Genomic DNA, 72,089 nt, shown 5'->3' with positions numbered 1-72,089 from the left:
GCAGCACAATCTGAAGGAGCCCGCACCCCTCCGCAGGAATCCTCAGAGCTGCCTGGAGGCCAGATCTGACCCCTTTGGGTGGATGGCCTTAGAAATGGAGCAGGACACCTGAGAACACTAGGGAAAGCTTGGGAGACACAGGGACGGGAGAAACAGACACAAGCCTGCAGAGGGAAGTGGGGGTAGGGGGTCTGTGCTCTCTTCCAGGGCAGGTTGCCCCAGGGTCCGCATTCACTCACCAGTTCAGATGGAATGTCAGTGCACAGGATCAGGGATTCCAGGCAGCCCAGGGTCGCAGCCCAGACAAAAGGGCCAAGGTGGGGGCAGGGCGGGATGGAATACCACACAGCCAACCTGGCAGCACAATCTGAAGGAGCCCGCACCCCTCCGCAGGAATCCTCAGACCTGCCTGGAGGCCAGAGTCTGACCCCTTTGGGTGGATGGCCTTAGAATTGGAGCAGGACACCTGAGAACAACTAAGAAAATATCACTGGTGCTACTGTGTTGAGAGGTCAGCGAGGTATGAAAGTGCATCTCCAGAAGTCGTCATCAGGATTGCAGTGTCCCAAAGAATGATGGATCCTCTGGCAGACTGTCAGGTCCCCTTGCAGGCCAAGCAGCTCTCAGACACAGGCCTACCTTGCCCCGGGCAGTCAAATGAAGGAGGGGACCTCCCACCGGCCTGGGTGCACTCAATTCCAGGTCCCCAGAGCCCAAACATGGTGAGCTGTGGGATTTTGTAGCCCCAAAGACGGGAGGATGAGGCAGGGGGAGGGGGGAAGGATTCTGGTTGCAAGCTGGGAAGGGACAGGAAGAGAGAGGCAGTATCTGGGGAGAATAACCCCTGCAGGAAGAGCAGGAAGTGTGCGGGTGGCAGGGGGAGTTGTAGAATGTCGGTGGTCCCTCTCCGGGCAGCTGCCGTGGTTCGGGCGCTCACTACTCACTCACCCCAAAGAATGATGGATCCTCTGGCAGACTGTCAGGTCCCCTTGCAGGCCAAGCAGCTCTCAGACAAAGGCCTACCTTGCCCCAGGCAGGCCAGTGTAGGAGGGGACCTCCCACGGGCCTGGGTGCACTCAATTCCAGGTCCAAACAGGCTGAGCTGTGGGATTTTGTGCTAAATCTTGTTTTTAAAGAGAAAATACTTGACATTTATAATTTTCTTTATACTTTATGATCACTATCATATTTGACATCTGATTTTATTTCTGAACCTGCTTTGTGAGATGTGTGCTTATGACTATGACATACATGACCCTCTATCCTAAATGAATAAATGGAAAAAAGAAATATTTTTAATCAATGGGGTAATAAGTTGTTCTTGATACACAAAATGAAAAGTCTATATGGATGGATATTAGTGCTGTGGCGGTTTGAATGAGAAACTCACCATAGCCTTGGACATTAGAACACTTGATACCCTGTTGGAGAAGGTACTTGCGGGAGGGGAGTGTAGCAGGTGCAGCTTTGCTAGAGAAAGTGTGTCATTGGGAGTTAGCTTTGAAATTAAAAGACCAGTTCAATTTATTCTCTTTGCATTGTGCTTATGGTTCAAGGTGTGAGCGCTCAACATTCTGCTCTGGAACAACAAGACCAAATAAACTATTCTTTAAATTGTCTTGGCCAAGATATTATATTACAGCAACAAAAAGTCACTAGTACAGAGGTTATAATTGACTATTCATGTGAGGAATGGGAATAGTAATTCACACTTGGAGATAAAACACTTAATTTAAATGTTATTTTTGAGTTTAAATGTTCTTGTCCTGAGATCACAAGTATTCATCAGTGTATTTGGCTATATACATTCTTTTAACAAGATTTAAATTAATTTTCTTTTACAAAAATATTTTATATGAATAAATAAGAAAGCATTATTTGGAATGATGTATATTAAATGTCAAAAGTGTTTTTGGAGGGATGAGAACTTTATTTATTTTTGCAGTTTTGTGTTAAAATTCTAGCTTTAATTTATTTGTGTACATATAAAACATCAATTAGATTATAATATATATTGCTTTTATTTAATTTTATTATATTTATGTGTATGTATGCATGTGTGTACGTACCTATGTGCACAAGAATGTAGGTGCCAGCAGAGGCCAGAAGTGTTGTGTCCCTCTGGAGCTGAAGTTACAGGTAATTGTGAACTTCCTGACATGGGCACTGAAAATTGAACTCATGTATTCTGGAAGTGCTTTACATTTCTCCAAACCATTTATCTATCTCCCAAGTGAGTTCTAGCAGGCAGTTTCACTGTCTTTTAACCTCAAAGTTTCTTACATTTCTTTCTTGAGATACATAGAGCTTTGTGCTTTTTAGATAAATGAGTTTTCCACATGATAATTACAGATGAGCAGGCATCTAGCTCTCTGGCAAGTTTTGTCTAATCTTATATCATTTGACATACATTCCATGTGTGTATTATTTAATTTGAACCATTCCATCAATATTGCTAAGTGCTTACTATCATGAGTCCTGGCAAGTGCTAGGATATAAAGAGCAGTCCCTGCTCTTCAGGAAGTCACACTACAGTGTTCAGTCTGTGATGCTCTTTCATTCACCTGACCATGTGTCCACTCACCCACTTCCTTGAGTCTGTAGATTCCTAAAATTCGCATTAGTACTCATAAATTCAAAGGGAGGTAATCATTAATTTTTCACATGCTTATGTGACACAATCACTCTTTAAAATATAATAGAGTTCCCTTCAGCCCACAGTCAGAGCTAATTTCTTAAATAAAACAAACATTGTTAAGCTCAGCTGTCCTTGTCAGTCCTAAAACAGACTAATAGCAAGGTCTCTGGTATTACCTGGAATGACAGCATGGGCTAAGATGACATGTAGCTGGTGTGAATCAGATTGCCTGTGTGCCATAGACTTTGAAGTAAGTAATGGGGAGCAAACACACATGTTTTGTGGGTGCCTGATCTCAGTGTCCACCCTCAATTTACTTTGATGCTGGGATAGAAATTCTACCTGAACTACAAGAAATAATTTTTGCCTAAATTACAGGCAGAACAAATAGATGGTTGTGAGCCACCTGGTGGTTGCTGAGAATTGAACTTTGGAAGAGCAGCCTGTGCTCTTAACCTCTGAGCTATCTCTCCAACCCCCAAAACACCATTCTTAAGGACAAAGTAATTATCCATAAAGCTTAAAGCAAAAATTATCTTCCAATATGCTCATGCTAGTCAAGAGTCAAGATTTTCCTTTACATCATTAAAAGGCTATAAATGGTACACTCTCCCACTAAGTATCTTGGCTAGTGAACTATATTGTCTCCAAAGAATGTACATTTTGAACTGCCATTTACTTTATATACGCAGCAGTGTGCTTGTATAAAACAAAACAAAATGAAACATCCACATTCTTACCAATTCATATTGTTTGGTGCCCCTCAGTATTGTTTGTGTATCAGAGTATCAGAACTTCCTGGGAGATTATTTTTATGTATGTATAATAAATATAACATACAATATACAGTATATAAATAAAATAGTATTTAATAATTTTAATAAATGAAATGTAATAATATTATACATATGCCTGAACTCTGTCTCAAACTCCTGGGCTGGTTTCTTGGATTCTGTATTTTTTTAAGCTCCAAATTTGATTTTGATGTAGAGGAATGGTTGAGAGCCAGTGTTTCATACAAGTCTATCCTGAGAGGCCAGACAACAAGCGATAACAGCATAGACCCTCAGCTCGGCTCTCTAGAAAGACCCTGAGATGGCACCAGGTGTTGCTTTATACAATACTCTGGACATTCTTCCAGTATCTCCAGCTGATCACAAGTTGCCTGCCTGTCAACTCCACAGAGAAGCAGAATGTCTCAGCAGAGAAGTAAATCAATTTACTTGAAGTGATTATGAAGAGATGGAAGCTCCCACTAACAAAGGATCAAAAGTGTTTTAGGTTGTTTATTAACTTAAGTTCTATATTGAATTTATGAAAAAAAAAGTTTTAAGGATGATTCTTCTGAATTCTGATGATTTCCTTTGCGTTTATTTTTTCAGTCTCTCAGAAATGGATTTAATGCAGTTATAATTTATATATTTGTATATTCAAATATACATATTATGTTTAGCAGTGGGTGTTGGGGACCCTTCCCCAACTTCCTCAGTTATGGATGACCCTTGGTAGTGCCACAGAAATCAGGAAACAGGGGATGCAGAGTAGGAGATACAACTGCATACTTTATTGCAAAGCCAGTGCTCTTTTTATAATACTCAAATCATGATTCAAACTAGGTCTCATAATACATGAAAATAGTTTTATAGACTAGTAACTTGGTTGCAAATAATTTCAAGAGTTTTGTGCCCTAGCTAATTTAAAAGCTTGGTGTTATGGGAAAAACTCTTGTAATATGATATGTAAAAACACTTCATCAGAAGACAAACCATAACCTAATCCCAAGTTTATATGTAAAGATCTGAAAGAAGAGAATTCTGACTCCAAAGCCTCTGTGCCTTGCGGAAATGGATTTCTCTATAAGAAAAGAACAACAAAAATATTCATCAGAGATAAACAGGAAGTACTTGTTTTTTACTGACAAAGATGCTTTGAAAAAATAAAAAATAAGAAAACAAACTCTGATGCAGGTTTAGCTCATTGGAATTTGAGGGCCTGAAACTTGTTACGTCAAATACCTCCCCAAAGGCTCATGTGTTAAATAAAGGTTTGGTTGCCAGTTGAGGGACTTTTAACATGATTGGATCATGAGATGAGAGTTCTGTGTTCCAAACTAAACTACTAAGAGATAGGAATAATTTGGAGAAATAAGCCATTGAGAAAGTGTCTTTGAAGACTGTGTTTTGTCCCAGAGACTTCTCTCTATCTTTATCTCTATCTTTTATCCGCTTCCTGGATGCTTCAGTGTGAGAAGCTCCCATCCACCATGCCCTTCCACCATGATGATTCTTCCTGCCACAGACCTAAGAGCAAGGGAACCAGATAATCAGGCATCAGTGGTCCTAAAATCATGAGCTAAAGTAAGTCTTTCTTCTTGTGTTTTTCTCAGATGTTTAGTCACTATGGTAATCTGAGAGCAGGGTCTGATGTTGCTGGACAAGAGATCACACACCCATGAGGAAGATGCTAGTGAACTTGATGAGCATCTTCTAAGACCACATCCAGGACAACTCTCCACCACCCAGGGTATAAAAATATACAAAGTTCTCTAAATTACCAGCTGTTATGATCATTGTCTAATTTTTTTGAGGTATTTCTATCTTTTCAAAGTCCTTGAAAATTTGGCTTCAGGATGAGGATTTTGGTGTTCTTCCTTTGCCCCATGGTTAAGCTGCAGGCACAGCACAGTCTAGCCTGTCAGATTCTGCTTCTGACATAGCTAATGTGATATATGGTGCAGAATTTTTATAATTTCCCTGACATTAAGGTCTGCTAGTAAATGGAGGCTAATATAATGTAAACAAGTGATCCATACCACACCTTACATAGTGAGACTAACAAGATAATGTATTAATGAGGTGACTGGAGCTACCAATGCTAGAGGCATCATAGAAATTACTTGGTGTAGGAGGTTTTCTGCTCATGTGTTCCTTTCATTGGTTAATGAATAAAAAGTACTGCTTTGGGCCTGATAGGACAGAACTGAATTCTGGGAGGAAGAAAGAGTCAGAGACCCGCCATGGAGCCACCAGGTCAGACATGATAAATCTTTCCCTGAAAGCCACGACCTGGGGGTGACATACAGATTAATAGAAATGGGTTAAATTAAGATGTAAGAATTAGCCAATAAAAAACTAGAGCTAATGGACCAATCAGTGTTTTAATGAATACAGTTTCTGTGTGATTATTTTGGGTGTAAGCTAGCCAGGCAGCTGGGAAAAACAAGCAGGGCCTCTCTCCTTGCAACAATGACTAACCATTATTAACCACTAAAGACAGGCCTTTTGCTACCCTCACTAAAGAATCATCTAAAGTGACTGCCAGAATTTCCTATAAGGCTGTCAAACCTATTAAACATTTGGTTATAATGATCAGAGATAACAAACACTGGAGCTACCCCATAGTTGGTATTAGGGTATGTGCATCTCCATCAGAAGGTTCCGTAGGGGTTACATCCAAGAAGGCCACATATTCACCAGCATATAGACTGTTAACATGCTGGTGTCTTCCATGACATTGATTCTTTTGTGAGCCAGTCAGGTCTTCTATACCAATTGCATTTGCATGGTAATGTAACATTATTTGGACAGGCTTGACATTTAGAAGTAAAATAAAAGTCCATTAGTACATCAGTTTCTTTCCTGATATTTTAGTGTTTGTCATCATCTATAAGAGTGATAGCTGACATAAAACTATTTATGTTTTAAAGCCACATGACATACCATGGGAAGAACTAAATACCATACAGACCTTTGGAGATCCCAGGGATCTGAGACATTCAAAGACTAATGAAGATATCTCGAATCCTTGGTTTCTACAGCACTGGTTGATTTTCAAGTATAAAGACCACTGTAAACATTTCAAAGGGCTGGGGATAGCTTAGTGTTAGAGTCCTTGCTTAGAATGTACAAGGCCTCTGGTTTCATCCCAGCATGGGGAAGACATCTTTTAAAGAAAGAAATCTTTTAAAGTGCATCATTTTTTGTATTGTTTTCAGGTTTTCTTTCTTTCTTTCTTTCTTTCTTTCTTTCTTTCTTTCTTTCTTTCTCTCTCTCTCTCTCTCTCTTTCTTTCTTTCCCTTCCTTCCTTCCTTCCTTCCTTCCTTCTTCCCTCCCTCCCTTCCCCCCTCTCTCCCTCTCTTTCTTTCTTTAAGTCAAATTCCACACCCCTTCCCACCTTTTTCTCCCCTCAAAAAAACTCTTGGAACATTGAAGTAGTATATTAGGTCAGTTTTTCAAGTTGCTTAAGGGCTGGTGTAGTATTAGCAAAATAACTCAATGGCAAAACTTTGCTCATCAGTTTTTTAAGAAAAAGGTGGAGAACGGGGTTTAAAATTTGAGAATAAGTAAAAGACACACTAGGAAGCTTATGTTCTAAATTAAATGAATAGTTTATGGATTTTCAGACATCTGCTCTTTCCAGAAAACAGGGGTTCACCCTTCTATGAACAATGTTTGAAAGCAAATGCTGTTTTTGATAATGGCTGTAAAAGTGCAAGAAAACACAGGACAGTGATTAAGAGTTGCTGTCCTCTTTGCCACCATGGGTAAAAAAGCCTTCTTCTCTACAATAGGCAAAGTCTTCCCTCTGCCACTCTAATCCAGATTGTTTCCCTATTAAACTTCTCCCCTTGTCTACCTGCTGATCCAGACTTAGTACCTAGTCTTGTGGTGAAGTTTATATAATGAAAGATTGGTACAGGAAGAATTACAGGCTTGTTGAGAGCAGCATGGAGGCCAGTTGGGAAAGCACAGGAGTTTCTGGAGTGTGGCTCTCAGCATGAGCCTCCCACAAACACAACATCATTGAGCAACTTTGTTTTGGGTTCTTGGCCATGACCCCAGACTTTCTACAGCAAAAACAATGAGGCGAGCCCAGCAGGCTGTATTTGATTTGGCCTGCAGGTGAATCCAGTATACAGGTTTAAAATAACCAGACTGAGGGACAGTGGATGACTGGGATGACTGGACTGAAGGATGAATCTACTAAGAACTACAAGCAATAGCATTGTCCCTGTGTTCCCTAGATGCTCTGATCTTTCAGCAAGGCACTTGCACTGGCCTTCCTGAAGTTTTATGGTCCTTGGGTAATGTTAATAAAACTACCCAAGACCCTGGAGGTGCTTGCCCTGTGAGTAAGAGCTTCTTGTTTTATTTCAATGGAATAGATTTTTTTTTTAACTTAGAAGGTTATTCGTTTCAAAGGAATCTTGGAATGTAAATTGTTCTTTGTTATTCTGTTTCCTCCATGAGAAAAGAAAGAGCTCAGACAGATGGTTAAATTGGATTCCATTAAAATGTACTTATCATTCTGAAAACAGTTTTTCATGGAAAGACCTGAGGTTTTGTTTGTTTGTTAATTAGCTCTGTCAGCCTATAGTGTGCTAAGGACTTTTAACTTTGGACATCACACTTGGTAAAATCCAACCACAAAGTTTTTAAAGGACTGCCAGGAAACTTGAGAATTCAAAGAAATTTGCATATTACATAATTCAATTTTTTTTCTCATGGTTTATTTTTTTTATATTTAAAAATTTCCATCTCCTTCCCTCCTCCTCCCCCCTCCCTCCCCTCCTCCTCCCCCTTCCCTCCCTTCCTTCTCCCCCTTCCCTCCCCTCCCCTCCACCCATACCTCCCCTCCCTCCCTCTCAAGGCCAAGGAGCCATCAGGGTTCCCCACTCTATGCTAAGTCCAAGGTCCTCCCAACTCCCCCCAGGTCCAGGAAGGTGATTGACCAAGCTGAGAAGGCTCCCACAGAACCCTTCCATGCAGAAGAATCAGAGCCCAGCGCCATTGTCCTTTGCTTCTCAGTCAGCCCCCGCTGTTGGCCACATTCAGAGAGACGGGTTTGGTCGCATGATCCATCAGTCCCATTCCAACTGGAATTGGTGATCTCCCTTTAGTTCTGTCCCACCGTCTCCATGAGTGAACGCACCCCTCTCGTTCCTAACTTTCTCCCTCATGATCTCGCTCCTTCTGCTCCTCATCAGGACCTTGGGAGCTCAGTCTAGTGCTCCAATGTGGGGCTCAGTCATCTTCCCCATCTGTCGCCAGCTGGAGGTTCCCTCACTGTCCTGACTTTCTTTCTCATGTTCTCTCTCCTTCTGCTCCTCATCAGGACCTTGGGAGCTCAGTCCGGTGCTCCAATGTGGGGCTCTGTCATTTTCTTCATCTATCGTCAGGTGGAGGTTCTATGGTGATATGCAAGAAATTCATCAGTATGTCTATAGGAACTGGCCTTTTCAGGCTCCCTCTCCTCAGCTGCCCAAGGAACTAACTGGGGGCGTCTCCCTGGAAACCTGGGAACCCCTCTAGGGTCAAGTCTCTTGACAACCCTCAGGTAGCTCCTTAAATTAAGATATATGCTTCCCTGCTCCCATATCCACCCTTCCTATATCCCAAGCACCCCATTCCTCCGAGCTCCCCCGGTTCTCCCCTTCACACTTTTCTCTCCCCATCTTCCCTTGGCCCAGTCTTGCCCAACCCTCAAGTTCCCAATTTTGCCTGGCGATCGTGTCTACTTCCAATATTCAGGAGGATTACTATATCTTTTTTTGGGAGTTCACCTTCTTATTATCTTCTCAAGGATCCCAAATTTATAGGCTTGATGTCCTTTAATTATGGCTAGAAACCGATTATGAGTGAGTACATCCCATATTCATCTTTTTGGGTCTGGGTTACCTCACTCAGAATAGTGTTTTCTATTTCCATCCATTTGCCTGCAAAATTCAAGATGTCATTGTTTTTTACCGCTGAGTAGTATTCTAGCATGTATATATTCCACAGTTTCTTCATCCATTCTTCCACTGAAGGGCATCTACGTTGTTTCCAGGATCTGGCTATTACAAATAATGCTGCTATGAACATAGATGAGCATATGCTTTTGTAGTATGATTGGGCATCTCTTGGGTAGATTCCCAATAGTGGAATTGCTGGGTCCTGGGGTAGGTTGATCCCGAATTTCCTGAGAAACCGCCACACTGCTTTCCAAAGTGGTTGCACAAGTGTGCATTCCCACCAGCAATGGATGAGTGTACCCCTTACCCCACAACCTCTCCAGCAAAGGTTATTATTGGTGTTTTGGATTTTAGCCAATCTGACAGGTGTAAGATGATATCTCAAAGTTGTTTTTCTTTGCATTTCCCTGATAGCTAGGGAGGTTGAGCATGACCTTAAGTGTCTTTTGGCCATTCGAACTTCTTCTGTTGAGAATTCTCTGTTCAGTTCAGCGCCCCATTTTTTAATTGGGTTAATTGGCATTTTACCGTCTAGTCTCTTGAGTTCCTTACATATTTTAGAGATCAGACCTTTGTCAGTTGCAGGGTTGGTGAAGATCTTTTCCCAGTCAGTAGGCTGCCTTTGTGTCTCAGTGACAATGTTCTTTGCTATACAGAAGATGCTCAAATTCAGGAGGTCCCATTTATTCAATGTTGCCCTTAAGGTCTGTGCAGCTGGGGTTATGCGTAGAAACAGTTCCCTGTGCCCATTTGTTGTAGAGTACTTCCCACTTTCTCCTCTATCAAGCTCAATGTGTTCAAATTAATATTGAGGTCTTTAATCCATTTGGACTTGAGTTTTGTGCATGGTGATAGATATGGATCTACTTTCATTCTTCTACAGGTTGACATCCAGTTATGCCAGCACCATTTGTTGAAGATGCCCTCTTTCTTCCATTGTGTACTTTTGGCTCCTTTATCAAAAATCAGGTGTTCATAGGTTTGTGGTTTAAGATCCGGGTCTTCTATAGGATTCCATTGGTCAACTTCTCTGTTTTTGTGCCAATACCAAGCTGTTTTCAATACTGTAGCTTTGTAATAGAGTTTGAAGTCAGGGATGGTAATGCCTCCAGAAGAACCTTTATTGTATAAGATTTTTTTGGCTATCCTGGGTTTCTTGTTTTTCCATATAAAGTTGATTATTGTCCTCTCAATCTCTGTGAAGAATTTTAATGGGACCTTGATTGGGATTGCATTGAATCTATAGATTGCTTTTGGTAGAATTGCCATTTTTACTATGTTGATCCTCCCAATCCACGAGCAGGGGAGATCCTTCCATTTTCTGGTATCCTCTTCAATTTCTTTCTTCAAAGACTTAAAGTTCTTGTCAAATAAATCCTTCACTTCCTTGGTTAGAGATACTCCCAGATATCTTATGCTATTTGTGGCTATTGTGAAAGGTGATACTTTCTCTGATTTCCCTCTCTGCTTCCTTATCCTTTGTGTATAGGAGGGCAACTGATTTTTTGGAGTTGATCTTGTAACCTGCCACGTTACTGAAGGAGTTTATCAGCTGTAGGAGTTCTTTGGTGGAGTTTTTGGGGTCACTTATGTATACTATCATATCATCTGCAAATAATGAAAGTTTAACTTCTTCCTTTCCAAATTGAATCCCCTTGATTCCCTTATGTTGTCTTATTGCTATTGCTAGAATTTCAAGCACTATATTGAAGAGATAAGGAGAGAGTGGACAGCCTTGTCGCGTTCCTGAATTTAGTGGGATGGCCTTGAGTTTCTCTCCATTTAATTTGATGTTAGCTGTCTGCTTGCTGTAAATAGCTTTTATTATATTTAGGAATGACCTTTGTATCCCTAATCTCTCCAAAACCTTTATCATAAAAGGGTGCTGAATTTTGTCAAATGCTTTTTCAGCATCTAATGAGATGACCATATGGTTTTTTTTCCTTCAGTTTATTTATATGATGGATTACATTGATAGATTTTCGTATGTTGAACCAGCCCTGTATCTCTGGGATGAAGCCTACTTGATCGTAGTGGATAATTTTTCTAATGTGTTCTTGGATTCGGTTTGCCAGTATTTTATTGAGAATTTTTGCGTCAATGTTCATGAGTGAGATTGGCCTGTAATTCTCTTTCTTGGTTGAGTCTTTGTGTGGTTTAGGTATCAGGGTAACTGTAGCGTCATAGAAGGAATTTGGCAGTGACTCTTGTGTTTCTATATTATGAAATACCTTAAGGAGTATAGGTATTAGGTCTTCTTGGAAGTTCTGGTAGAACTCCGCATTGAAACCATCTGGTCCTGGGCTCTTTTTGGTAGGGAGGTTTCTGATAACAGTTTCTAATTCTTGCGACTAACAGGACGATTTAGAGCATTTACCTGGTCCTGGTTTAACTTTGGTATATGGTATTTATCTAAAAAACTGTCCCATTTCTTTTACATTTTCCAATTTTGTGGCATACAGGCTTTTGTAGTAAGATCTAATGATTTTCTGAATTTCCTCTGTGTCTGTGGTTATGTCCCCCTTTTCATTTCTGATCTTATTAATTTGTGTGTTCTCCCTCTGCCGTTTGATTAGTTTGGCTAAGGGTTTGTCAATCTTGTTGATTTTCTCCAAGAACCAGCTTCTTGTTTCATTGATTCTTTGGATTGTTTTCTGTGTTTCTATTTTGTTGATTTCTGCCCTCAATTAGATTATTTCCAGTCTTCTACTTCTCCTAGGTGAGTCTGCTTCTTTTTTTTTCCAGAGCTTTCAGGTGTGCTGTTAAGTCACCAATGAGCACTTTCTCCGTTTTCTTTAAGTGGGCACTTAGTGCTATGAACTTTCCTCTTAGCACTGCTTTCATTGTGTCCCATAGGTTTGAGTATGTTGTGTCTTTGTTTTCATTAAATTCAAGAAAGACTTTAATTTCTTTCTTTATTTCTTCCTTGACCCAGGTGTGGGTCAGTAGTTGACTGTTCAGTTTCCATGAGTTTGTGGGCTTTCTGGGGGTAGCATTGTTGTTGAATACTAATTTTAATCCATGGTGATCCGATAAGACACAGGTGGTTACTAATATTTTTTTGTAACTGTGGAAGTTTGCTTTGTTACCAAGTATATGGTCAATTTTCGAAAAGGTTCCATGAGCCGCAGAGAAGAAGGTATATTCTTTCCTATTTGGGTGGAATGTTCTATAGATGTCTGTTAAGTCCATTTGGTTCATTACCTCCATTAAGTCTTTCAATTCTCTGTTAGGTTTCTGTCTGATTGACCTGTCCATTGGTGAGAGAGGAGTGTTGAAGTCTCCAACTATTAGTGTGTGTGGTTTGATGGCTGCCTTGAGTTCTAGAAGTGTTTCTTTTACATAAGTGGGAGCTTTTATATTAGGGGCATAGATATTCAGGATTGAGACTTCATTCTGATGGATTTTTCCTGTTATGAGTATGAAGTGTCCCTTTCCGTCTCTTCTGATTGATTTTAGTTTGAAGTCAACTTGTTGGAAATTAGTATGGCCACACCTGCTTGTTTCTTAGGGCCATTTGCTTGATAAACCTTTTCCCAACCCTTTACTCTGAGTAGGTGTCTGTCTTTGTGGTTGAGGTGTGTTTCTTTTAAACAGCAAGATGTTGGATTCTGTTTTCGTATCCAGTCTCTTAGCCTGTGCCTTTTTATAGGTGAATTGAGTCCATTGATATTAAGTGATATTAATGACCAGTGGTTGTTAACTTCAGTCATTTTTAGTAGTAGAGTTTGTGTGTTTCCCTTCTTCTAGTTGTGCTGGTGGAGAGTCGCTAGATGCCTGAGTTATTGTGGGCATTGTTGGACTCCTTGGTTTGTGATTTTCCTTCTATTACTTTCTGCAAGGCTGGATTTGTGGCTGCGTATTGTTTAAATCTGTTTTTGTCCTGGAATAACTTGTTTTCTCCATCAATGGTGAATGCAAGCTTTGCTGGGTATAATAGTCTAGGCTTGCATCCATGTTCCCTTAGTGTCTGTAGCACATCTATCCAAGCTCTTCTGGCTTTCATGGTTTCCATTGAGAAATCAGGTGTAATTCTTATAGGTTTCCCTTTATATGTTGTTTGACCTTTTTCCTTTGCAGCTCTTAATATCTGTTCTTTATTCTGTATGTTTTGTGTTTTGATTATTATATGGCGTGGGGATGCTTTCTTTTGATCCAGTCTATTTGGTGTTCTGTAGGCTTCTTGTACCTTCATAGGAACATCCTTCTTTAGGTTGGGGAAGTCTTCTTCTATAATTTTGTTGAATATGTTTTCTGGGCCTTTGAGTTGTAATTCTTCTCCTTCTTCTACCCCAATTATTCTTAGGTTTGGTCTTTTCATGGTGTCCCAGATTTCCTGAATGTTTTGTGTTAAGAATTTGTTAGATTTGTTTAGTTCTTTAATCTGTGAGTTTATTTCCTCTATAGTATCTTCAGAGTCCGAGATTCTTTCTTCCATCTCTTGTATTCAGTTGGAAATACTTGTCTCTGAAGTTTCTGTTCGTTTACTCAGAGTTTCCATTTCCAGTTGTCCCTCAGATTGTGTTTTCTTCAATACCTCCATTTCATTTATCAGGTCTTGTACTGTTTCCCTTACCTGTTTGATTGCTTTTTCTTGTTTTTCTTGTTTTTCTTGGGTATCTTTGAGAGATTTATTTATTTCGTCTACCTTTTTGTTTGTCATCTCCATTTCTTTATGGCAGTTTTTTACCTCCTGTTTGAGGTCCTCTATTATTTTCATAAAGTACTGTTTAAGGTCGGTTCCTTCTATATCTTCTGGGGTAGGGTGTTCAATTCTTGTTGTTTCGGGATGTCTGGCTTGTGGTGATGTCTTGTTGCCTTTCATGTTGTTGGAGGAGCTCCTGCATTGGCGCCTGCCCATCTCTTCCTTCAAAAGGAGCCCGGAGGCGTTTGGCGTCCTAGACCAATCTTTGCTGTGACTGAAACTGGTTGGATCTCCCCAGTGCCAGAGGAGGACCTATTCCTTGTGTCACAATCTGAAGAAGCCTGCACTCCCTTGCAGGAATCCTCAGACCTGCCTGGAGGCCAGAGTCTGACTCGTCTGGGTGGATGGCCTTAGAACTGGAGCAGGACACCTGAGAACACTAGGGAAAGCTTGGGAGACACAGGGACGCCAAGAAACCGACACAAGCCTGAAGAGGGAAGTGGGGGTAGGGGGTCTGTGCTCTCTTCCAGGGCAGGTTGCCCCAGGGTCCGCATTCACTCACCAGTTCAGATGGAATGTCAGGGCACAGGATCAGGGATTCCAGGCAGCCCAGGGTCGCAGCCCAGACAAAAGGGCCAAGGTGGGGGCAGGGCGGGATGGAATACCACACAGCGAACCTGGCAGTACAATCTGAAGGAGCCTGCACCCCTCCGCAGGAATCCTCAGACCTGCCTGGAGGCCAGAGTCTGACCCCTTTGGGTGGATGGCCTTAGAACAGGAGCAGGACTCCTGAGAACACTAGGGAAAGCTTGGGAGACACAGGGACGCCGAGAAACCGACACAAGCCTGCAGAGGGAAGTGGGGGTAGGGGGTCTGTGCTCTCTTCCAGGGCAGGTTTCCCCAGGGTCCGCATTCACTCACCAGTTCAGATGGAATCATAATTCAATTTTTTTACTCAGTTTTCCATGTAATTTATCTTATAAGAGGAAAGTTTATTATTGGACCATTTAGGTTTTTAAGTATGCTACCTTTTAGCCGGGCGGCGGTGGCGCACGCCTTTAATCCCAGCACTCGGGAGGCAGAGGCAGGCGGATCTCTGTGAGTTCGAGACCAGCCTGGTCTACAAGAGCTAGTTCCAGGACAGGCTCCAAAGCTACAGAGAAACCCTGTCTCGAAAAACCAAAAAAAAAAAAAAAAAAAAAAAAAGTATGCTACCTTTTAAGATATTTTGTCCATGTCTTGGAAAATGCCACTCCTTAATTTCCTTTATTTTTCTTTTCTTTTTCTTTTTCTTTTATTCCTTTTGTTACTCCTTATAAAGTTAGAAAAGGCTTTTAATTTTTTAAATGTCTTTTTTATGTGAATCATGTCTTTCTTGGTACCTTACTCTGGCTTGGAACTTACTGTATAGTACAGTCCAGCCTTTACCACACAGAAATTTCACTGCCTCAGCTTCCAAAGACTCATATTAAGAGCACAAATTACCTCTTTCAGGAAAACAACAACAAAACCCAAAAATATTGTTTCAAAATGAAGTCAATAACTTAAAAGAATTATGTCAAATAGGAAGTTTAGCTTGAAGGAGTTATATCCAATATGCCAATAAGAACAAGAGACAACTGCTGATATGTGCGCTGGAAGACTGGCCAGTTCAAGACACAACATTGGGGACATTAAGACAGAGAAAATGAAATCTTGTGTGACCAGGTGTGTGTGCTGGTCTAACATTAGGAAGAATGTTTTTCTGTCAGTCACTTGCTTTTCAAATAGTCATGTCCTTTTACTTAGGCTTGAAAAATATATTTCTTTTGCATATATTTTTCTTTTACACTAGTCTTACCTGCATATGTCTTTGCACCATGTGCATGCAGTGCCTTCAGAGGCCAGAGTATGTGTTAGATGGTCTGGAACTAAAGTTCCATTGGCAGGGAACCACTATAAAAATGCTGGGAATTGAACCCCATGTCTTCTGGAAGAGCAGCAAGTACTTCAAACACAACCATATCTTCAGCCCCTTGAGTAGCATAGGAGGTCCTTCTGTGTTTGTGTTGTTTTCATTGGTTAATCAATAAAGAAACTGCTTGGACTGAGAGGGCAGAATGTAGGTAGGCAGAGAAGAAAGAACTGAATTCTGGGAGGAAGGAAGCAAAGTCAGAGAGACACCATGGAGCTGCCAGAGACAGATGTGCCGACTCTTTCCCAGTAGGCCACTGCCATGTGGTGATACAGATTAACAGAAATGGGTTAAATCAAGATGTGATAGTTAGCCAATAAGAGGCTAGAGATAATGGGCCAAGTAGTAATCTAATTAATACAGTTTCTGTGTGGTTATTTCGGGTGTAAGATAGCCGGACGGCTGGGACAAACAGCTGCTGCTCCTCCTATAACATTTGAGGCTTATTGTTTTTCCACTGAAAACCATATTTTAAAAATAAATAAAATATGTTTTTAACTCTCAAGGACCAAAGAGAAATCTGTATGTAACATTAACGGAATCTCACTCAGGAAATGAAAAACCTAAATATCATGCTTATACTTTTAACTGTAATTCATCTGTCTTCACTGTTGAATAGTATTCTGTTATATTAAAACACCACAATTTATTTATCCATTTATGTGATAAAAGACATTTGTTTATATTCAGTTTGTATTTAGAAAATTAATAAACATTCACATGTAATTTCCTTTTTAAATTATTTCTTTTACTTTTGAGATTATAGTATAATTACATTTCTCCCTTTCCTTTCCTCCCTTCAAGCACTCACACATATCCCTCCTTGCTCTCTTTCAAATTCATAGCTGTTACATAATGAATTACATTTGTAACAATGTAATTATTTTCTCATTAATTATTGCTACATACATACATATGCATATACATATATATTCCTAAATTGCTTAGTCTGTATAATGTTACTTGTATGTAGTTTTCATGGCTGACCATTCGATACTGGCTAACCAACTGGTGTTCGCTGGCGAAGATTATTTTGTCAGAATTTAACATTCTTTAGTTCCCTGTATAGTTTTAGAAATCAATGAAATGAAATTGGAATCCCTGGGTACCAGACTGTGAAGCTCATTAAAAATCTTGCCAGATGGACTTCCAAGTGGTTATATCTATGAATACTTCCACTAGAGTATATACAATTTCCCTTTTTTGCTAGGTTTCCTGTTTTAGGCTACATTATTGGTGAGATTTCACAGGTCAAGTTTTCCTGCCATATACAAAAGATCCTATCATAAAGCATATTTCCTGGTCCTCTGGGTCTTCCAATTTTCCCACCTATTCTCCTGAAAGGTTTCCTGTGCCTCAGGTATAGGGGTTATGTTTTAGATATCTGTTGTTGAAGGGCACTCCATGGTCAGTTGTTCTCTGCATTTGGACCAGTTGTGGCTTTCTGCAATGGTCCATCTGGTACAGCTTTAGTGAAGAGTAAGTGCCACATCTGTATGTGGGTATAAGGATTCATATTTAGAATGCAGTTAGAATGTTTTTATATTGCATTTTGCCTTTTTACATACTAATCCAAGCCTTCCACTCCTGCTCCTTCCACCTTCCCCTCACCCTTCCTCTCCATTTATTCCTCAAAGGGGATAAGGCCTTGCATGGGGAGTCAATGAATTTGATCACATCACCAAGTTGAGGCAGAACTAAGTCAAGCAAGGTTTCTCTTTAAAGGATATGGGCTCTAAAATGTCTGATCATTCATTAGAGATTACTCCTGGTCCCATAGTCAGTGGCTCCACAAACTGACAGCTATCCACTGTCACTTGCTTTCAGGGAGCCTAGATAGATCTTATGCAGGTTTCCTGGTTGTCAGTCCAGAGTCAGTGAGCTTTCACTAGTTCCAGGGAGCTTTTTCATCATGGTCTTGACCCCTTTGCTCATGTTATTACTCCTTCTTCTCTTTGACAGGAGTCCAGGAGCTATGTCCAGTGGTTAGTTTACACCACTAACCACTCTGCATCTGTCTCTCGGCATCTGCTTCCATCAGTTATCAGATGAAGGTTTTAGGAGATACTGTCTATAGTATTCCTCTTCCTAGGCAGATCCATGTATTATTTCTCTTAGGCTCCTCTTTGCTACCTAGGTTCTCTGGGGTTGTAGACTGTAAGCTGGCCATCCTTTCTTTTTGGCCAATATTCACTTATATGAGTGAGTACATGCCATATTTGTCTTTCTGGGTCTGTGTTACTATACCACATTGATTTTCCCCACTTCTTTACATTTGCCTGCAAATTTTCAAGATGCTGTTGTTTTGTATTGCTGACTAGTACTCCATTGTGTAAATGTACCACATTTCTTTATCCATAGGGGCATCTGGGTTGTTTCCAGGTTCTGGCTATTACAAATAATGCTGTTATGAATAAAGTTGAGCAAATGTCTTTGTGGTATGAGTGTACCTCCTTTGGCTATGTATCCAAAAGTGATATTGCTGGGCCTTGAGGTATACCGATTCCTAAATTTCTGAGAAACCGCCAGTTTCCAAAGTGGCTGTACAAGTTTGCATTCCCACTAGTAGAGGAGTATTCTCCTTTCCTCATATCCTCTGCATAAGCTGCCATCAATGTTTTTTATCTTAGCCATTTTGACGTGTATGATGGTATCTCAAAGCTGTTTTGATTTGCATTTCCCTGATAGCTAAGATGCTGAACAATTTATTAAATGTTATTTAGGCATTCAAGTTCATTTCTGTTGAGAATTCTCTGTTTAGATTAGTACCCCATATTTTAATTGGATTATTTGGTATTTTGGTATTTAGTTCCTTAAGTTCTTTATATATTTTGGAGATCAGCCCTCTGTCAGATGTGGGCTGGTGAAGACCTTTTCAGATTCCGAGGGCTTCCATTTTGTCTTGTTGACCCACAGGCCTTACAGAAGCTTTTCAGTTTTAGGACTCCCCCTTAATTAATTATTTCTCTCAGTGCCTGAGGTACTGGGGTTATATTTAAGAAGTGGTCCCTTGTGCCAATGTGTTCAAGTATACTTTCTCTTCTATGACATTTAGTTACGGTTGGATTTATGTTGAGGTCTTTGATCCATTTGGACTTGCGTTTTGTGCATGGTATAAAAATAGAGATGGATCTATTTGCATTCTTCTACATGTCCACTTTTAGTTAAATCAGCACCATTTGTTTAAAATGCTTTCTTTTCTTTTAGTGTATAGTTTCAGAATTTTTTTAAAAAATCGGGTGTTCATAGGTATGTGGATTGATATCCAGGTCTTTGATTAGATTCCATTGGTCAACCTGTATGTTTTTATGCCAATACCAAGCTGTTATCATTACTGTAGCTCTGTAATCGAGCTTAAAGTCAGGGATGGCGATATCTCCTTTATTTTACAGGAATATTGTTTTGGCTCTCCTTGGTTTTCTCTTTTTCTATATGAAGTTAAGTATCATTCTTTTGAGGTCTGTGAATTATTGTGTTGGGATTTTGATGGGAATTGTATTGAATCTGTAGATTGCTTTTGGTAAGATTAGCATTTTTACTGTGTTAATCCTACCTATACAAGAGCATGGGAGATCCTTCCATTTTCTGGTATCCTTTTCAATTTCTTTCTTTAAAGACTTAAAGTTCCTGTCATGAAGGTCTTTTACTTGTTTGGTTAGTATTACCTCAAGATAATTTATGTTGTTTGTGGCTATTGTGAACGGTGATGTTTCTCTAATTTCTTTCTCAGCCCATTTATCATCTATGTATAAAATGGCTACTGATCTCTTTGAGTTAATCTTGTGTCCTGACATATTATTAAAGGTGTTTATCAGCTGTAGAAGTTTCCTTATAGAATTTTGCGGGTCACTTATGTGTACTATGATGTCATCCATAAATAACAAAAATTTGACTTCTTCCCTTCCAATTTGTTCCCCTTTGATCTCCTATTGTTGTCTTATAGATCAAGATAGCACCTCAAGTACTATAATGAATAAATATGGAGAGAATGGACAGCCTTATTTTGTTCCTGATTTTCGTGGGATTGCTTTGAGTTTCTCTCTACTAAGTTTGATGTTAGCTATTAGCTTTCTGTATATTGTCTTTATTATATTTAGGAATGTTTTGGTATTCCTGATCTCTCCAAGACCTTTTTCATGAAGAGGTTTTGGATTTTGTCAAAGGCTTTTCATTATCTAATGAGATTATTATGTGTTTTTTTCTGTTTATGTTGTTGATTACTAACAGCTTAAACTGAACATTACTAAAGTTTAAATTGCTCATCAAGTTCCATATACTAATAGTGGCACATCTCAACACTCTACTCTCACCATGGGACAGGTCTACCAAACAGAGACTTGACAGAAATAAAGGAACTAACAGGTGTCATGTCTCAAATGGGCTTAATAGACATCTATAGAACATTCCACCAAACCATAAGATTCCACCTTTTTCTCAGTACCCCATGGAGCCTACTCTAAAATTGACCACATATTCAATAACAAACAAATCTTAACAGATACAAAAAATTGTAATAACCCCCTGTATCTTATCAGATCATCATGACTTAAAGTTAGAATTCAACAACACTCATTACAGAAAACCCACAAACTCATGGAAATTGAACAATGTTCAACTGAACTGCCACTGGGTCAAAGAAGAAATAAAGACCTTAAAGACTTCCTAAAATTCAATGAAAATGAAAAGACAACATATCCAAACTCATGGGACAAAATGAAAGCAGTGTAGAGAGGAAAGTTCATAGCACTGAATGACTACATAGAGAAGTTGGAGAAAATCCCATACTAGTGAAATAACAGAACATCTGAAAGCCCTAGAACAAAAAGAAGCAAATTCACCCAGGAGGAGCAGATGACAGCAAATAATCAAACTGATGGCCGAAATCAATAAAATAGAAACAAAGAAAACAATAGAAAGATTCAATAACATAAAGAGCTGGTTCTTCAAAAAAAAAATCAATAAGATACACAAACCTTTATCCAAACTAACCAAAGGCATAGAAAGAATACACAAATTAACAAAATCAGAAATGAAAAGGAGAATATAACAACAGACACAGAGGTAATGCAGAGAATCATCAGGTCATACTTCAAATACTACCTCCACTAAATTAGAAAATTGAAAGGAAATGGACAATTTCATGGGTATGTACCACACACCAAAAATAAATCAAGACCTGATAAACAAATTAAATAGGTCTATAACACCTAAGGAAATAGAAGCTGTCATCAAAAGCCTCCCCCACCCAAAAAAGCCCAGGACCAGATGATTTCAGTGCAAAATTCTATCAGAATTTCAAAACAGAGTTAATACAAATACTCCACAAATTGTTGTACACAATAGAAACTGAAGGAATATTATGGAACTGTTTTTACAGTTACCCTGATAACCAAATCACACAAAGACACAACTAAGAAAGAGAATTACAGACCAATTTCCCTCATGAACGTTGATGCAAAAATACTCAACAAAACACTGGCAAACTGAATCCAAGAACACATAAAAAAATTATCCACCATGATCAAGTAGGCTTCATCCCAGAGATACAGGGATAATTCAACATACAAAAATATGTCAGTGTAATCCTCCACCTAAGCAGTTAGAAATTATACAGGTTTAGGAAAGTTGTCCTCTGGGGTCACAGGCCTCAGCAGGTTAGGTTTATAGTGTCTGGCATGAACTCTCTTCTGTTAAGCAGGCCTTAAATCCAGTTAGATGACTGTTGTTTATCCTCAGTACCAATATTACACCTTGATTGCTTTTTTCCTTCGGCAGCTTACATAGCTCCTTATAGTATTATGAGAATTAATACTTTTTAAAGTAAACATAAAATAATATGATTTCTTATGGCCTTTTCAAAGCTTTGGTGTTATTTATCCCTCCTCTCTCTCTGAATTGCCTTCACTGCCCCCTCTCCTGGTCAGCCCCCCGCTCCATTTTTTTCTGTTTCTCCTTCAATGCACCAGTACTTGGAGGCAAAGGAAGGCAGACCTTTGAGATCAAGTTCAGTCTGGTTTACACAGAGAGTTACAGGTCATCAAGTGTTACATAGGAAGATGTTGCAGAGGGGGAATGGATATTATTGCTTTTACCATGGACAACCAATGATTCATGACACCCACATGGCTGCCTCAGTCAGGTAGATATCAAGATTACATATGAGTGTGAGATTCCTTCTGGGATGTCCATTCTGATTCCTTGGAATATTTCTATTCTGATTTCACATTATATTTCTTAGTGCACATTATATTTCTTAGTGCACATAATAAATGCTGATAGCTGATAGGCAGTGAGCACTATCTGAATTATTTTCTTTAGCATTTGTCTTTAGCATTTTCAATGACAAAAACATGTTTTAAAACAACATGCTTCTAAACAGCATATTTTGTATGATAACTATTAACAATTTTGACTTTTCAATTAAAAATAAAAGAAAAATTACAAACATACTCATAGACATATAATATATATCTAATGTAATTTTTCTTGGGATTGCATTGGATATGTAGAAGAATTTTGGATTTTTCAGATTAGTTTTATTTAATTTTCTAGTCATCAGAGATTATCCATTTATTAACGTGTCAACTTACTATTGTTTCTCTTATCTCAGGCTTTTATTGGTTGTTTTATATTGACTTACTAATGAAGGTATTTCCACGGTAAATTCATTTTTGGGGGTTAATCTAGAATTGACATTTTTCAAAATAGCAATAACATTCATTTCAGGACATTTAGTAGAAACAGAGATTTCTGCTCTGTGTAACTGCTCTTGCTGTCCTGGAATTTGCTTTATTAGACGAGGTTGGCCTTGATCTCACAGAGATCCTTTTGCCTCTGCCTACAGAGTGATGGGATTAAAGGCATGAGTGACCACTGCCTAGCTCTGTATAGATACTTATTTGCCGTTTTCTGTTTAAATAAGAATAACCATTTTTAGATTGTTTCCTTTGCCAACCTGCTTATATATACATACAATAAATATGTCCTCTAATTGCTTTCTAGGTGGCAAAATGTTAATCAGTGAAAGAGCCTATTGCTAGCCAAGAGGAATTGCTCGAAGTAGATCTGAATGAAGTTTGGTTGAGATGGAAATCTCAAAACTCTCAAAAAATCATATTACAGGTACAAGAATTTATAATATGGTAATGTTGCTGTATAATTAAGTCAAATGATTGTCTATACATATGGAATGTTTGCCTCTAAAAGTTGCTATAGAAGATTTATAAAATTCTCAAGTACAAGAGCTATCAGAAATAGAATAACATTAAAGAAAAATGCTTTCTTTTTTAATTGATTTTATTGAGCTCTGCTCCCCTCCCTGACTCTCCTCTCTCTTTTAATCCTCTCCCATGGCCCCCATGCTCCCAATTTACTCAGTAGATCTTGTCTTTTTCTACTTCCCATGGTAATTAGATACATTTATGTCTCTCTTTGGGTCCTCATTGTTGGCTAGGTTCTCTGGGATTATGATTTGTAGGCTAGTTTTCTTTGCTTTATGTTTAAAAACCACTTATGAGTGAGTACATATGATAACTGTCTTTCTGGTTCTAGGTTACCTCACTCAATATGATATTTTCTAGCTCCATCCATTTGCTGGCAAATTTCGTGATGTTGCTATTTTTTTCTGCTGTGTAGTACTCCATTGTGTAAATGTACCACATTTTCCTGATCCAGTCTTCAGTTAAGGGGCATTTAGGTTGTTTCCAGGTTCAGACTATGATAAAAAGTGTTGCTATGAACATAGTTGAACACATGTCCTTGTGGCAAAATGGAGCATCCTTTGGATATATACCCAAAAATGGTATTGCTGGGTCTTGAGGAAGGTTGTTTCCTAATTTTCTGAGAAATCACCACACTGATGTCCAAACGGGCTGTACCATCTTGCACTCCCACCAGCAATTCAAGAGTGTTTCCTTTACCCCACAACCTCTATAGTATAAGTTGTCCATAGCATAAATTGTCGTAACTTGGCCATTCTTACAGGTGTAAGATGGAATCTCAGAGTTGTTTTGATTTGCATTTCTCTGATGACTAAGGATGTTGAGCATTTCCTTTAGTGTCTTTCAGCCATTTTAGATTCCTCTGTTGAGAGTTCTCTGTTTAGGTCTGTACTCCATTTTTTATTGGATTATTTGTTTTTTTGATGACCAATTTCTTGATTTCTTTGTATATTTTGGAGATCAGATCTGTCTGATGTGGGGTTGGTAAAGACCTTTTTACATTTTGTCTCATTGACCATGTCCTTTGTTTTACAGAATCTTTCAGTTTCAGGAGGTCCAATTTATTAATTGTTTCTCTCAGTGTCTGTGCTGCTAGGATTATATTTAGAAAGTGGTCTTCAGTGCCAATGCATTCAAGTGAACTTTCCATTTTCTCTTCTATAAGGTTCAGTGTGGCTGGCTTTATGTTGAAGTCTTTGATCCATTTGGACTTGAGTTTTGTTCATGGAGAGAGATATGGATCTATTTTCATTCTTCTACATGTTGATATCCAGTTATGCCAGCACCATTTGTTAAATATGTTTTCTTTTTTCCATTTGATATTTTTTGCTTCTTTGTCAAAAATCAGGTGTTCGAATGTGTGTAGATAAATATCCAGGTCTTTGATTCAGTCCCATTGGTCTTTCTGTCTGTTTTTATGCCAATACCAGGCTGTTTTCAGTACTGTAGCTCTGTAGTAGAGTTTGAAGTCAGGGATTGTGATACCCCCAGAGGCTCTTTTATTACAGGATTGTTTTGGCTATCCTGGGTTTCTTGCTTTTCCATATAAAGTTGAATACTGTTCTTTTGAGGTCTGTGAAAAAATTTACTGGGATTTTGATGGGCATTGCATTGAATCTGTAGATTCCTTTTGGTAAGATTGCCACTTTTATTATGGTAATTCTACCTACCAGAGAGCATGGGAGATTTTTCCAATTTCTGACATCTTCATTTCTTTCTTCAAAGATTTAAAGTTCTTGTGATACAAGTCTTCCACTTGTTTGGTTAGAATTAGTTCGAGATATTTTATGCTATTTGTGGTTATTTTCATGGGTGATGTTTCTCTGATTTCTATCTTGGACTATTGATAAGTGCTTTCTTTAAAAAGTACACTTATTAGTCTTCTAGGGCTAGAGAGATGCCTTTGTGTATAAAATGCTTGCCATTTAAGTGTGAAGACAAGACTTAATTTTGGCTTAATACAGCAAAAACCAGGCATGGGTGTTCATCTGTAGTCCCAGTGCTAGGGGATCAGAGACAGGGAGATATCTGGAGCTTACTGCCCAGCAAATGTAGCTAATCAGTGAGCTCTAGGTTTAATGAGAGACCCTGTCTCAAAATATAAGGTGAACTCTGATAGAAACACCTGATGTTGACATCTGTTCTCCACATATAGTTGTAATTGTATGCATGCCTCCTCCACAGGCACAACGCACGTGCGCACACATACACATGCACCACACACATGCACACACACATATGCCCCTCACACACATGCACACACATAAACCACATGCACATGCATCCACATACATGCACCACACACATGCACCAAATACACACACGTACAACATGTACATGCACCACAGACACATGCACACACACAAATATAGCATATTCACAGATTACAATAAATATTAATTCATAAATTCATTAATAAACAATAGTATGTCCTGCAGATGTTGTAAACTTGAGGGGAATGGCTACAAGCAGGGACTGAAGCAGCCTAGTAATTCTCATGGACCTGGTGCTCATAGTAGAAAATGAGTTTTGAGAGAGTTGGGATAGATGAAAAGAGGATGTGTGATAAGAAGAGAAATATTATTTCTGTTTTTCAAAATCCATCTTATACCTTTTAATAAGTAACATAACTTACTTAAAGCAAAATAAAAGCTTCATTAGGAAAAAGTCTTGTGTCTAGAGAACTTTGGATGACTCAGTTGTCCATGTGGCTTTCATTGTCCCTACAGCAGTACCAACTGCACATGTCCTCATGTTTGTGACTAGTTATTAGATTAGTAGAAAGAGCCTAACAAAAGTCACTCTAAACATAAAATGACTTTGATTACATTGGGGGTATTGAGCATGTTTTTATGTGTTCTTCTAGCCCTTTCCAGAGAAACAATGACGTGTTTCTGTTTCTAGTGGCATCCCATATTTTATCATTACAATTTTTCAGAAGTTCAGTGAATTCCTGCAGGCAGTAATTTCACTGTCAATCTGGTTTTTCAATGTGTCTTTCACACACATTCAAAACGTAATGTTGTTTAGTAATGCAGTGCTCCCAGAAATGAATAATTAATGACAATTTTAACTTACAAGGTTGTTTTGAAAACTACTCAAGTTCATACGGGTATGTTTGACATTCCTTAGATTTTATTTGAAAAGAAAGACTTCAAGTTAATTTTTTGGATATAATGAGACCAACAGCTCAATGTTTAGAAAAATTATAGATGTTGGCTACTTTTTTTCAGTGTTTACTTGGGTAAATGAAACATAAAATACTAAGAAATAACTTTATGTAAGTGTAAGTAAATGTGTTAAATGTATTATTAATGTGTTGTTATAAATAATTATATACTGTACTCAATATTCATTTACTTTATGATCCTTTAAGATAAAATTAATGTATCTGTTCTTAAAATAACTTGGTATAAACTTCCCCTTTCCTCATTATAAATAAGTGAATATGGTTTTACTACTAAGGTTGTAGTGGACGGCAGCATCAAAAATCAAAGCCGAAAGTAAGTTTTGAATTTGTAACCTATGAATAAATTAATCATGGTTTTATCTCAGATTCACACTTATTTTTTCTTTTGCATTGTTTTTGCTTAAATAACAAGCATGCCAGGTGTTAGACTTGCCTCACAACTGGACAGATGCTTCTACTCACTATGGTGATAGTGTTGCCAAAGCTGCAAATCCATTCTGGAATGAACTAGCCGCCTCGAACCCATTTCTGGAGGACATCACTAAGCTAAGAAATAAGCAAAAGAAAGATAATATGTCCATTTTGAAGGAAGATCCTTTTCTTTTTTTTAAAACAAATTGAAACAGGGAATTCTTCTGATTCCTCTGAAGATGAACTTGACATGGATCAGGTGCTTAGGCCATCTTCCTCGAAGAAGTCGGAAAGGTCTAAGAGTGTTTCAGAACTCCTGGACATCTTACATGATACGTCACATGCTCATCAGAGTATACACCACTTTGACCAGATCCTAATACAAGACCCAGAGTGGCTTCAAAATGACCGAGAAGCATACAAAATGGCTTGGTTAAGTCAATGTCAGCTAGCACGCTCTTGCATGGATCTGAATATAATTAATCAAAGTCCTGGATGGTCTCAAACACAAATTGCAGAGACCATTGCAGTTTGTAAATTAAACCACTAAGGAGGGTCAGTTCAGTTACCTGACTCAGACATCATTGTTCATGTACCCCAGGGACACATAGCCATAGGAGAATTTCAGGAGGTATCTCTGACAGCGTTTCTGGATCCTCCACCAAAGCTGAACCATAACCTCTCCTGTACTGTAAGCCCTCTTTTGGAAATAAGGTTAAGCAACCCTAAAACCATGAGAGCTATTTTGCTGGAGATGAAAATTGGAGCAGAAGTAAAAATAGATCCTCTGAGCCAAATCATGACAAAAATGGTGTGTTTACACAGCCTGGACAGAGAAGGCCCTTTCCAAGCACTGAACAACTGCTTTGTCTACAAAGACACCATCCAAGCAAAGTTTCTTGATCTGAGCCAGGTAATGTACATAGTCATAGCTGTACAAGCTGAGGCCATTCAGCCACCAGCTGCTACTATTTGGAATTATATTCACAAAACCACTTCCATTGGAATTTATGGGCCCAAATATATCCATCCAAGTTTTACTGCTGTTTTTGTAGCTTGTGGGCACAACTATGTGCCAGGAAAGTTTGCAGTCTCTGACATTAGGACGGGTGGAAAAAAATACATCTCCAGTAGTATTTTATCTCTGGGGAAAGCATTCCTGGTTACTTGACAGGCCACAAGATTTAATTATTTTGGCTTTTTCATGTGATCCTGATTTTGAAGTAAAGATAGAGAAAGGCAAAGAATCGCACAAAGGCAATTGGAAGCAGGTGCAGCCGTCCATCAACAAGTTTTCTTTTCTTCAGTTGACCACAGAGGGATGCACTCATTTGTCTTCCGGGCTCACGTGGGGTCTTCCGATGGAAAACTAATCACACAATTTCTTGTCACTTCACCTGATCCAGCCCCAAACCTCAAAAGGCTCTTACATCTGCAGAGCTACTTCCAGGAGAAAGAAAGCAAGAGAGTGCCCTTGTTATCAACAGGGTTTATCAACTACCCCACTTTCCAAGTTAAAAAAGTGAAATTTACCGATTATGGGATCACAGTGAAGACGGTACTGAGGCAAAGTAAAACTGACTACTTACTTGAGTATTTTAAGGGGGATATAATTGCCCTTCTTGGAGAAGGCACAGTAAGAGCCATCGGACAGTCCAAAGTGAAAGAGTGGTATGTAGGTGTCCTTCGAGGTAAGATTGGACTTGTACATTGCAAAAATGTCAAGGTGATTTGCAAAGAACAAGTAATGTCTATATCTGATAGTATTTTGACAACCAAGAATCTTTTGGAGCAAATTGCCTTGCCATTTAAAAGTCTGACTTATATATACTCTGTTATATTAACTCTGGTGTCAGAAAACATTCATGATTGGAAAGTTTTAGCTAATGTCCTAGACTACTCACATCTGGCACAAGAAGATTTTGATCAAATTCAAGCAGACAATGAACTAGAAAGGGTTTCTTATATTGTCAAGAAATTAAAGGAAGATTGCCATAAAGACAGAAGTACCAGGAAGTTTCTTTATGAACTGATTGTGGTGACTATGGGTTGAAAATAATAATTCATTTTAGAGAACTTCATTAACTTGATGATATTTACAGCAAGAATTAGAGATGAAATGAAAAACTAGTAGTCTCAAATCCATTGGAGTCCTGAACAGCAAATAGGGAACTTTTCCTGCAAGGTCATAGCATTGGAGTCAATCGTGATTTTCTCAGAAAATAAGTCTATAAGGATCATCTTTTAAGAGACTTCAAAGGTTGTGTTTTTGTTGGAACTTTTGTTTTAAATTTAAGAGATTAATTCTTTTTTTCTCAAATATTTGGACAACCCTTCAAGTTTTATATAAACTCCATAACATAAACGTAAAGAAAACCATAGCATAAAAGTAAAGAAAACATATCTAGACCAGCCTGGTCTACAAGAGCTAGTTCCAGGACAGGCTCCAAAGTTACAGAGAAACCCTGTCTCGAAAAACCAAAAAAAAAAAAAAAAAAAAAAAAAAAAGTAAAGAAAACAAACAAAAATACTTGATCTTATAGAGGCTTATTTTTCAATGTTTTTTTTCCTTCAAATGCATAAGTATTATCCATTATTTCATCAGTTTAATGTTTTTCTTTAAGGAATGCTGCACAATCCAACAATGATTCTACCAACATTGTATTTAATATGCTAATAGAATTCTCAAGGGTCAACTCTTTTGAGCATGCACTTTTCTCAGTTAAAAACCTTGTGGAGATTATAAATAATTGGATTTAAAACAGAAATCAATGTTATAGTAACAAAGTATCGGGATGACATTTCTAAAGAAGATAAAAATATGAATGTAGCTAATTCTTCCTAAATGCTAAATTCTAATACTGTCTTCAAATAGTGAGTATGTAGGGGGGGCATCAAATGTTTTTGTAAGTAAATGTTAGTAAGTGTACTGAGTAGTATAAATATAAAAACAGTACTTATATGTATGAAAATGATGAATAAGGCAGTGGGCAGAGACACATTAAAAAGTAAGTTTTAGTAAAGCTGGAAGCAACAAAGAAAAAATGGTGGATAAATTCAATCTATAGCATTAATAATAATTTGCATGTTAAGAAAATGATTCGACAATGACACGAAGAACAGTAAAACTTGAGAGTTATAATGTCTAGTTGGTGAGTGGACAGTTTTATTATGATATGCTCTGTCCTTAGTGACTATGGGCTCAGGTGCCTGAATACTAGAAGTTTTCCTGCTCAATATAAGCTACACATTGATTTTGTAATTGCTTCTTTTTGTAACTCAGATATACAGTAGAGATGTTCAAGAAACTATACTTTCTTTTCTTAGTAGCTCAAAATAAGTTATCTTAGGCTCATGATCTGAAAGTTCAGGTCATACCATACCTGTAATTTGGGGAGGGCATAATAAATCTTAGAATGCCTTGATTAGACAATGTTGATAGAGACCTATTCAAAAGAGTGGCCCCTTTTGGACCCAAAAACTATTATTAATCCTGTGTGATGCCCTTAAGACTATCTTCTAAAAGAGGCTTAGGCCCAGCCCTCTGTTAGCAAAGCAATTGATCCTTCTGTGATGTAGAGTTGTGTATTCAAACACCCTTTGCAATTAGTGAAAAATTTTCTTGCTCTGTGTCTTGATATGTGAAGTTGAAAAGTAAAGATAGATTACTTTTGTTTCCTAATATGTGACATTTCTGAAAACCCTTCAGCATGTGATTTTATATTAGTTCTAAAGGATTAGGCAGAATAACATTATCTCTATATTCATTATACAAAACATTACAACAGTATAACAAATACTTCTTGTGAAATTGTACTTTGCCAGGGTAAAGCCATGCCAAAAAACTCAAGTGTACTTTGAAGACCTGCTGCCCTGGTATTGCTTCTCACTGTGGCCACCTTTAATCAGTATAAAAAGAGGGATCAATAGAACTTCTGTCTAGAGTCCCAACTGTTCTTTTAACTGTAGATTTCATGGGAATAAATATGGTAAATTTTTATTGGTGCCTTTTAAAATTAATTTAACTTTACTTATTCTTTCTCATGAGTAAATAAAACTCCTGGGTACCATTACATAATAAACAACTGCCAAGCATCTTTACAAACTTATTTGCATATATATGTATATATTCATATATTTTTAAAATATACTCAAAGCAACAAAATAGCTCTTAGACTTGCCTGAAATGAACAGTAAGAGAGAAAACTTAAGTGTGCAATAAATGAAGAAAGGGAGTCTGATAGCATCCCACTTTCACATTGTAGGAGAATATTTGCCTTTATTACTTTGCCATTTATATGCTGTTGGGGTTTCTGTCTTGCCCGCTTCCCACAATTGTTAAATTCCAAAGAAATCACACAGAGGTCTACATTAACTATAAACTGATTGACCCATAAGCTTAGGCTTCTTATTAACTCTTATAACTTATATTAGCCCATTATTCTTATCTGTGTTAGCCATGTGGCTCAGTACCTTATTCAGTGGGGCAGTCACATCTTGCATCTTCTGTGGCTGGAGTCACACTGCTAACCAGGAGTTCCTTCTTCCCAAAATTCTCCTCTTCTCATTGACCCGCCTCTACTTTCTGACTGGTTGTCCCACCTATACTTCCTGCCTGACTACTGGCCAATCAGTGTTTATTTAAAATATAATTGACAGAATATAAACCATTGTCCCACACCATTTATGTTAATAGAATCACATTAGAGGTCAGGGAGGCAGATTATTTAAATTCAGAAATGTCTGTAACTTAGTTCAAAATTGAAGGAGTATCATGTGTTTACTCAATAGGCATGATTCTAAGAAAAATTTAAACCACATTTTGCTGAAATAGATCTGTGTTAATCCTCTGGTAAGACAAGGAATAAGCTTGAGGGGAATGAGTAATTAACTCTAGGTTCACAGATTATCAATTGCTGGAGCCTTAGGTACTGATAAAAGGGTTGATAGTGTTCCATTAGCAGTTAAAGTCATATATTAATAATGTGATTTACCTATGATCTTATAGCTAGCTACTAAGGCTATACTAAAGCTCCCCTATTTCTAATATATATGTTCACTATGTTTGTTTGATGAATTTTCCTAAATATAAATCACTGTTCTGAGTTTAAAAACCTTAACTATATGTATGGTTTGAAAAGGTATTTTAATTTCTAGAATACATAATGCAAATTACAGTTTCAAGGAAAATGTCAATGAATTGTTTCTAAGCATGATGGATACTGACTGCCACAGGCTCTGCTAAAGATGGATCACCAAGCATTAGTGGCACGTCTTCTCCAAGAGGCTGTTATTCTAACCTTAGCTGTTAAGCTCGGAAGAAGCTGGAGGGAACTTGCTGAGAAATCTGCAGGACTCACTAAACATCAGATGCAGGTGTATGAAATTCCTTACCGAGGAAAATCTGGAGATGTTTCAGCAGAGGTGAGATTTTCATATGTTCTATTCAGTGGTGACAAACTATAGCCAAGTAAAGAAAATGTAATTTAGTCTTTTTCATGTTTATGAATTAATTGAAGGAACATTCAGGAACACTTAGTCCCTACTAACTGAAGTTATTATCTGGTAACCCTGTTGGAAATGTCTGAAATATATATCATACTTCTAAAAAACACATTTATATTTCTCTTGTTAGATTTTATATTTACATGGCTTTTGAGCAAATTAATCCATTAAATTGGAGCAGTAAGGACACAAGGCTACAAGAATTTAAGGCATAGAGCAGGTACATTTCTGAGTCAATAAATATTCAAATCAACTCAGAGAAGATATACTTAATCATTTATGACAAGTGATAGGGCTTGATGATGAATCCTAGGAGAAGAATGATATGGAGCCATTGAAATGACTGAAAGAGAGATCAAAGAGTCATTTCATCTTTTTTAATTTTATGTACAGTAAGAATTATTAATATCATATAGAAAAAGAAAGCATTTAGTGCAAAGATATTCATCACAAAACCTGCTTGTTTCAGCAGTATTATTACATGGATTCTGTTATGCACATTGCATTTATGTATTTCTTCAGATTACTATAATAGTAACATGATTCAATTTTTTCATATAAATTACAGTATTTTCCATTAATGAGTATATGGTAGATGTTCTGCATCTTTCAGCAAGTTAAAACTTTTTCAAGATATTTAAATTAAGGGCAATATTCTCTGAGATGGTGACATTATAAGCACAATCTGCATGTTCTGTGTCATTTGGGGTCCTAGAAATAGATGGATGAAAGGATGGATACACACACACACACACACACACACACACACACACACACACACACACACGTTTTTCACCCGGAACTCACAGACATTCAACTGCCTCCCTCTCTCGAGTGCTGGGATTGAAGGCCTTTTGACCTTTTCCACAATGCCTGGCCATAGAGATGGATATTTGCTTTTCAGATTGCTCTTCTTACTTTGCATTCTGTTAGGTGATCAGGTTGCAGCTTTTCTAAGAGGAGTTCAGTAGATCAAGTCAGTTGACTTCTTCCAGCTGCAACAGGTGTCAGCTGGACACTTGCTGAATCCCCAAAACCCAGCTCACAAGTAAGGACTTCTAAACAAAATATGTCCAGCTAGGGACTGGACACATATGTCCCATTTATCTGCTACCCTTATCTTCATAAACCTAGAGGGGAACTGAAGCCTCTCAATGAGGAGAATCCAGAGTGAGCACAGCATACAAGATGGACACAAGTGTTTTCTGAGTGAGCTGAAAAGTCAGGACCTTGAGGGAGAAGAGTGTACTGTGAGAACTGGTTCTGACATTTCAGTAAACTGGTTAAAAAGCTGACCAGTTGAAAACTGTTATTCTTTTGTCATGATAGGGCCTTGCTTTTGTGAGTTTTGTTTAGATTTACTGGAGAGATGTTTGTTCTGCCAGCTTTGCTAAGCATCTGGATTCTCTCTAACTGTGTTTATTGTTTGCCTTCCCTCCAATCTTGATGCAGGCTAACTAACACACAGCCTATTTGTCCATTATTTACTTTCACACAGCCCAAATCATAAGTGACTATGTCTGTGTCTGAGGCTGATAAAATCTCATAAACCTAAAGAAAACCCCCTAGATGTTTTCTAACAGCAACAATTCAATTCATTGCAGCTAACACTACAGCCAGAGTCTGATCCATGTCATCACTTAGGAAAACAAAGGCATTTGGGCCTGAAGCCATTCTAAATGTCCTATAGGAATTTTACCTGTTTGGCCACTTACAAGGACAATGCAAGCTAACTTCCACATCCACAAATCTTGTTGTAGAGTGTTGTTTCTTTTTGGGAAAAGAGCCATCTTAAACGAGATGGGTTTGACAAGTTAGGTAGTTGATGTGTAACTACTTATAATTGGGGTGTAGTGGTTAAGAACTGGCTTTGGGGTGAGTGAATGCAAATATAATGTTCCTTTACTGTGCTGTCTTTGTTTCTTTCATGTCATTTATTCTGACATATGATCTATGGGCCCTGTTTCCCTGGTACAATATTTTCTTCACCTATTCAGAAACCTAAGAATCTCAGCAGGTTCTCTCAGGATGCAGCTTGACAACTATGGCATTATCTTGGTTCCAAAATATGCTTGATCTTCGTCAAACCTCAGGATGACTGAAGAATAAGGATACTGAATGTACCTTTCCTATATAAGAATGGGGATACTGAATGTACCTTTCCTATATACTTTAGTACTTTTGACCACTTATTGTTCTTTTTGAAGTGAAGGGAAAGTCTTTTGAGAATTCTGAGAATGTCACTTTTTAAAATAAACACCTTCTCAATTTATATTTTAAGTTAATACAAATACTACATTAAAGCTACTACATATGTTTAGAACCAATCATATGCATATAAGCATTTTAAAAATATTTTTGTAGGTTTTTAAAATATCTGTTAAATTTTATTTTATATAATATATGGACACGTTGCCTGTATGTATGTCTAGGCAGCACATGCGTGGTTGGTGCCATGGAGGCTGGATTTGGTGTCAGATTCCCTGGGACTGCAATTACAAAGAGTTGTAAACTTCCATTTGGGTGCCAAGAATTGAAAGTGGGTCCTTTGTGAGCCAAGTCAGTGAACTGCTAAACTGTCTCTCCAGCCCATGCAAAACACGTTTTAATAAAAATGTTTTATCAAAAAATGTTTATAATGTATAAAGATGTAAATGATGTCCTTTTTTTTTTAAAAAAAAAAAAGACAAATCCACTTATTTATTTACTTCTCATTAGTTGAAATTCGGAAAGGGTACAGCATCACACTGATTCTGTGTCCAGTGGCCTCTGCAGGATGGTTGCATCAGAATTTGGCACGAACCCTGCTACTGTTTCCATGTGCCCCAGGAACTTTCCCCCAGATAACTCTGGTTTTATTTAGCTTGCCTCCAGGGGTCGCTGTATTTTTTTTTTTGGTTTTTTTTTTTTTTTTTGGTTTTTGTTTTGTTTTGTTTTGCTTTATACACATAAGCATATCTCTGACTCAAGCAGAATTCAGTTTCATCTCAGACATAAACACCTTCAATTTTAAGAAGAGCTGTGTGCTCTCTCCGGTCCAGAGACCTCGTTGTAGCCTGCAAAAATGTCCTTACACCATAGCCTTCCAGCCATGTTTGCCTTTCAGAAGTCCTCTTCCCAGCAGGTCCCAGGAATCTGCCCCCAAAGTTCCTAACAGGAACTTCCTTCACCTCCCCTCAACATTTTGTTTTGTTTTATTTTTCATTCTTTTGTTTGTTTTTTTTTTCTGTGAAAGTTAATTTAAATTCTGTGTAGTTTTTCTGAAGATATTTAAATATTTAATTTAAAAATACAAGAACCCATTAAATACTAGGAAGACAGCACAATTTTTAAAGTCTGATATTACAGAGAAAAGCTGCAGTTTTCAAATCTAACACTTTTCTAGGCTGGAGGCTAGGCCTCGGTCAATCCTCTTCAGATTACTAGCAAATATGACGTTAATTTCTCTGTGACTCTCTTCCATAGAATATTTCTAACAATAAAGATTAGGTTCCTCCTTTCCTATTTGCTAAAGACCCTAACGGTTCATCTCACACTTTAAATTTCCTCTGCCCACTCACCTCTCCCTTATAGTACAGGCACCAGAAGGCTTAGTTCCTTTGGCATGCCACACAGGGCCACACTGTCTCCATGGAGACACCACAAAGTGTTTTTCAACTCTGACGCTATTCAAACGCAGAACAGAGCAGGCAACCAGGTGTCCCGCAGTTCCTTTTGCAGTAGTGCAAGTCTAATTCTCTTTTGTGTCATCTCGAAGCAGTCCTTGTTCCCTTCTGATTTACAGCAAGAGTGCTCGAAGCATTTCATCCTATATGTAAATTAAAAATGAGAACGTAGAACGGTTGTGATTTCTTGTTAGATAACATTCAGGCATAAGGACTCTGATTAGTTCTTGTTAGATTTCTTGTACTTCTTGTGCAGGCAGAAATCTAATGTTTACATTAGTTTGAAATTAATTTTTAAATAAAATTTTTTTGAAGACGCTACACTTCAGAACTATATCTCCATCAAGAAGCACATAATGACATAAAAATAAAAATAGTTGTGTGTCAGTCGCCATGAGAATCTTCACACATCTCATTAATTTCAGCAAACAGTAAGCAGGGCGCTAGAATCATCCTCTTTCTAACACACAGGTACCTACCCTGAGTATCAATGCATTTATGTAGCATCCAGAGTGACATGGTGAGTGATAGATCTAGGATTTGTAATTCTATTAGTTTTATTCATGTTTCTAACTGCTAATCTTTACAGAATTGACTGCTTAAGCAAAGATCAAAATAATCAGATAGGAGATGCCGCCTAAAACCTATAGTATGTTAGTTACTGAGAGTCCCTGAAGTGGACTCTTGTTAGCAGTGAGGTCTAGAGAGCACTGACAAGAAGTCATGTGAGGAGGAGGAAGATATGACATTTCATTTCATTTGCTGGAATCCAGAGGCAAGACTCTTCAGGCAAAGCTCCCTTGCCTGGATTCCAATTCCATCAGTCCATTCATTAACTCCCATGACTTTGGACTCTTCTAAGATTTTTTTTTAACTGAGTTGTATAGCACAACCTTTTCAGGCATTTAGACAGTCAGATGAAATAACATGTATAAAATATTTTTGATAGTTGATGGCAGTTGTCATAATAAAACACAAAGAACCTATTATTTTGTTGGATTTGACAAATCTATGACCTTGGGTGATTTTCTGGAAAGTGGAATAAAATGCAACCACTTTTAGTGAAGTGACTGAATGAGAATGTAGGTGAGGACATGTTTACATCTGTCACTGCACGTACTTAGTGGTGCTTTGATGACATTTTCTACACTTCAGTTTATGTCACAGCAAGAAAAGAAAAATTCATAGCTTATCAAAGATTCTGCACTACCCACGCCCTTCCAGATGTTGACTTCCAACCCAGGTGTGTACCTTTAAAGCCTACAATTTGTGTTATTATATACACAATAAAGAATGGATTAGAGAAACTTAATTTTTCCAATCTTTGACATTTAAGTGTCTCTTATTTGTGCAAGGGGTGAGAGTACTTATTAGGGAGAAGGCAATAAGATGTCCCCCTAACTAAGAATTGATGAAAATAGCTTGCCCAGAAGGTCTCCATCTCATGCTGGACAAATTTGAGCAGATTACCTGCAAGAAATGAGTCCACCATAATTTTCTGATTTATAATTAATACAGAATTCCTAAATGATTATTCTTACTGCAAACCTGAGACCAAGATTTCTCTCTTTTGTCACATTTTAACCAAATACTGTGTCTCTGTTGAGGAAGGAGGATGGCCCCGAGGAGTTAGCATTTTTCTTTTCTGAAGATAACAACCACCTGTTTTAAACATTATTTATGTATTTACTAATTAGAGATGGTAAATGATGTGCTGAGTACAGAACACATGTAATAACCTTTAGGAAGCCTAACTAGCCTCAATACTTCTGCAGCTAATGGTACTTAAAATGAAATGCTGCTTCTATAATTTTATGACAGAAATAGGTGAATTATTAATCCTCTAATGTGGCAAAATGCAATTATCCAAAAGTAATTAAAGTCAATTAAATTCTTTATGTTATTTCTATTTTATGAGTTAAAAAAGACAGAATGGGATGCTCAGTTCTGATCTTGCTGCCTTTTGTCATCTACAGCAAAGTCTAATGAGTTGTATTGGCTTCCAGGAAGAAGTATGCTAAAACTGTAAAACTTTATTATTCTTGTCTCATCAGATAGTCCCTGTCCATTATCTCACATTCCCATATGGTTAAAAATAAAGCTTCCTTATCTTGCTCCTATTAAAACTTTACAATTTTCTACTGTATGCTACTAACAAGCATTGCATGCAAACTGTTGTATAAGTTCTTCTTAGGGTGCCTTATTGAAGAAAGAAGACTGGAAATTATTATACATACATTATAGCGTAAAAATTCAAAGCTCAAACTGAACTATCAAATAAGCAATGGAACCTGGATGCGAGCATAGGACTACTGCCAGTAAAACCCAATTTCCTTTTTCACAGCATATGAGTCCTCATCAAATGACAAGATCATGTCATATGGCAGGAGAGGTGGCTCATCATCAGTTAAGAATATTGGTTGTTATTGAGGAGTACTGGGTTTGGCTCCCAGCACCCATAGAGTGGCTCACAACTTGTATCTCCAGTTTTAGGAAATCCAAAACTCTCTTCTGTCCTCTGAAGGTACCAGTCACACACATAGTCCACATATATTATGTATACATAAGACAAAATAAAACCTTAAAAAGTCCTGTCTTTCTCACATTGATTCATACAGGTTAATCTAGATGTACTTTTTGTAATTGTTATTACCAAGTCCTGTCTGTTTACTCATTGTTTGTCCAACTGATTGCCTTGTTCCTATATCTAAGCAGCATGCTTTTCCCTCATTTTATACCTTGCTGTAATGATGGAGGACTCTCATTGGTTAATAAAGAAACTGCCTTGGGTTTTTGATAGGGCAGGATTTAGATAGGTGGAGTAGACAGAACAGAACGCTGGGAAGAAGGGAAGTTACGCAATCGCCATGCCTCTCCTCTCTGGGAGAGATGAAATGGAGCCAGCTGCCAGGTCAGACATATTGAATCTTTCCCGGTAAGACACCACTCATGGTGTTACACAGATTATTAGATATGGGTTAGTCAAGATGTGAGTAAGAGGCTGAAACTAATGGGCCAGGCAGTGTTTAAAAGAATACAGTTTCCATGTAATTATTTCAGGTGTAAAGCTAGCTGTGCAGAGCCAGGTGGCAGGATGCAGCCTGCTACTCCTTCTACAGATTGGCATGCAACGTGGTGACTAAATTCACTTAAAAACCTGGGAGGGCTTTAAAAAAAGGGAGAGAAAGTTTAACACAGCTTTCTGCTGTTTGTTAGAGTGTGCTGCAGAGAAATTTTCCTGACTCAGCCTCAGCAGGAAAAAAGCTACATGGTTTGAAAATACAGCGTCTGGGGCTGTGCCGCCAGTGCAGACTCTGGCTTTTAAGCATTTCAATGGCTTTTATGGGACTGGATGTTTGTGTTCCCTCTTGGGATCAGAAGGAGAGTGCTCTGAGACTGGGCCAATGGCTCAGCACTCCCCGTCTGCACCTGGGCAGATGGCAGAATCAGTCTTAGGCAGGCAGAAGAGCATGGCGGATTCCTGCCACCATACAGAGAGATGTTTTCAGAGTGCGCAGTGCTCTATGTGTCAGATTTGGTTGTAACTTGGATGAAAAGAGTTTCTGTGCTGCACACTCAGTCTCAAAGTTAAAGTGCTGAGTGCGGCTCCTAACTGGCTGCCCCAGAGCTAGCATAAAATGGCATGTCCTCCATTTTGAAATTGGAGAGAGGTGGAGCCAACATCCAGAACAGCCCGAGGCTCTGCAGCTCAGAGGTGCAACCAATTCAGAGTCACAAGTGGCTCTGCCATGTTGGACTGGGCGGGGTAAGCTCACAGTATCTGTTTTTGACCCAGGAATGTCACAGCTTAGATTCTTAAGTGCTCAGCGATTTAAAGGTGCAAATCAAAAGTGCTCCTGGATAGTAAAAAAATTACAGATTCACAATAGGACAGATTCATATATAAAAGACCTTTAAATGGGTCACAATGTTGGATGAATGTACGTAGGCTTGAGAGAAAGAAGAAAAAATATGAAGAATAAAGTTAATGCCTTTAAAAAAGGATAAAGCCTTTAAAGAGACAGAATAAAGTAAACTGATAGAGTAAAAATAAGCCACATAAAAATGGAAAATTCACAGAGAGTCTGGATTCTTTGTATTATTGTATTTTCTTTAAAATTTTTGACTGTAAAAGAGCTAAATACAGAGAGACATGTCATTATATGGTCTGCCAGGCTAGACCAGAATGGACATCTTAACGGTATGACTTCAGAATTTGGATCCAAGAACATGATGCTTTGGAAAAAGGGTCTTCTTTTGTTTTCACAGAGGATGACTCCCTGTGGATTGCTTCTATCCCAATATGGTATGATAGACCATGCCCTCCTGAAAGGCTGCTATGAACATCTTCTGAAGGGGAAGCCTAGCCAATTACCTTGTTTGTAAGGTGTGTCCCCCTTAGGCTAATATTTACCTATAAAATCTTGCGGGCCTCAGGCCCACCTGCTCTTTGTTTTTCTGTGCTCCTTGCTGGAACCTTGGATTTGTAAGTTCCCTTTTCTTTGGATATGAATAATTTGCATTGGTATAGATTTTAAGGTCAATTTTGTTATATGTATATGTATTTCTGCTCTTGATTAAGGTATTGTGATTGCATAGTTCATTTAAAAATGTAATGTATAATTAGGAAATATAGGTTGTTAATGGATAAACATCGATAATAATCAAGCTTGTAGTCATGTTAGTTAGATTTTCTAGATGTGCATAGATATATTTCAGATAGGCATTCTTCATATGTTTCAAAGACTGTAGACTATGGCATTTAATGTTTTAATAACTTAGGGTTTTTCATGACAATGAGACACATCTGCTCCTGGCAGCCCCAATCTACTTCAAGAGGAAGATGGGCATCGAAGAGGCTCCTTATGGAGTTTGATAGCCATTTGGGCAAGAAACTGCTCTTGCCTGGACTGTACACAAAGAACCCACAGAAAGAGGACTGCTGAACTTGCCTAAAGGTGAGATGGTCTTTCGGGGTTCCTGATTCATAAAAGAGTCTGCAAGACATTATGCAGGACACAGCAGAAAGTGACTGAACTGTCTTTAGAATTTCCTGCTTCATGGAAATGTCTGCTGGAAACTATGGGCCTGAAGGCCAAAGATGGATGCCCCAATGGTACAGAGAAAATTTGGGTGACTATCCAGGCTGCGAGTTGTCTCTGTCATTTCTAGAGTTTGAAAGTTGCATATTTCTTGTTTACTTAGGTAGTATTATATCCTTCTGGAGTCTTTGATGGAGTTGAAGTATAAATAGGTAGCTTTCCTTAGTTATAATAAAAGATAAAATAGATCTAAATATTGTAACTGTAATTCTTGCTTGATAACTGTTTCGTTATATGTAATTTTACTATGTTAAAGTTAAAGCCTTCCTTTTTGTTTAAACAGAAAAAGGGGAAATGATGGAGGACTCTCATTGGTTAATAAAGAAACTGCCTTGGCTTTTTGATAGGGCAGGATTTAGATAGGTGGAGTAGACAGAACATAATGCTGGGAAGAAGGGAAGTTAGGCCATCACCATGCCTCTCCTCTCTGGGAGAGACATGATGGAGCCAGCTGCCAGGTCAGACATGCTGAATCTTTCCCAGTAAGATACCACTCATGGTGTTACACAGATTATTAGATATGGGTTAGTCAAGATGTGAGTAAGAGGCTGAAACTAATGGGCCAGGCAGCCTTTAAAAGAATACAGTTTCCATGTAATTATTTCGGGTGTAAAGCTAGCTGTGCAGAACCTGGTGGCGGGGCACAGCCCACTGCTCCTTCTACACTGTAATAGAAATTCTTGTAGGGATATGTATTGCGTTAATTTTAACTTAGCAAGTAAAATAAGTGGTGGAAAAGCATGTATTTACCATATTTAAACTATGTGTAATAATATTTTTCTGCCATCTGGTTTGAAAGTCACAGGTGATTTTATATATGGAAAATTAGAATTTACACTGATGAAATATGCCGGCTTTGTTGTATTGAAGAAAAAAACCTGGATGGAAAATCCCATTCATATTTTAGTTCAAGTCAGGAAGGTCATCTCTGTCCTGTGGTTCCACCCTAACACTCTCATACCCATGTCAGGGTTACCAAATAATATTAAGACAATATCCTCCCTTGCATTTCTCATTAATTTAGCTACTCCTTTCTTTGTACTTTTGGAAGACTTACATAGAGATCAGACCTCAACAGTCAATCCATGTTTCTCTGAATTCCAGTACTGACTGCACTATTCTGTGCTGTGTCCAAACTGTCTAGTACTCAGTATAAGTGCATGGAGGGATGTAGGCTCTAGCTTATACCATCACCTGAGTACATCTCCAGTCTCCTAAGTCTCTGAGCAGCACAGAGAAGTCAACTCAAATCTAAACACACCTGCAAGCTTTTCTGTAAATGCTAAATTTCCTTGCTGCAGCAAGTCATGCCATGCAGAGCTTTACTGCCTGGGTAAGACAGTGGGGTGGTTTTACTGTCCTTGAGTATAAAAGCACTTGTATGTCAGCATATAAAAGAATTCTGAAACCACCCATTTGAAATCCCTAACAGATACCTATGTTCTCTAGTATTTTATGCTAATCTTCCGTGCTATATCACCTTTTACTCACTGCTGTCAGTCACTGCCTATTGTAAATATTTCCAAATGCATTTCTGTTTCCTACTCAGTCACAAAGGGACTTAGAACAGTCTGGGAGGCTGTTAAATATTCATAACATTATGTTAAACAGTACACAACAATATGAAAATTATTATACCAGCTAGTTGAATATTGGTAACTGAGTGGATTCAGTATAGAATATAAGTTTGGAGCATGGACAAACAATTTTCCGTTTTTTAAATCCACAGAGATTAACCAACCATTTTAGTGTAGCACTGCATCTAAGGACTGAAGCTGAGATAGAGCCTGACATAAGCTTCTATTAATGTGAACTAATTTGTTTTTCTTGCTGAATTGCTACTGATAACACTGGTAGTGTGAGTAGTTTGCATCAACAGAAACCTTCAGAAAAGAGAACACCCCATTGTCCTTATTTCAGTAGCCCAAGATACAATTTCCCCATAAACCAGATCAGTGATGACAAAGCTTGTATACAAACTCTAAGGTAGTGATTGTCAACCTTCCTAATGCTGTAGCACTTTAACACAGTTCCTCATGCTGTGGTGACCCCAACCATTAAATATTTTCATTGCTGCCTCATAACTGTAATTTTATAACTGTTATGAATCTGTATTTTCTAATGGTCTTTGGGGAGATTGTAACCCATAGGTTGAGAACTGCTACTCTAAAGTGACTTCTGCTTCTATGTCACATACCTTAGCATGATATAACTTGATAATTATTTTATTCTCTATTTTGCAGAATTAGTCTTTGCAAGAGAGGTGAGGGGATAGGTGTTTATGTCCTCTCTGAAATGCCAACTAGAAAAAAATAACATTATCTCACCCTTTTAGCGTTTTTATGTGGACTGAAGCAAACCATAATGGCATCAGAGATTTATTTCTTCTCACTTCAGTTACTAGACTATAGGGTGGTAGTGGCGGCAAATGGAAAAATTATATCCAATTACATGGAATGCTGATGTTAATTGAGGTACCATTTTAAGAAAGCAATTATGTGCATTATTAAGCTCAAACTCAGTGCTTTTAACATTTTATAAGTGGCAGAATTACAAATAAATCAACTTGGTAAGCCCAAATAAGTAATTACTACTAAAGTTTATATTTCAAATGTTCTAATCATGAGTGTATGCCTTGTTAGTTTCTTAGAATAAATTCATGTTAACTTGTGTATATGTCTGTATTCTTCCATTTGCCTTATTTGGGTTGCCTTTGTCTTCATTCCCTCTGAGCCTGTTGCCTTGGTAACCACCTTGTACTTGCTTGTATGTGAAGTTCTCCTTTGACATGCATTTATTTCTATGGGAACACTGATTTCATTAGTGTGGACAGGTCCTCAGGGGAAGAAAAGTGCAGAAACATAGAATGTTGATCTTTCTTTGCATCATAAAATGTACCATAACAGTAAGTTTTTGATTTAAAGAACTACATTTTTGTTTTTATTTTGATTTGATCATCAAGTTACAGTTTTCTTTATGTATATAGATTTGCTGGATAGAATGAATTAAAAGTGCAAAATGTATTTGATATCATTGTATATATAGTATTATAAAACTCAACAAAAATATTTATATGTAACAAATCTTATTCTTAAAAGTCAGATAATTAAAAGTTTATATTAATAGTATTTGTTATTATTTAAAAAATATGGTGCTGACAAGATGATTCTGTAGATAAAGAGGTTTGCCATGAAGCTTGACAACTGAGTATCACTTTTGGGACCCACATGGTATGAGATAATTTACTCCATCAAGTTATCCCTTGACTTCCACATTCATGTATGACATACATTCACTCTCACACACAAAATAAATAAATACATGAATAGTAAATGTAAAATTTAAATTATGCAAGGAATTTTATATTGACATCAAGGCAATAAAAACTAAAGAGTGGTTCAAGAAAAAAGTCCATATTTATAACTATTTTATTTTTGAAAAAACACTGGTTTTAGAAACACAGGGATATAAGAAATGATAGTGATTATTTTCTACATCAAAAAGTTCACATAATGAGGATTCCATTTTATATTAAGTCCTTTACAGTTTAAAATTTTTTTCTCTGTTTCTGTCTCTGTCTGTTATTTGTCTGATATTCACATCAATCTTTTTTTTTCTTTTCTTTATAGATGCCTATGATTTTCTCTATGCATGGAGCAGTCACTATGGAAACAGTTGTAGAGATGTGTTACAAGATCTTCAATCAGCTTTGGACAGAATGAAAAAGCCTGTCACCAAACGGTGGAGAGACTTAACTGGAACTCTAATACTAGTAAATTCTTTAGAGGTTTTGAGAGTAACTGCTTTCACTACTTCTCAGGAAACATAGACTGAAGCAAGTTTGGGGAATGGTAAGCGGGAAAGGGTGTGTGTGTGTGTGTGTGTGTGTGTGTGTGTGTGTATGTGTTTGTGTGTGTATGAATGTGTGTGTGTGAGAGAGAGAAAAAAGAGAGAGAGAGAAAGACAGACAGAAAGAGACAGAGAGGAAGGGTGAACTCATAAAGATGTCTTACTTTCACTGTGTTTGGAAAGCCATGTTTTACCTTGAGAAACAAATCCTGGAACTCTTACCAAGATTGGATTTTGTAATCAAATTTCTTTTTGTATGTGATAAAACGGTATTCAGTAAAATGCTCTGGATCCGAGAAGGAAGGAAAAGCCCTTTTCTCTTATTCAACGTTCATTCAGTTTTCTAAAGTTAAAACAGATGAGTGTTTAAATAATATCAAGCAGATAGGTCAATAAACCAGAGGCTTTAATGTGGGCAGTTATCATGATGCAGAAAAATAGAAGGAGAGAATGCACTGTGGGCCTTCAAAGGCTGCATGCCTTCTGTACATATATGCATTCTTCAGTGGAGTAAGTCAGCATTGCTCCCTGCCCCATGTGCAGAAATTCAGGGTGGAAGAGGATTCACACGGCCAGTACAAAGTAGGTTTTCTGCCTTGAAAGACTGACTCGAATTTTTGAAAAGTCATGCCACATAGCAGAAGAGTGAAGAGGACAAAAAAATAAAAATGCGTCCTGAGAGATGAAGCATGCTCCTCTTCTTCAGCATCTTCTGAATAATTATCAGAAAACATGACACCGTCAGAAAAACTATCTTTAAACATGGACTAAGAATTTTCATCAGATTCCTTCAGTATCTTGGGAATATATATGCCAAATTTGAAGTTTTCCCCCATGGTCAGCATGAAAAATAATCCTTTAACCATCAGGGGTATTTAACACTGAGTTATTACAAACAATTACCATCACCAAAGCACTTTCAGTCCTAAAATACTGACATCTGTGGCTGTGCTCACATGAAGAGAGGGGAGAGAGAGAGAGAGAGAGAGAGAGAGAGAGAGAGAGAGAGAGAGAACACATCCTCTCTCGGGCGTATTACAAAGCTTGTGGAAGACAAAGCTAATGCAAGACAGTATAGATGTTAGTGATTGGCAGAGTTGACAAAAGTGGTCTCTATCCATTAATTCCATGGCTACAAAATTTTATGTGCTTAGACCTTCCTTTACTAATTTCTCTTAAGGGAGAATGAATCTAATGATAAGCACAGAGGTGCTTGAAATGCAAGATAATAATGAGGAAGAATGCAAAATATCTGGCTTCAGTGCTTTTAATGATAAATATGGACAACAAAAATGCCATTATTAAACATGAAATGGCATCTCCAATGAGAGCTGCAGAAGAGAAACTGTGATGCTGGACTAGAGGCTGCCATATGAATAGGGAAGAGAGTAGATTCAGCAAGATTTAAAAACAAATAATAAGGCAAGCACTACATCTGATGTTGACCAGGTAGGAGGTGTGGAAGCTAGAAATCAGTAGGTCCTTCAGACTGAGGACAGTGTGAGGTCTAAGAAGACAGAGGGTCAGGGTGCTGAGTAAAAGGATAAGGTAAAAAGGGAAAGGTTAAAAGACAAGAGTGAGGGTGGAGGGAGGATTCTGTGCTCAGGCCATGAAAACCTTTAGGACTTAGGAAGGAATGATACACCTCAAGGGTAATTTGGGCAAACTGAATGAAATTTTGTTTGTGGATTTCTGAATAAAACATATCCATTTGTCTACAACTAAAGGCACCATCATTTTAGAGCTTTTAATACTCCTACCATAACGTATTTGATACATTCAAAAGTAATTTGAACTATTGCTTAGAACAATCTTAAAGGTTTTCACTATTTATTATTCAAGGCCTTATAGCTGCATGTTCAATGACAGAATTTATTTTAGTTAAAAATAAATTCAAGGAGAGGAAAGGAAAAAAAATCAGCCATTTTGTTAGTCTAGGGCACATGACTTGAAGTGGTGGCTTTGCTTTCTTTAGAACATTGTTGCTATCTTATTAATGTCTCCGCACACTTGAGCATTTCTGCTTAGAGTAGCAAGGACTTAATTACTCAGGTTTTACCGACACCAACGTCCAAGAAGACAGAGAACTTGTTAGTTGATCAGTGCAGTAAGATTAAAAGCACTATGTGTAACAGTTTTGTAGATAGGCCTTCTTTTGGGACTTCCCAGAGCTGTCTCTGATTCTTTTGCTAGCTTTTGGGATCCTACACCTCATACTGGGTGGGCAACCTTGTCCATCCTTAATACAAGGGAGGTGTTTAGACTCACTGCAACTTGACGTGCTGTGCTTTGTTGACGTCCACGACAGGCCTGCCCTTATCTAAACAGAAACAGAGGAGAGGTGTAGGGTGGAGCTCAGAGGTGAAGTATATGGCTGGGGTAGGGGCTGGAGAGAGAGGAGAGAGGAGAAACTGCAGTCAGGCTGTCAAATAAATAGATAGATAGATAGATAGATAGATAGATAGATAGATAGATAGATAGATGATAGATAGATAGATGATAGATAGATAGATAGATAGATAGATAGATAGATAGATAGATAGATAGATAGATAGATAGATAGATAGATATAGATAGATGATAGATAGATCGATAGATAGATAGATAGATAGATAGATAGATAGATAGATAGATAGATAGATGATAGATAGATAGATATTGAAAAGGAAAACAAAACATTTTAAGTTTGTACTTCGCTGTACTTTGAAATGGTAGTTGGGAATTTTAAGTAGAGTTTTAAAAAGTGAAAACCATCTCAGTAATTTAAGGATAGAACAGTGGTTTAAATATTAACATACACATAAAACTAATGATCTGTATTTTCCTAGGAAAATTTTAAACCCATATCCAATCTGTCATTTTGAATTTGTTCTTATACATTTTTATAAATTGTTCCTACTTTACTGCATTTTACAATGTCCTTGCTGTGATGAATTTTTCTAATCAGGATAAATTTATTCAGTTTCACAAATTGCCTTTGCTACTTGGCAAGAAGTCAGTGGAATTAATAAGGCCTTCTTTGACAGCCTTCTTTGACATCATTAAAGTATCAAAAGCTATTAATCCAAAACTTCTCCAAGCATTAAGAAAATGGAAAGAGATTAGATAATCCTTTCAGTTCCTGTGGCTTTTCATTTAAGGATAAACAAATTAGCATGGGATTCTACTTCAGCTCCTCACTCGGAATGTGGTGATTGTTCTTTGTAATTCTCAGATTCTTGGCTTCTTTCTTCGGAGCACTTTGCCTGAGTCCAGGAGGGCGACTGCTTCTTCAGTGTGCAACTGTTTATACTAATTACAGAAACAGCACACTTGTATGTCTTGTAGCTAATACTTTATAAGCCGTGTACTTGCAGACAGCTAAGTATGTAGAACAATGAATCCATGGATGCTACTGAACTGAGAAAAGACACTGGTAGTAAGCAGCTGTGAGTGCGTGACCTGAGTGTGGTAGTTTGAGTAAATATGGCCCGCATACACTCATGTGTTCGGATGCTTGCCCCAGACAGAGTGGCACTCTTAGGAGGTATGGCCTTGTTGGAGTAGGTGCGGCCTTGTTGTAGGATGTGTGTCACTATGGGGGCAGGCTGTGAGGTCCTAGATGCTCAAGTTAAATCCAGTGTGGCACATAGTCTCCTTCTGCTGCCTGCGGATCACAATGTAGAACTCTCAGCTCCTTCTCCAGCACCATGTCTGCCTGTATGCTGCCATGCTTCCTGCAGTGATGCTAATGGAGTAAACCTCTGAAACTGTAAGCCAGCCCTTATTAAATGTCCGCTTTTATAAGTACAAGAGAGGGAGGAATGATAAAATGAGCAAAGGGGTTTTGACCATGATGGAGATATCCACAGAAACAGCTGACCTGAGCTGGTGAGAGCTCACTGACTCTGTACTGATAGCAGAGGAAACTGCATAGGACCAAACTAGGCTATCTGAATGTGAGTGACAGCTGTGTGGCTAGGGCAGTCGGTGGAGCCACTGGCAGTGGGACCAGGATTTATCCTTAGTGCTTGAACTTTCATTCTGAAGGCCATTCTCTTTGGAGGGATACCTTGCTCATCCAAAAAATAGGGAGGAAAGCCTCAGCCCTGCCTCAAAGTGATGTGTCTAACTTTGTTGACTCCCTTTGGAAAGCCTTACCCTCTCTGAGGAGTAGATGGGGGTTGGGTGGGGGAAAGGTAAGGGGAGTGGGAGGAGGGGAGGAGTGGGAACTGGGATAGGTATGTACAATGAGAAAATATTGTTTTAAAAAATTAATAAAAAAAAGAGTTGCTGTGGTCATGGTGACTCTTCACAGTAGAGGAACCTAACTAGACTGCTTTCGAACTTGAATTTTCAGACCATACTGCTGTACATAAAATATTTGATGATTTTTTTGATGCCTAAGGAATATTTGAGGTAATATAAGAAAATAGTCAAAATGCAAGTCTAAATATGGTTTTGAAAGTAAAATGGAGTTTCTACTGTTTATACAAACACAATTAGATCCTCTTCCTGTATAAGCCATGTACTCTGTATGGAACATAGGGAAATGACGCCTTATAACACATTATCATCATGCTGAGTGCGAGAATACAGATACTTTTCAGAATAAAATAACATACCAAAGTTTGATTTCTTGCATGCATGCTTCTGGTTCACAGAATATGAAGTTACTACTTATACACAAAATTTGTGCAGGTCTAGTATCTGATACATACTCGATAGCTAACGTGTTAATATTGATTTCAGGATTTCATTTGACTTTTCTGCAGAATACAATAAACAGTACATTTTACATTGATTATTTATGTATGGAGAGAGAGAGAGAGAGAGAGAGAGAGAGAGAGAGAGAGAGAGAGAGAGAAAGAGAGAGAGAAACTTTTTAATTTAATGAATAGTTTTTCAATTTTGAGTAATAGTGCCAGTTTATACAGAGAAATACTGTGAAAGATAACATTGAATAATTAATAAAAATCAAAAAGAAAACTTTGAATGGCATAGAAAGCTTCCACTTCAAATTGATAGACCAGAGAAAAAGGGATGTGGCATCTAATCTTTGCCCATTAGTCTAAATGAGCCTTTAAGGCTATCACTCAGACTGTGGTTACTTGGAAGTAAAAGAAGCTAAAACAGGGTATCCGCTAAAACTCTCCCTGCAGTTAAGTGTTTATAGGTTTATAAGTATATAATAAGTGGCTTTGTTTAGTTAGGAGGAAAAATGTGAAGAACAATAATTTGAATACAAAGTATCCATATCAAAATAATAACCACTATGCATGATGGATAGCATACTTATAAAACACTGTATTGGACTTTCCATCACTGAAATAAATAATTAATAGAAAAATACTGAGAAAGGATAAATCTATTTTGGCTCATAGTATGTAAGTTTCAGTCCTATATTGCTTGGCTTTGTGTTACTAGGCCTCTACTATTCTTTTCTTCTACCCCTCACCCTATTTAACTCTTCTCATTTCATTATCCGCCTTTAGTCCACTATACTATTGTGTTCTGTCTTCCTTCCTGAAAAGCCCAACTTGTCATCGCCCCATCTTAGTTATTATTTTATTGCTGTGAAAAGACACCATGGCTAAGGCATCTTATAAAACATTTAATTGGGGGCTTATTGCAGTTTCAAGTGGTTTATCCATTACCCTCATTGTGGGGAGCATGGTTGCAGGCAGTCAGGAATAGTACTAGAGAAAAAGTAGCGGAAAACTTATATTCTCATCAACAGAAAAGAGAGATTTAGAGAGTGAGACTGGACCTGATTTGTGGGCTCTCGGAACCCCAATATTCACCCTCCCAGTGACACACATCTATCAACAAGTCACACTTCCTAATACTTCAGAAGTAGTCCCCCAACTGGGAACCAAACACTCAAGTGTATGAGCCCATTCTAATTGGAACCATTACATTCTACACCCAGTACTCATGTCGTCCATATTTCTGCAAACAATAGCAAGGTTAGGTCTCAGTCCCTGGTACCAACTTCTGTTTTAGTTACTGTTCTATTGCTGTGATGAGACAGTATGACCGAGGCAATTTATTATAAATGAAAGCATTTAATTTGGGGGCTTGCTTACAGTTTCAGAGAGTTAGTCCATGATTCTTATGGTGGGGAGTGGAGAGCAAGCAGGCAGCCATGGCACTGAAACAGTAGCTAGCAAAGTGTTCACATTCTTCTAATCCACAGGTAGCAAGAACACAGAGAGAGCAAGAATGGGCTTGTCTTAGGCTTTTGGAACCTCAAAGCCTGCATCTTCCAGTGACACAACTCCTTCAACAAGACCATACCTCCTAATCGTTCCTAAACAGTTCTACCAAGTGGGACCTAAGCAATCAAATATATGAGCTTATAAAAGCCATTCTCATCCAAGTCACCACAGCTCCATACTAGTTTCCTGACCTCTATGGGTATTCCAAGTGAAATATGTAAATCTAAAGATTCAAAGTTAACATCCGAAAATGAAAGAAAATATGACATTTGTGTTTCTGAGTTTGTGCTACCTCACTCAGAACAATTGTCTCCAGATCCATACATTTACTTGTAAATTTTTCTTAACAGTTGAGCAATATTCCATTGTAAAAATTTACCACATTTCCATTATCTATTCATCAGTTGATAGACATCTATATTGTTTTCATTTCCTGACTATTGTGAATAGAGCAGAAATGAATATGAATGATTAGATATCTCTGTAGTAGAAAATAGTTCCCTTTGAGTTCAATAGTGTTATATCTGGACCAGCTGGCAGACATGTTTCTAGCTTTATCAGGAGTTTCAACATTGATTGGAACAGTTCTAGGCTCACCTTTCATTGCCTTCTTGTAAACAGTACCCTCATACTTAAATTTCAGTTTCAAGGTGCTGTGGTCTTGTAGTGTGCCAACTTGATTACACTAAACAATGTTTTCCAGAATTTCTTGCTCTGACTGGTCTGGCAACAAGAGAAATCTGGCTTACATTTAAAAGGTAAGCGTAGTGCCCTAGATAATGATATTTTAAAGAGTGGAGACAGGTCAGGCCATATTCCAGTCTTTGCTTCAGCTTACTGACTGAGGGCAGCAGAACAACCTGTAATTAACATTTTTCCAGGATCCCTTGCTTCTATTTATTCAAACCCCAGTTGGGAGTGATGACCACAGATATTTCTCTTGCAAGTTTTTCACAGCAACAAGGCTCAATGAGAGACTAACATAAGTGCTGGTGCCCAGCAGCTCTCAACAAATTCTTAACCACTTTTCTCTTTTAATTTGACCTGTGGCTGGAACTGGAAGGGCCGAAGGAGACTCTGACCAGCATTCACAAGCATGTCAGTGGATGGACCATTTAGGTTTAGCACCCATTCCTCAGCCAGTCTCTGGGGGCTGTAATTAGTGGTTTTCTTTGTTAGATCTGACTTCAGTTACCTGCTAATTCATTGGTACCCAATCTTTATCTTCAATCAGAGAGTGGAAATCATTGGTCACTAGGTAGAAATAGGATCATTTCCTAGAAATTCAAAGAAGTAGGTGGTAAGGCAATCAGTATTTCTACTAAAATTTCTTCCAGAAATGTGATGTGAGATTAATCTTGGCAAGCTTTCTCCTTCAAATCTAATTTTGAAATCTCATCTTTTGAGTTCTGTGTCTGAGACTGGGCGATAGGCCTGTTTCTGTCAAGTTCTTTGCTAAGTCATTGCCAAGTAAGCAGAATTCCACAGACCCTTTTTACCCTCTGTATGCCAATTTATGAATTGTACATTATAAAATCAGAGTCACCTGAAACCTCCTAGAGGTTACAGGTATCTTTAAGTCAGGAGATAAGGAATAAATTTCCTATTACTTTTTAGGCCCTATCACTATATAGAAACACTTCACCTGTTGTTAAGAAGAAACTGCTAGGCACATAGGGAGAGGAAGATGCTCCCAGAATACCAGTTAAGAAAAGAGCAATGATAGGATCAAATGTCTTGACAGCAGTGAGAACAACACCTCACAGATCCCACGGAGCATTTCCTGAAGAAAATTAGGAAGCAAGCCCAAGGCTAATTGTTTATTTCACTGTTCTCACCCATCTGAGATTTCTCTGGACATGATTACCACCACTTATGAATATGTAGTAACTCTAAATGCCACTCAAATAGCAAGTAGAATAGGAATAATGACTGAAATTAATTAGATGGCTTTAAAACATGTTTGAAAATTAGAACAAAATGAAATGTCTATTACAGGCAAAACACCATTTATTTTAAATGTATGTCAACTTTATTAAGATATAATTCACATATCATTTAATTCACCCAGCTGTTTAGTTTTTAAAGCTCCCAGTAATTTTTCTTTACTTTTAGTTCTCATTAAATGCTTGTTTAAATATAGTCTTTATTTACTCTTCACAGATCAAAGCTGTTTAGGAAGGAGACATATACTTTTTAAGGTTGAACTGAATGCTTTAAAAGAAGTTGAACAAGGTCATTCATGAGAGGAAGAGGAGTAGATATTCCTGTGTTTTTAAAGATATTTTCAAGTAATCTCTTGTTTGCTTTTTATTAGTTTTCTCTTTTGGGGTCTGCCACCCAGCTTATTATTACTTATTAATGCCTTGTAGTGAAGAGGCACAGGCAGATCTGTTTTTTGTCCCACCCGGCTCCTGCATGGCTAGCTTTACACCCAAAATAACAACACACAAACTGTATTCATTTAAACACTGCCTGGCCCATTAGTTTCAGCTAATTCTCACATATCTTGCTTTAACCCATATCTAATAATCTATGAAGCACCAGGAGGTGGTAGCTTACCAGGAAAAATCTAGAGTACATCCATCTTGGGCCAGAACTTCAATGCATCTGACCAAGAGAGGAGAGGCATGACGATTGCCCTAGGCATCTGCCGCACTTCCTTCTTCCTGTTCTGTCTACTCCACCCACCTAAATCCTGCCCTACCAAAAAGTCAAGGCAGTTTCTTTATTAACCAATGAGAGTCCTCCATCATTTCCCCTTTTTCTGTTTAAACAAAAAAGAACGGCTTTAACCTTAACATAATAAAATTTCATATAACAAAACAGTTATCAAACAAGAATTACAGTTACAATATTTAGATCTATTTTATCTTTTATCATAAGAAAGGAAAAAAAACAATAACTATCTATCTATTCTTCAACTCTATCAAAGACTCCAGAAGGATATAATACTACCTAAGTAAATGAGAAGTAAGCAACTTACAAAACTCTAGAAATCACAGAGACATCTCGCTGCCTGGACAATTTCCCAAAGTTTCTCTGTACCATTTGGGCATCCATCTTCAGCCTACAGGCCCATAGTTTCCAGCAGACATTTCCATGAAGCAGGAAATTTCAAAGGCAGTTTAGTCAGTATCTGCTGTGTCCTGCAGAATGTCTCGCAGACTCTTTCTTGAATCAGGAACCTCGAAAGACCATCTCACCTTTAGGCAAGTTCAGAAGTCCTCTTTCTGAGGGTTCTCTGTATCCAGTTTATGCAACAGTCCAGACAAGAGCAGTTTCTTGCCCAAATGGCTATCAAACTCCATAAGGAGCCCCTTTGATGCCCATCTTCCTCTCGAAGTAGATTGGTGCTGCTAGGAGCAAACATGTCTCATCCTGAAAAGCCCTAAGTTATTAAAACATTAAATTTCATATTCTGTAATCTTTGACAGGTATTAGGAATGCCTATTTAACTGAAATATATTTCTATATATCTAGAAAATCTAGCTAACATGACTACAAGCTTGATTATTATCGATGATTATTCATTAACAACCTATATACATTACATTTTTAAATGAACTACATAATCACAACACCTTAATCAAGATCAGAAATACATATACATATAACAAAATTGACCTTAAATTAGTATCAGTAAACCAAGATTCATATCAATGCAAATTATTCATATCTATATCATATCCCCCTTTAAATGTAAAAGAACATTTATAAACAATATTTGGGAATATGGACATAGTTATTTCTCTCCAAACTGCTTTCTGCTTAATGGGGGCACTGTTAATCAGATCTTTTATGGTGTAACCTGTGTGCTAGGTTCCTCTCAGTCGGCAGTTGAGCAAAGTCAGTTTTTGAGGGTGTTCACAACAACCTTTCAGGAGGGCATGGTCTATCATACCATATTGGGATAGAAGCAATCCACAGGGTCTCATCCTCTGTGGAAACAAAAGAAGAATCTCTTTTCCAAAGTATCATATTCTTAGATCCAAATTCTGAAATCAAGATATTTTCAAAATATCTATGTTGGATTAGTTCAGCAGCATTTATAAACAAATATCTTTTAGCAGCTGTTGCTCCTTCCTCGGCATTCAAACAATTCAAAGAGAGCATAATACCATACAGTATCAAGATTCTCTGTGTATTTTCCATCTTTGTGCAGCTTGATTTTGACCTCTATTTTGTTTATTTTTACTTTTATTTATTTTTTTTTTGAGACAGGTTCCCTGTATATCTCTGTCCTGGAATAACTCTGTAGACCAGGCTGTCCTTGAACTCTCAGAGATCTGTCTATCTCTGCCTCCCAAGCATTGGGATTAAAAGTGTGTGCTACCACACCTTCAAGTCACAGAAGTCAATCTACCTCTACCTCCCAAATGTTGGGATTAAAGGTGTGTACTACCACACCCAACTACTTCCTTTCTTTTCTTTTTTACTTTTAAGAACCTTAACCTTTAGCTTACATATATTTTTAACACACTGTAAACCATTTAGAGGTTTTCTTCGACTTTGAATCTTTCTTTTACTGTATATCTCTCTTTTGTGACCACATGAGTCTTTAATTTACCAAACAATATCGGTTGGACTAAAGCCGTGACTTTGGCGGCTTGATCCAGCACATTCCTTAGCTTTCCAGCCTCATGGTAGAGGTACCAGCTATAGCCATTTTTATTGCCACAACTTTATGGCATTTCAAGGTACTTGCCAGCAAGCAAGTTGCAGCATTCTGCTCTCAGACCACAGTCAGTCAGACTGCCTGCCTGTAAGAGTCAGAGTTTGCCCTGGCAGGATGGACCAGAATTCCAGCATTTTAAAAAAGCATAGCTTTTTCCCTGCTATGGCTGAAAACAGAAAAATAGGCGTTCAGCTTTTCATCAAGACCATGTAAGTGTTTTGTGGCAGGACCTCTTAAAAGAGCTGCAGGGTTTTTCAGCTAAAGTTGAGTCAGGAAGCCTCTCTTAGATGAGAGTGTTTTCTTGCCTCTAGCAAGCAGAGCAGACCCGAGAAATTGCTGCTACCAAGAAAACACGCTTTAGTCTATTCTTTCCCAAGCTTTCTCTGGCTTTCTGTGGATTCAGTTATCCATGTCTGGGCACCATTCTGTAGTGTGAAGGCAGGCTGCATTCAGCTGCCTGACTCTCGGCTGCCTGGGTAGCTTATGCCCCGAAATATCAACACACAAACTGTATTCATTTAAACACTGCCTGGCCCATTAGTTTCAGCCCCTTATTAGCTAATTCTCACATATCTTGCTTTAACCCATTTCTAGCAATCTATGTAGCACCACGAGGTGGTGGCTTACTGGGAAGATTCTAGTGTACGTCCATCTTGTGCCAGAACTTCATCTCATTTGACCAAGAGAGGAGAGGCATGGCGATTGCCCAAGGCATCTGCCGCACTTCCTTCTTCCTGTTCTGTCTATTCCACCCACCTAAATCCTGCCCTATCAAAAAACCAAGGCAGTTTCTTTATTAACCAATTACAGTCCTCCATCAATGCCTGGCCTTAGTTTATCTTGTTTCTAGCCAGTTTTTCTTAACTTAAATTATCTGGTCTACTTTTTGCTTCTGTGCTTTTTCCTGTTTTTTATGTCTGTATATCTTACTTTCATCCCTACTCTATGGTGACTGTGTGGCTGGGTGACTGGCCCCCAGCACCCTTCTCTTCTTCTTCCTTTGCTCCTTCTTCTCTCTCAGATTTCTCCTTCTATTTATTCTGCCTGCCAGCCACTTGTCCTTTCTCCTGCCTTGCTGTTGGCCATTCAGCTCTTTATTAAACCATCGGGTGTTTTAGACAGGCAACATAACACAATTTCACAGAGTAAAACAAATGCAACATAAAAGAATGAAACACATCTTTGCATAATTAAACAGATTCTCCACTGCATAAACAAATGTAATACATCTTTAAATAATATTCCACAACAGACCTCCAATCCACACTCTTAGACAACCTTAGTGTTAAGAAAAATCTTAAGATGAGCGGCTCTGCACCGACACAAAAGAACTCCAATCTGACCAGATCAAACCAAATTAAATGCCTCTGTTTAATAGACAGCACAGTCCTGGATGGCCCAGAAAGCATGGTAAGGTAAAGACAGAGGGAGAACACAAGAAAACCCAAAACCATGTATTTCTCTTTTTGGCTGAGCTTAAATACCCTGTGTGGTCAGATTTTGGAAGGCTGGGAATTGCAGTCCAAGCTCAAAGCACTTGACAGGCTGGGTGTGATACTTCCAACTCAATATTATACTTAGTATTTCTTTTCACTCAGATTTCAGAGAACTTACTGTGTGCTATAATCAAGTTCTGAGCCCACTGCTATATTCCCACTGAAAGTAGCAAATCTGCTAACCCTTGCTTTCTGCCTCTAAATAGCTTTTAAAATTCATTTCATAGACCAATTAGTAAATTCAATGTTTATTTAAGAACATATTGCATTTTTCTGGTAAGACTACCATACAGAAATATTGTGGATTGGGTCGATCAAACAACAGAAATTTACATCTTCCATATTCTCAGAGTGAGAACTAAGATGAAGGTTGTGTCAAGGCTTGCTATTTGTGAGGGTGTGGGAAGAATTTGCTCTGGGCCATTCTCCTCAGATGCTATCTTCTCCTTTTGTTTTTCCAAGATTGTGCCAGGACTTAAACCTCTTTTAAAAAGGACTCCATTGTGCAGAATTAGCATTGGCTTGGTGTTTATCCTGATCTAATTATCTAATCAAAGTCTGTCCTTTATCTCTAAGATTATCTATCACAGTTTTAGGATCAAAACAACCACACCATGTGAATAATAAAGTAAGCACAATTCAGCTCCAAGGAAGAATGAATTGGCAAGATTTTTGTTTGTTTGTTTTAGTTACTGTAGTTAACTACTTTGGTCAAATGAATTTTACTGCAATTAAGCACTATGCGGCTGCTGCTGGTGCTGCTGCTGCTATTTTTATCACCAAAAAGTCAACAATGGCTGAAGGATGAAGGGTTACTCAGAACCCCAAATGGCAGACCTGACTGAATCAGCAGCCGGGCCTGTCTCTGCACCAGCATGCTGTCTAGATGGACTCTGCTTATTAGAACTGATGGGATGTCACAGAGGATGAATATTCTAGGTGGTGACTCATACCTCTCTTTGTCTCTTTGTTGTTCTGTTATTGATTTTTTTCTTTTTTCTTTGTTTGAAAATGGTATTGCTATACTACCCAGGCTGTCCTCAGTGTGGAGTGTTGTTTTGGCAAGCAGAGAAAGAAGATAGTTTGAAAAGAGACTGGTTGTCATGAGTAGGGACCACGACTTGAATATGGATCCCTTTGCTTATATTTTTTTTAATTGGTGAACTCTGAGATGCCTTGGGGAAATTGTATCTATTGAGGAAGCTGAGCCCATGGTGGTGGAGCTGGTGAGGTGGCTTAAATGTCTTAGAAATAGCAATGAACAATGAAAGGGCATCATGGTCTTAGAAGAAGTTAGTAAATCAAGTCGAACGGAGGACTTTGATATGAGAGACAGCATGCCTCCCCTCACTAGGGATTCTTTATAAGAGAATTGGGGTAAACAACTGGAAGATGAGAGGTGCTGCTTGGTTTTGATCAACTTGATAGAGTTGTAACAGAGAAAACACCTCCATAAGATTAGCCTGTAGACAAACCTGTTGGGCATTTTCTTGATTAATGAGTGCTATAGGAGGACCCAGTTCACTGGGGCCAGTGCCAACCCAGGCAGGCAGGTGGTTCTTAGTTGTATCAGAAAGCAAGTTAGGAAACAGTGTTCCTACAAGGCCTCCATATCAGGTCTTTCATCCAAATCTTTTTTGAGTCCCTGCCTTGCCTTCCCTCAATAGACTGTGGCACAATGTGTGTAAGCCCAAACCCTTTCCTTCCTAAGTTGCTTTTAGCCATGAGTTTTTATGGTATCAATAAAAACTAATTAAACAGAGAGGTTTCTTTCTTTTTTTTTTTTTTTTTTTTTTTTTGGTTTTTCGAGACAGGGTTTCCCTGTAGTTTCTAGAGCCTGTCCTGGAGCTAGCTCTTGTAGACCAGGCTGGCCTCGAACTCAGAGATCCGCCTGCCTCTGCCTCCCGAGTGCTGGGATTAAAGGCGTGTGCCACCACCGCCCGGCTGCGAGAGGTTTCTTAAAACAAGGGAATTTTAGTGGTAAAACCACCAAAGTCCCAAACAAAAACACAAAGATTAAAAGTCTCCTGGGAAGGATGCTACCGTAAAAGGCTAGCAGGCACTTTCTGACAATCACAATAGTAACCCCTGGTAGAATAAAGGGCATTAGGTATTTTTGGGAAGGGAAAGAATTAACAAAAACCTTTATAGAAAACCCTTAAAGCAAATACAATGTGTGATCCTTGCTAGGGAGATAACTAAGAACACTGAACTTCTGGTTCTTACATGTCTGTCCTTAGGGGAACAGTCCTTAAGACAGCATAACTTTATTACTCAATTACTCATTTGTCTGACTACACAATACAAAATTGCTAAGTAAAATAGTAGACAAACATAGTATTGAAAACAGTTAATGCTCCCAAGGTCCTGATGAGGAGCAGAAGGAGAGAGAACATGAGAAAGAAAGTCAGGACTGTGAGGGAACCTCCAGCTGGCGACAGATGGGGAAGCTGACTGAGCCCCACATTGGAGCACTGGACTGAGCTCCCAAGGTCCTTATGAGGAGCAGAAGGAGCGAGAACATGAGGGAGAAAGTCAGGAACGTGAGGGGTGCGTTCACTCATGGAGACGGTGGGACAGAACTAAAGGGAGATCACCAACTCCAGTTGGAATGGGACTGATGGATCATGCGATCAAACCCGTCTCTCTGAATGTGGCAATAAAATGAAAAAAAAATAAACCATGAGAAAAAAATTAATAAATAAATAAATAAATAAATACCAAAAAAAAAAAGAAAAAGAAAACAGTTAATGGTTCTATATAAGCGCAACAGTAAGATTGGCATTGTTAACATGTTATTTTGATTTGAAAAACAGTATTAAAGTACTCCTCAGCATTTGAAAAGTCTAAAGTGGAGAAATTATATTTATTAATTATTTTTCTTACTTAAAGGTAGTGGGGAATAAATGGTGGAGGGGAAATAATGGGGTTGGGTAGGGAGAGGAGAGAAAGTGATTTATAAAATTCTTTAAGAAATTCTTTTCTGAATTATATAGAATTTGATAGTGACTTAACAAACATTTTACACTTACTGTGGTGGTTATTATTGTCAATTTGACAGAATCTTGAATCACATGAGAAATGGGCCTCTGAACAGGCCTGTGAGTTATCTCGATTCAGCTCATTGAGGTGAGGTGAAAAGATCCACCCAGTGTAAGTGCTGCCATTCCCTGGCAGGAACCCAAAATGTATGAAATGGAGAAAGGGCATTGAGCTTGCATCCATCATTTTCTTGTTTCCCAGTGGTGGATGTGATGTGACCAGTCCTGCTTTCTCGATCACGATGGTCTGTCCTAGAGTTGTGAACTAACATACTCTTTCTCTTCAACTTGCTTCTGTCAGAGTATTTTAACACAGAGGCAGGAAAAGAAACTAAGATGACAAATGCTATAATTATGATTTATGGAACAAGATTTGTGCCAAGTTAGACCCATATGTGTGACTAGTTATTCAAATAAACTGAAATATGAAGTGTGTAGTAAGATGTTATATGTATGTATTCATACACATGAAAGAGAGTTTTTCGTAACACAGGGAGCCTTGTAAGGTAGCTAATACTCCTGAACTCCTGACCCTCCCAACTATATCTGTCTCTACAGTGCTATGTCCTCAGCTTTTGCTTTCTTCCTCTTTCTCTATCCATTTCTCCTTCTCTGCTTCTTCCTTTACTTGTTTCTTGGTTGTGTGAAAACCTGGCAGTAGACATACTGTCATTAGAACAACATTTGAAGTTATTTTTCATTATCAAATACTTCCTTAGACCAATCATGTTTGAAGCACAATGCATGCTTTGAGACTTGAAAAAAAATCTATTTTTAAGATATTTTCACTTTGGTAGAACAGCTAAGATTGAATAAATAGTTAAAGATACAATAAAAAGAAGAATCCGTCAGCAGTAGTATGTATAATTACATACAGAGAGGCACCAACGATGTTCTATCTCCAAGGCTTTATAAAACACACTAACCATGAAATGTGTTAATATCTGTTATCATTATTTCAGTTCATTTCTGTTCCTGCCTTGTGGTTTTGTGGCATAACTGTAAATATGCTCAGGTTACAGATAAGTCATTATTTTATATTTCCATTTAGGTATATTAAAAATTCATTTGGCAATTAGTTTCTAGTGTTTCAGTAAGTGCAAAAAGCAAACTTGACATTTTTCCTTCCCTCTGGGTTTCTTAAATTCCATTTTCCTATGTCCTGGGAATCCATTGTCAGCACAATTTCCAAGCCTCACTTCCTTCTCAACCCTATTTGTTTATTGATATCTTCTGTACTATTTAGGAGCAGGACATACTTTCAAATAGAAAGTTTCTAAAATCCTATGGAAGGTTGCTTATTAAATATTATAAGAGCTGCACTAGCTCACTCATTGATTTCCCTGGGATCAAAGGGCACTTGGAATACAACATTAAAGCTCTGTATAAATTCAGGAATCTAACAGTAAGTCCTGACTCAACAGGGCCAGCCCAAGTTTATGGGAAAAGTTTTTACATTCATAAAGTATATTATATTTCCAAAGCATTCCAGTGTTTGAAGCAGTCTTAAAAATGACTCCAGTCTTAGGTAAACAGAACTCAAGAAGAACTAATTCTACTATTGAGTATTACAAGGTAGAAAAGACTTGAAAGAAACTCAGTTAAGACTACTTGTCAGGCTGTAACTTTGACAAGGCTGCTTCAGTGTTATTAAAATAATAGATGTCTCAGTGACTGAAGACAGAAAAATCTCGGCATTAGATAAGATGATGGGAAAAAAATCTTGGAGCACTATAAATTTTAGCAGAATTCTGTCTCCTAAAAACACACCAACCCATAAAGGTATAGGGTATCAGTGCACATCTGTGAAAGTGTTATCTGAATTAGGGCTTTGTGGGATTCTTTCCAATCAATCCTCAACTTCAACTTTTCTAAAGAAAAATCTAAAATACAAGAGGTTTTTTTATGTTTTTGTTTATTTTTTTACAAGCATCTTGTTCAAAGCAAAAACATTAAAGGGATTTTATGTAAAGTGTAATATAATGCTTAATGTGAGTCCTGTGGTCATTGTGACTTTCTTTTGACAGTAATAACAGATGAACATAGCCAATTTGTTTTTTTTTTTCTGGTGCCTCTATATCAATATCACCATTACCAAGACTATTAGATAAATTCCCTTGTGAAGCAATTTGTAACATTCATGTTGGATATATTTTTTATAACTAAAAGGCCCATAAAATGAAAATTGATCACAAATCCATTTTATAATAGAAATATCTTATGATTATGAAATATATCTGATAGTTACATAGATTTTATTTTAACAGCTTACATAATACAAGCCAGGCATCAATGATGTATGCTTTTATTCCCAGCTCTTGGGAAGCAGATATAAGTAGATCTTCAATTTTGAGGCCAGCCTTGTCTACAGAATATGTAGTTCCAGGACAGTCAGAACAACACGGAAAAATACTGTCTCACAAAACCAAAAAATAAACAAACAAAAGACCAAACCAAAACAAACAAAACAAAGCAAAAAACACCAACAAAAACTTCAAAGAACAGCTTACATGTTACAGAACCCATTTTCTTAAAATGGTCACTCAGGCTTTGAACATTTTTTCTTTGATACAAATCTGCAGGTACCTTAGCTCAAATCTGCATTTTTCTAACCCATTCATTCACGAATTCATCATTTAACATATACCAATAAACATGTAATCTGCATCATACAAAGGTGAATGATATAAGCAGGTAAGTTCCCTATTTTTACAGGAACTTCCCTATTTTTGTGGGTTTTTGAAGTTGGTGAAAAGAAGCTGTTGTTGAGTGTGCTTCCTTCAGACATTTGGAGGTAATTATTTTCTAAATGTTTAAATATTTCTTCATTAATTTGCCCATCCGAAAGGTGAAGGGGCGTGGTTGATTGGCAGTGATGATTAACCAGACTAGCTTTAATATATAATATTCAGCTTTAATAAAGGAAAGAAAAGGGAACTTACAAATCCAAGGTTCCAGCGAGGAGCACAAGAAAACAAAGAGAAGGTGGGCCACCCACCAGCAAGATTTTATAAGTACATATAAGCCTAAGGGGGATATGCCTTACAAACAAGGTGATTGGCTGGGCTTCCCCTTCATCTCCCCCTTTTGTCTAAATAAGACAGAACCAAACCAAAAACAACTATATTCAATAGGAACAAATAATAAATATAAAATTACAAACAACAAACATTATTAAGCAAGAAACATATAACAAAAGTTTTACTAAACATTCTATTTCAAGGAGTCTAAATAATGTAGAGGGTAACTATAATTATCTAATCTTCAACCCCATCAAAGATCTGAGAAAGGAAGTAATATTACTTAAGCAACCAGGAAGTACAAACAAGAAACTTCCAAAATGTGCAACAAATGACAGAGACAAATGACTACCTGGGCAATCACCTAAAGTCTTGTTTTGCAATGTTGAGGCAACCAATTTGGCTAAGGCCTAACACAACTGACATAACATTTTTCAAAAGCAAGGAACTTTTTGTAGAACTATCCTATCCTGTCTTGGCAAGATAAGATAATCCTGTTTTATCCACTTATGGATATTCTGTATCTTTGTCAGTAGTCAAGGTATGGGCTTTTATTTGCCCAAAGGCCAGTTCTGCCAAAAAGAAGACAAGCTCCCAGTGGAGTGCCTTTGGTGCTCAATGTTCTCTCAGGAGTAGAGCGGTGTTGCCAGGAGTGATTGTGTCTCATAAGTACAAAACTCTAGGTTAGATTAAAGACCATTTTCTACAGCTCTGCAAAGAGGTCAAAGGTTATACTATCTATACTAAATATAATCTATATATCTAAAAACCTGAATATCCTAAATATAAATATGACAAACATATATGTCTATTGATATATAGTTCTCGATACCTATCTAACTTGGAGACTAAGAGAATAAACAACTGTGCAATAAATGAGGACAATGATCTCCAAATATAAACAATGTCATTATATAAATAATATCAGAGGTAGAAATGTACATTGCAATATGGTAAATATCTCAATATAACAATTGTTTTAAACAGAGAGCATACTCTCATACAATAAATAGAGGTAGAAGCATACTCACATACAATGTTCAATATACAAGAATCAACACCAATGCAGTTTTCTAGAAACAATAATTCACAAATACCAATCATCCCATCAAACCAGTTAATCCTAACCCTAATCTCAGTCGGTAGAGCATGAGACTCTCAATCTCAGGGTCGTGGGTTCGAGCCCCACGTTGGGCATCAAAATGAAGGGGTGTGGTTGATCGGCAGTGATGATTAACCAGACTAGCTTTAATATATAATATTCAGCTTTAATTAAGGAAATAAAAGGGAACTTACAAATCCAAGGTTCCAGCGAGGAGCACATGAAAACAAAGAGAAGGCTGGCTGCACACCCACAAGATTTTAAAGTAAATATTAGCCTAAGTGGGACATGCCTTACAAACAAGGTGATTGGCTGGGCTTCCCCTTCAAAAAGGTCTCTATTTCAAATAGAGTTTTCTGATTCTCTACGGCCTACATGACTTTACCTGTGCCTTGTTGATACTCCTCTTAGGTATATGTCCAGAACTAAACCCCACTTCACCTGAACCACACTCATCTGTCCAGTTAATTAGAAAGCTTATTTAGTCTTTATTACATGTTACTCAAGGATGAATCTAGCCATGTTTTAGATGATATTTTTCCCAATGGCAAATACTTGAGGAAAATAGTTTAGAGAGAAGGAAAGATTGTCCCATAATGTCCAAGGTTACTCATAATGATCTATGCCTATGATAAAGCTGAACATCATGGTGTTTCTCTATCACTTCCCAGTAATGACATCAAATTATGATTTCATCAATGGATGAAGTCATTCTCACAAGGATCCTGTTAACTTCAAAAAGCCTATCATCTGGCAAACAAAATTTTAATACATGACTCTTTGGGGGCATGTTTTCATTCAAAGAATACACCATCACTTTGGAACTGAGAGGCTCATCTTCCAAGGGAAGTTTCAGAATGTCTGAACAAGACAATTGCTTCCCTAATTGTGGTAAAATACTTCCATTTTTAGCCTGTGTTCTGCAAATAAAGAAATGGATCACCATAGGTTTGTGACTTACCTTTGTTTTTTAAGTTAACAGATTGTAGCCCCAGACATAGGTCAAATGTGGCAAGTTCATTGAGCCAATCAAGGAGTGTGTAATGGAAAAATGTGAGATGCAGCACACGATGCAGCAAAATTGGATTTTAGAACAGGAGAAATGGAGCTAGGTGTGGTGGCACACGCTTCTAAGCCAAGCCCATGGGAGGCAGAAGCAGGTGGATCTCTGTAGCTGTGAGGCCAGCCTGGGTTACACAGCAGTTCCAGTACAGCCTGAATTCTATCCTGAGGCTTTGTCTCAAGACCCCAAACAAACACTCCAGAATGATTGCAACACAATCCTTTACAGGACAGATATAAACTAGAACAAACTAACATGTTTCTAATCACTATCAGTTTGAAAGGATGAAAATATTTGTGGCATAAGCAAGTAGATTTACATGTTGTCAGCATTATAAAATAGGAGCATTTTGTCTTTGTTTCTTCCAGCTTCTCCTCCCAGGAGTGTTAGCTTCTGAGCCAGTGGCCTCATTTTCTCAGCAATGTCTTAGATTCAAACATCACTTCCCTGTCATTTTAATCTCCTTGATCTGGGGACTCTCCTTCCCTCTGTACTCTGCCCTAAAGCATTTTATTTTGAGAATAGCTCACATTTGTGCTGCAAAGATATTGTAAGTTACATGGGAAAAGTTCCCCCAAAGGCTTATGTATTTGATTCCCTTTGGTGACAGTGCTTGAGATGGTGATGTCATCTATATGAGGGAGAGCTTTGACAGTGAAAGTGTATTACCAAAGGACAGTTTGCAGGGTTGAAAGCCTCACTTGACTTGCTTTATTCTTTCTTCTAGTTCCTGTGTTGAATGAAAATGGACGTGATCCCTCTAGAATCTTAACCTAAATTAAACCCTTCCTTTTTGAAGCTGCTTTTGTTCAGTGTTATCAGAGCAAGGAAAAGGTGACTAATACAAAAGGGAATTAATGATCAAAATAGATTTAGTAGTTTGCTTAGTCATATATCCATTAATTTGAATTATTCATTAAACTTTTAAAATAAATTTAGTGCTTAGCTAACCCTTGGAGTAAACTTTTGTAGATTGAATGAATAAATAGGGACTCACCAACCAATCACACCTCTCCATAGACTAGGTTATTTATTCATTGCTTCATAGGCAGGAAGATGACTGGGATAACTACGGCTGGATGAGCTTGTGATAGACAGATACTTCCAACATTGTAGTAGGGTTGACATTAACTACTCTATCTGTACAGCATCCTTATTGTGATTCCGGCCTCTCAAGTGACGCTATATTCAGAAAGCTGGGCCTGTGTAGGATATTTAGTAAATTTCAGTGTCCTTTGGAGTCTATTTTTGTGGTCATTTTGAAAATGTTTCATTACTACTACTTATTAATGGTTATCAAATATTTTAAATATAAGCCCTACCTCCCAGAAATATTCCTTCAGGTCACTTCTCTTTTCAGAATGTCTCTTCTTGCTGAACATTTATCCTGATCCTTCAGTCTTCCCACATGATGGGCAGAAAAGTCACAGGTGTGCAGGTTGGTGAACAGTGTAATCAGATGAATCAGGTGCCATTTCCTGGGTGATAACAAGCATATTGCTTGCTTGGTAAGATGAAAAATTCTCATAGAGATCCATTGCTAAATATTATTGATTATATTCTGTGGAACTTCATAAGCAGAGGTTGAGAAGGTTCAAACAGGGAAGTGATCAATCCCCAGAAGAAATGCAATGTAGAAAACAGAAACTAAAGGAAGAAGAATACAGGGAGGACTTGGGAAAGCTTGACTGGCTATCTATAGTGCTTTGGTGAGGCAGAACAGGAAGTCAGGGTCATCTCAGAAACTTGATAGAAGATTTCTCTGTCAAATTGAACTTCATGGTACTGTGCAGGTAACAGGTGGAAGTGTCTCAATTTTCTTGAAGAAACTGCAATTTAAATGTTTTGTGTGCCAAAGTTCAAATAACTAGATAGTTGTTTTATATATACAAAGCAGTGAGGAGTTTAGAATAAGCACAGGAAACAAGGAAACATTGAAGATCTTGTAAGAGAAAGTGAACTTCTGTGTTGACTGTTGGAAAACCCTGCAGATATTGTGCCTTCAGAGAAGCCCAGGAGCTATTTTTCTGTTGCTGGCATAAGATATTCTGACATTTTCAGGCTCCCTCTCCTCAGCTGCCAAGGAACTAGCTGGGGACGTCTCCCTGGAAACCCGGGAACCCCTCTAGAGTCAACCCTCAGATGGCTCCCTAAACTGAGATATATGCTTCCCTGCTCCCATATCCACCCTTCCTGTTTCCCAAGCATCCCATTCCTCTGAGCTCCCCCCATTCTCCTCTTCACGCTTTTCTCCCCCCATCTTCCCTTGGCCCCGTCTCTCCCCACCCTTAAGTTCCCAATTTTTGCCTGGCAATCGTGTCTACTTTCAATATCCAGGAGGATTACCATATGTTTTTCTTTGAGTTCACCTTCTTATTATCTTCTCAAGGATCCCGAATTATAGGCTCGATGTCTTTTAATTATGGCTAGAAACCGATTATGAGTGAGTACATCCTATGTTCATCTTTTTGGGTCTGGGTTACCTCACTCAGAATAGTGTTTTCTATTTCCATCCATTTGCATGCAAAATTCAAGATGTCATTGTTTTTTACCGCTGAGTAGTATTCTAACATGTGCCATACTGATGAATTTCTTGCATATCACCATAGAACCTCCACCTGGCGATAGATGAAGAAAATTACTGAGCCCCACATTGGAGCATCCCAAGGTCCTGATGAGGAGCAGAAGGAGGGAGAACATGAGAAAGAAAGTCAGGACCGTGAGGGGTACGTTCACCCATGGAGACAGTGGGACAGAACTAACGGGAGATCACCAACTCCAGTTGGAATGGGACTGATGGAACACACGACCAAACCGGACTCCCTGAATGTGTCTGACGGTGGAGGCTGACTGAGAAGCCAAGGACAATGGCTCTGGGCTTTGATTCTTCTGCATGGAAGGGCTCTGTGGGAGCCTTCTCAGCGTGGTTGATCACCTTCCTGGACCTGGGGGGAGTTGGGAGGACCTTGGTCTTAGCATAGAGTAGGGAACCCCGATGGCTCCTTGGCCTAGAGAGGGAGGGGGGTATGTGTGGAGGGGAAGGGAGGGAAAGGGGGAGGAGGGGAGGAAATGGAAATTTTTAAATATAAAAAATAAACCACATTAAAAGTGAAAAAAAGAAATTCTGACATAAGTTATATAAGGACGGGCTTTGAACAACAGTTCTACATTCTACAAAGAAATGAAACTTCCAATGGACCTTCTGTGGGACTGCTGAACTGATTCTTGAAAGGTTGGGATGATTTGGTACTAGAGATTAATAATAGTTCATATTGGGCTATTTTAGCCTCCTTAGTAGGTACTCATTGCTTATCTCTGTGTCTGACCTAACATTTTGTGACTAACAGATATTTAGAACCTATTAGTAGACCATTAGCTTCTACCAACTAAAAGGTTAAGAGGGTCATTAGACAGGAAGAATTCCTCACATATGTGAGCGCCTTCTTAGGTGCCAGTCTGTACCTACAATCGAGAGAGACTGAATTTACTATGGGCCATCTCATACGTCATTCCTCTCAATAAAATGTGCCTAGGATTATAACAGCATTGCCAGCCCCAAGTATGGCTTATGACAAACTTAGCCTTCTTTTTTATTTCATATGCTTTCCAAATTACAAACTTTTCTAAATAGTATGATAAATATCTGGGTTGATTGACCCTAATTTTAATACTTCATAAAAATATGAATAGCTAGTTATATCACATTAAATGGTGAACATTTCCTTGGATAGAAGGCTATTTCTATAGGGCATAATGTCTTTCAGGGTGTTGAGAAGTGTTACTCTTTTCTTGGCACTCTGAAAGACAGGCTTCTATGTAGGGTTTTGTCTTTGTCTCTTATAATGGATGCTGCATGTGAAGAGAGGAGACAACTGGGGACAGCTGTCTGTGGCTTTAAATATGGGAACACTTTTAACTTTTCATTCTTAGGAACATCAAAGAGCTAATATAAATAAAATTATATTTTTTATTAAAGAAAAGTAAGTTATATCATAGAGCCTATGCCCTCTGTGTTTGCTAGGAATGTTCATATCTACCTCATCCTTTATAGAAAAAAGGAGGAAAGAAGTTAAATCATTCACTAATCTCTAGCGAATATCACCACTTAGTAGTTGAAAGCAATTTTTCACCTAACATTAAGATATAAGGACACAACATTTATGACAATGCTATATGTAAAGTATTTTATAAATGATAACTCTTATGTCAATAATACACATGTAAATCATTCTTTTGTAGTGAGTGCATTTAGCCTTGAAGGTGCCTTAGGAACACTTGAAATTTAGATAGGGATCAGGATTGTCTCCAGTCCAACTTAGAATTTGAAATTAATCTTCCAACTTGAAAGATTAATGTAGTAGATATTATTATATGGGATAGCAGTAGAGACCTGAAGAAAAACCATAGAAAAAGCCAAGGAGCTGTTACAATTTCTTATGATTGCTTATATTGAAGTGTGATCCTAGTTAGTCTGATCAATAAAAACCCAGAATCAGATATTAGGTGTGAAAGCCAAGAGAACAGAGAAGTAGAGCAGCCGGTCACTCGAGCTCTAACCTCTATGAACTGAATGATGAGATCCTATCTCCACCAGCCTTATATTCCTGTCTCCACCTGTCTAGTGCTGGGCTGAAAGTTGTGAGCCACCACTGCCTGGCCTCTATGATTAGTAGCTAGCTCTGCCTTCTGCTCTCCAGGCAAACTTTATTTGTCAGAACACAAACAAAATATCACACAACATTATATTCTGATCATACAAAATAGAAAAGAAGAATTGTGTCAAAAGAAAAAACATGCCTTGGTAGTTAGTTTCTCAGGCTAAAGGCATGGATAGTCCAGCTAATCAAAAGTATCTTTAAAGGTGCAGTGTTTTGCAAATTGAGCTTCTGAGGTAGGTGGGGCTTTATTAGGACAATTTGTGGACTGAGGCATTTCAAGGGACCAGATGCCAGAACTCCAACAGAACTCCAACCAAGTTGGAGGTTGGCAAGGATTATTATGAAGCAGGGGAAGGGCAGAGGTAGTGGCTGAACAGGATCAGGGGCTGAGGATGTTTGGAGTTCTTTCTCTGGTAAGAAAATGAGCAACAAACTGTCTTGTTCCCTTGTCCCAGATTCTCCTGATATTTTGCATTCTGGCACTGATGCAATACATGACATTATAACTTATATTTTGTCAGTTTTGCATCTTTACTTAAGAAATATATCGCCTGCATTAAAGATGATGAAACAGATGTCTTAAGATACAAAAAGATTGCTTCCACATCTGTTACTTATGTATTCTTCCTTTCTTGTTGTATCTTATGCTCATAGTTGTCACAGGCCTTAACAACTTGAGGATGTAACTGAAAATGTACCCAAAGACAGCAATTCATAACTAAAAGTGACAACAAGGGCATAATGTTGAATAAGAATGTCATGTAATAGGTAATCCTTCATGAATCTTTATAAACATTTAAAGTACAAAATTATTGTATATTGTAGTGATATTTCAATTGTATTTTAATAAATAAAGCTTTCCTGAAGATCAGAGAGTAGAACAGCCCCACTGGTCAACCTTACAGACAAGGCAGTGGTCTGTCCCAGTAGCCACACCAGTTTGCCATAGAAACTGAGCAGTAGTGGTGCACGCCTTTAATCCCAGCCCTAAAGATGATTATAAAATGGGAGGAGACAGCTCTCAGACACAGTCTCCTTCTGAGATTCCTGGAGGCAGGATTGCCGTTTCAGACTGAGATAGAGGTAAGAGCCAGTGACTGTTTTTGCTATTCTGACCTTCAAGTTTAACCCCAATGTTTATCTCTGGGTCTTTATTAATAATTATACAATATATTATCAATGATAAAAAAGCATACATATGTGGTAAAGGAATGAAAGGTACATGCTCAAGGAATACACTAAAATTTCATATTCAAAGAGGAAATAGAGGAACATTTATTAGTTCTATAACATTTGTATTTTTTTTTCTAAATTGACCTTAGAACCATTTGTACCAAACATTAATATTTGTTTAGTGATTTTTTTGAAAATGAACCTTTGGATGAATAATACACCCTGTATATTTAATATGCTTTGTTAAAGAAAAGTAAGTTATATCATAGAGCCTATGCCCTCTGTGTTTGCTAGGAATATTCACATCTACCTCATTCTTTATAGAAAAAAGGAGGAAAAAAGTTAAATCATTCACTAATCTCTAGAGAATCTTACTATTTAGTAGTTGAAAGCAATTTTTCACCTAACATTAAGATATAAGGACACAACATTTATGACAATGATATATGTAAAGTATTTTATAAGGAATAACTCCTATGTCGATAATATAGTATGCAATGAAAATTAAAATCACTATAGTTTTCCTGTAAAATGTTAAAACTGCACAATAGTTATAAAGGAAATTATCTCTCATACAAGAGAGTACATTTGGTCAAACTGTTCCAGAATAAGGATTGGAAAACTGGCTTCTAACTTAGTTCTGATAATTACTGCGGAGCCAGATGATCTCTCTGGGTCTTTAACCCTTTGATATGAAAGGAAGACTTTCTATGGGAGTCCACTCAGTATATGGAAAATAAAAAAAT

General features: G+C 38.0%; 1 protein-coding gene, 1 non-coding gene and 1 pseudogene across 2 annotated transcripts; 2 read left to right on the top strand and 1 right to left on the bottom strand.

Annotated features, from left to right (window-relative positions):
- The first annotated feature begins 22,980 nt into the window (after positions 1-22,980).
- Macc1 (MET transcriptional regulator MACC1) lies at positions 22,981-44,892 on the top strand. Its single transcript, XM_038338084.1, is given in 7 exon segments — positions 22,981-23,092; positions 26,793-26,983; positions 26,985-27,905; positions 27,907-28,014; positions 28,017-28,829; positions 32,027-32,243; positions 44,693-44,892. Coding segments are annotated over 7 exon segments (2,562 nt in total).
- On the bottom strand, positions 35,001-35,389 carry LOC119818752 (annotated as a pseudogene).
- Positions 44,893-64,468: 19,576 nt separating the features above from the next.
- Positions 64,469-64,544, top strand: Trnae-cuc. Its single transcript has one exon. It is a non-coding gene; the product is annotated as a tRNA-Glu (tRNA).
- Positions 64,545-72,089: the final 7,545 nt, after the last annotated feature.

This window comes from Arvicola amphibius, chromosome 7 (genome assembly GCF_903992535.2).
Source record: "Arvicola amphibius chromosome 7, mArvAmp1.2, whole genome shotgun sequence".
NCBI lineage: Eukaryota > Metazoa > Chordata > Mammalia > Rodentia > Cricetidae > Arvicola > Arvicola amphibius.
The sequence above is the reverse complement of the archived record's forward strand: the minus strand, read 5'-3'. Positions and strand labels throughout refer to the sequence as shown.